The 72089-nt window shown below is 45.3% G+C and overlaps 1 protein-coding gene across 2 annotated transcripts; it reads right to left on the bottom strand.

Moving 5' to 3' along the window:
• Positions 1 to 19510: 19510 nt before the first annotated feature.
• LOC116986908 (ankyrin repeat and BTB/POZ domain-containing protein BTBD11-like) lies at positions 19511 to 58944 on the bottom strand. 2 transcript variants are annotated; one of them, XM_033042693.1, is made up of 18 exons: positions 57954 to 58944; positions 44861 to 44992; positions 43792 to 43996; positions 42295 to 42447; positions 41631 to 41796; positions 38223 to 38312; positions 36911 to 37012; positions 35519 to 35606; positions 34245 to 34380; positions 32207 to 32427; positions 29274 to 29449; positions 27607 to 27712; positions 26517 to 26619; positions 25486 to 25576; positions 24672 to 24740; positions 23680 to 23793; positions 20982 to 21176; positions 19511 to 20263 (listed from the first exon to the last, which is right to left on the bottom strand). In XM_033042693.1, exons 1-18 carry the CDS (start codon positions 58792 to 58794, stop codon positions 20252 to 20254), a joined length of 3000 nt encoding a protein of 999 aa, XP_032898584.1. In that variant the 5' UTR covers positions 58795 to 58944; the 3' UTR covers positions 19511 to 20251. The 2 variants fall into 2 exon arrangements, with proteins under 2 accessions (XP_032898584.1, XP_032898585.1); XM_033042694.1 differs by lacking the exon at positions 23680 to 23793 and having other exon boundaries at positions 57954 to 58943.
• Positions 58945 to 72089: the final 13145 nt, after the last annotated feature.

Raw genomic sequence — 72089 nt, 5'->3', positions numbered from 1 at the left:
CATTTGGGTAGATTGCAACCCAGTGGTATGAACATTACATTCTGCAACTCTAGGTACCTCAAGTCAAGTCTATTCAAGTCAAGTCAAGTTTATTCGTCACATACACATACGAGATGTGCAGTGAAATGAAAAGTGGCAATGCTCGTGAATTGTGCAAAAAAACACCAAACAAACTACCCTTCCCTCTCCCTTCTATCCCCACATAATCCCCTCCCCCACATCTATCCCCTCCCTCACTCTCCCCCTACATTTCTTCCTCTAGCTTCATAATTTTCAACTATTCAATACTTTTGTCTCACACCTGTCTAACTCCAGTCTTTGTTCAAACATCTGGCTATCAAAAACCCTTCCTCATCCGTGTCAACCTGCAGGCTTTATCCTGCCCCCAGCTTTCTTTTCCCCCCCCCCCCCCCCCACAATCAGTTTGAAGGAGGGTCTCGACCTGTTACATCACAAATCCATATTACACGGATCACATATCACATTCTCCATAGATGCTGCCTGACCCTTGAGTTATTCCAGAATTTTGTGTCTTTTTATGTAAACCAGCATCTGCAGTTCCTTGTTTCAACATAAGAAGTGGTTGACCAATAGGTCATATTCGGCCTTACTTAACCTAATGTTCCCTGACCTGCCTAGTACCAGGCATTCCTCCAGTTTTCAATGATGTTAGACCTCATGTCCTTTCCATTCAGCTCCTGCTATGGAAATTCTAGCGTACACTTCCTTTCATACACCAGCCAAACCCATCTCCTTCTTTGACTCAGCATCATGTGGTCTTCATTCTGTTGAGATGAACACATTGAGTCCTGATATTATTAAGTGGAAGTGTTGCAGCAACTGCTCTTATCTCTTCCTCGTGTTTATCTGCATGTGATCCTTGTCTTAATCCTAATTCCCTTTTGTAATCGTTCCACTATGTTTTGGCCAATACCAAGTGTCAACTTTTCCTGCGGGCTCCTCATTATGCATCCTCCTCATAAGACATCCACCTTCCATCCCATATCAGCCACTGGCTCTGGGAGAATCTGTGGATGGAATCCACTGGGCCATTGCCATAAAGTAGGGCAAAGTGTTGGTCTCTGGTAATTGTGGAGCATATTATCCATGAGAGGAAAGCTATCCCATGAAGGGATCATGAAGTTTGGATGGAAAATTCATGCTGGATAAGGAATGCTGACCAGGGAGATTCAGATCCAAGGATGCATTTTACTGGGAAGATGGAAATGTGGAAACTAATGAGAATCCAACAAAGATTAGTTAATGTTTAGATCTTCCTGACTAGTGTGGGCCTGTCCACAGTAGACTTTCTGCAACCATGGGCTCAGAGTGGGCCTCTGTGCATCCTAAGTGCAGAAGGTAGTTGGTTGCCAAGCAATTCCCTGGAGTCATAGAGAGATACAGCACAGAAAATGCCCTTCACCCTATCGACCCTATACTGACCATCAAGCGCCTTCTGAGACTAATACTACATTATTATCTTTTTAATTAACCCCACATAATTATCAACTCTCCCTAGAATCTACTACTCACCCAACACACTAAGGGTAACACATTGGCCATTTAACTGACAGCCCACACTTCTTTGGAACATGGGAGGAAACCGGAGCACCCAGAGGGAACACACATAGCCACAGGGAGAAAATACAAACTCCAGAGACCACTGGAGATTAGGTTCAAATCCAGGTCTCTGACCTTCTTCACCCGCCCATCTGCTCCCTTCATTGCCCTGTTATTTCTCCAGCCTTCCTGCTCCTGTGCTTCCACAATATCCCTTTGTATTACTCAGTTAACACTACACGTTTGTTTTCACTTCACCAGTGACCTCTACTGGTTCCTGTTCTTGCACTGTCCACTCAGCTTCTACCTTAGCCCGTTCATTTCCTCTGTATTTATTGCTGTCTTTCTTCTTGCGTTTTTTCACATAATCACTGCTATATCTTTCATTAATGACACTGTATTTTAGAGCTTTTCAATTCCATTATTGATCCCAGTGCTTTTGGAGGTCGATTCCAGTATCCCACACCATAGATTTATCTGTGGAAGTCAAGTCAGCTTCCAGGTTACTCTTCATCTTTCAGAGGTGGCCCTCAGTGCTTCAGTGTCCCATGATGATGTGGGAGGTATCAGAGCCCATGTTAATGCCATGAAACAGCAGGAAAGGCCAGTGGTCTATTTCATACACTCATACTCCACAAGACTTTTCAAATCTCAACACACTTGAGTTCACCACCACATTATTAATTAATGAATTGAAAGATACAGCATGGAAACAGCATTGAGTCCACGCCAACCATTGATCTCCCATTCACACACTATGTTATCCCATTTTCGCATCTGCTCGCTACACATTAGGAGCAATTTACAGTTGCCAATTAACCTGAAAACCTATGCGGCATTGGGATGTGGAAGCAAACTGGAGCACCCGGAGGAAACCCAGGTGGTCACAGAACTGCAGATTACATACCACCAGCACCCAAGGTCAGCATAGAACCCATGTCTCTGGCGCAATGAGGCAACAGCTCTATCAGCTGCGTCACTGTGTGCCCCTCATGGGTAATTTACTCCATAGTCTTCTTCTTTTCTTCGTGTCTTTGAAGCTGGTTGACTATATGACAGTTTCCCATTCCTTTACACAGTCCTTTGCGTTTTTGTTGAACACTGCAAGATCCTTTGAGCTGCACTGGTTGGGTAGTAGGGGGCAGACAAGGCAGTGCTGCATTGTATGGTCCTCTTCTCCACATTCACAGGTGGTTTGGCCAGTTTCATAGCCCCATCTGGCCATGGCAGCTTTTGATCGCCCTGTTCCTGTTCTCAGGCGGTTGAGCGTCTTCCACTGGACCCATGGTGCTTCTGAGCCCGGAGGGAGGGCTTCAGAAGGAGGGATACCCATGTCAGTAGGAGGGGGGTCGTCCTCAAGCCTTTTTGTCCATAGTTGGAGTCTGGTTTCTTCCCGTGATGTTATTAGGGGCTGGACATGGCTGAGAAAGCTTCTCCTGGACTTCAGCCGTTGGGCCGGGGGTACACGTCCATAGAGGAGGTGGCGTTCATCACTGGTGGCCTTGGTCATCTCTACTCGGCTGGCGACTTCCCGTCTCACATCAGCAGGGGCAATGCCAGCGAGGAGGTGCAGGTTGTTTATGTTGGTGGCTTCAAGCAGCCAGTGATTGAGCGGCAGGTGTTATTCAACGCTGGGTCTAATTTCTTGGCATGGGATGATCTCTCCCAAACAGGGCACGCCTACTCCATAATTACCAGATACAACACTTTGCCCATCTTTATGGCAATGGTCCACTGAAGTCTATCCACAGATTCCTCCACAGCTAGAAATGCAAAGAGTGGACATGAAAAAATATTGGTAGGCAAAATTAAAGTAAATGCAAAGGTATTTTATAATGCACGAAGACCAAAGGGATAATTAAAGAAAGATTAATGGAACTGAACCTAATCCCCAGTCTAATGGAAAGTTAGAGTTTGCTAAGCTGGGGGACTGTGTTTCCGGGACAGTGGTGTGCAATGTTGGAGCTCCACAGGGAACGGTTTTGGCCCCGTTCCTCTTCACCCTGTATACTGCAGACTTTAAATATAAGTCTAACGGAGTGGCGGCGCGGCTCTGGCTGCAGCGGCTCACCGGCAGTCCTGTTTGTTTTGTGTTTTTTGTGTTGTTTATTTCGTTTTTGGTTAGTCTAGTTTTGTTTTTTAGTTTGTGTTTGGGGGGGGGGGGTTGAAACGGGGCTTGCTGTCTCTCCCTGCGGGGGAATGCGACTTTTTTGTCGTATTCCCCTTCTCTGCCTCCGTCTGCGCTGAGGCCTAATGGCGGAGCTGGCGACCTCGAGGCTCAGGAGGCAGAGCCCGCCAGGACTCGCCCTGAGCTCGCTCCCGTGAGGGCGGCCCGGCTCGGGGCTGGAACAGTGCTTCCGTGAGGGGCTGTGACGCTCCCGGGAGGGCGGCCTGGCCCGAGGAAGGAACGGTGCTCCCGTCGGAGTGGCCGAGCTCGGGGAGGTATGGCGTTCCCAGCCCGAGGGAGGAGCGGCGCCCATGTCGGGGCGGCCCAGCCCGAGGGAGGAGCGGCGCCCAAGTCGGGGCGGCCCAGCCCGAGGGTGGTACGGCGCCCATGTCGGGGCGGCCCAGCCCGAGGGAGGTACGGCGCCAATGTCGGGGCGGCCCAGCCCGAGGGAGGTACGGCGCCCATGTCGGGGCGGCCCAGCCCGAGGGAGGTACGGCGCCCATGTCGGGGCGGCCCAGCCCGAGGGAGGTACGGCGCCCATGTCGGGGCGGCCCAGCCTGATGCTGAAGACGGCACGATACTCACGTGAGGGGGGCTGGGATGGTGTTCTGGCGGTGGTGGCCTGAGTCCGGGGTTCGGCCGCGGGCCAGCGGCTGCGTCAGCAGGACTGGTGGGCGGCAGCTTCGACCACCTCGGGGCGCGGTGATTGAGCCGTGGGACAGTTTTAACATCGCCCGGTGGGGGATCGCCTCAGCGCAGAGGGAGAAGAGGAGGGAAGAGACTGCAGACCTAAAGACTTTTGCCTCCATCACAGTGAGGAGATGCTGGGTGGACTCACTGTGGTGGATGTTAATATGTGTTTATTGTTGGTTTTTATTGTATTGTATTGTATGTATGACTGCTGCAATTTCGTTCAGACTTCGGTCTGAATGACAATAAAGGCTATCTAATCTAATCTAATCTAACACATGCCACATTCAGATTCGACACAGCGATTGTTGCATGTGTAAGGAACGGACATGAGGAGGAATACAGGGACTTGACCAGTGCTTTCTGTGTCTGGAGTAAAGAGAACTGTCTCATCCTGAATACAACCAAGACCAAAGAGATGGTTGTTAACTTTGGCAGGTCCAAGCTCCCCCTTCAGCCGGTTAACACTGCAGGGGTGGACATTGAGGTGGTGCAGACATATAAATATCTGGGAGTGCACCTTGATAACAAACTGGACTGGTCTGTCAACACCGATGCCATCTACAAAAAAGGACAGAGCAGTCTCTTTTTCCTCAGAAGGCTCAGATCCTTCAATGTGTGCAATGTTTTTTTTACCTGCACTTTTTTAAACTATTCGTACTGTTTTTTTATCAGGAACTGGATTGTTTTTTAATCGTTTTTTATTTATGCGTGAAATGTTTACGTTTTTATGTGCGATGCTCCGGTATTCTCTGGGAAACGTCTTCTCATTTTGCACTGTACAATTGTTGCTTTGCATGATGACAATAAAAGGATGATAATGATAATGATAATGAAATGCTGTACTTTTTTTACCCATACTGTTGTTGCAAGTGTCATCTTCTACGCTGTTGTCTGCTGGGGTAACAACATCACTGATAAAAACAGCAAGAAGCTGGACAAGCTGGTGAAAAGAGCTAGCTCAGTGCTGGGGGGGGGGGAGAGTGGACTCTGTGGTGGATGTGCTTGAGAGGTGTATGAGGAGCAAGGTGCAGGTCATCCTCAACAACTCCGGGCACCCCCTCCACGAAACTCTGGAGGGTCAGAGGAGCACACGGAACAACAACCGGCTCCTCTCCCTGCGCTGTAGAACAGAGCCGTTCAGGAGATCCTTCACCCCAGCAGGCATTAGTTTTTATAATACTGACCGTTAAACTGTATGGGGATGCTTTGCACTTTTAATCGTTATTTATTGGGTTCTTTTTAAGTATTTATTGCTTTTATGTATTGTCCGTATTTTATGTATTGTCTGCTTTACGTTCTGACTGTGTTGGCTGCTGGACATCTGAATTTCCCTGAGGGGATTAATAAAGTATTTATCTATCTATCTATCTAACTCTCTAATCATCTCTCATATTCCAACACTCCTTTAGGCCTGGCCAGGTCAAAGTATGGGATTCCACAGCTATGAGCCAGGAAGGAGTCATGGTGAGTAGTGTTCATCTCTGGTGCTTACAATGGTTCAGCCTGAGGAATCACCATGCATGTATCAGTGCAGAGATTGGACATCTTTGGGTCAGATTCAGAATACATTTCCTTTTCTAACCTCTCCACAAAACACTCCAAGACCATGCAGGGCAGTATAATGGCGCAGCAGTAGAATTGCTGCCTTACAGCACCAGAGACCCCTCTTCGATGCTAACTACGGGTGCTTGTCTGTATGGAGTTTGCACGTTCTCCCTGAGACTGCATGGGTATTACCCCGGTGCTCTGGTTTGCTCCCACAATCCAAAGATGTAAAGTTTGTAAGTTAGGTACACAAAATTGCTGGGGAAACTCAGCGGGTGCAGCAGCATCTATGGAGCAAAGGAAATAGGCGACGTTTCGGGCCGAAACCCTTCTTCAGACAACATCACTGAACATCATTTCACGCATAAATAAAAAACGATAAAAAAACAGCGTCGCCTATTTCCTTCGCTCCATAGATGCTGCTGCACCCGCTGAGTTTCCCCAGCAATTTTGTGTACCTTCGATATTCCAGCATCTGCAGTTCCTTTTTGAACAAGTTTGTAAGTTAATTGACTTTGGTAAGTTGTAAAATTGTCCTTAGTATGTAGGATAGCATTAGTGTACGGGAAGGTCACTGGTCGCCATGGGCTCTGTGGGCCGAAAGGCCTGTTTCTATGCTGTATCTGTAAAGTCTAAAGGATGGGTCAGATTCACAATCTAACTCGGCCTATTGTATATCGACCTCGAAACTCTGCAACCACTCCAGGACAGGTATGGGATGGGTCAGATTTAGATTCAAAGCTCTTTTCATAGATTGGTTTAAGTTGAAGGATAAAGAGGGCATCTGAGGGGGACCTTTCTCACCCAGAACGTGGGGAGTACCTGGAATACATCACCGGGGAGAGGGGTGGAAGCAGAGTCACTGATTGTATTTAAGAAATGTCTGGTCAAGAATGGACGACAATGGGCCAAGTGCTGGACAATGGGATTAATATGGATTGGTCAGCATAGATGCGGTGGGCTGAATGGCATATTTACATGCTGCATAACTATACTAACCCCTTAGGGCAGGGATAGGCCGACTTGCATGCAGAAAAAGCTATGCCTGTACACATGGTACACAAACACAATATACTTCCTCTACATTTTCCCAGTAAACACCCAGAGTAGATACAGCATGGGGTGAGTTTTTTGCACTGTTTAGTTTCTTGAAATGCTTTTATGCATGCTAACCAGTCAGTCTTCTTGCGTTTGAGGCAGCAGGAGTTATTTAACGCCCTCCGTGCACTGTAGCCAGTTCAACGTGCTGTTATCGAGGGCCGTGAGGTCTATCCCTCCACCAGGGGGCGGAGGATACCACAGTCAAAAATGACGTGCTACGCTGTTTGCTGGTCTGCTCCACACACGCAGGCTGCTGTCAGTAGAGACAATACAGGATTACTGTTGAGCTCTATCCACAGTGTATAGCCTTTAGTGCAAGATAAAGCCAGTGAAGTCCGATCAAATATAATCCGAGGGTCTCCAATGAGGTAGATAGTAGCTCAAGACTGCTCATTAGTTGTTTGTTAGTGTGGTTCATTTGCCTGATAACAGCTGGGAAGAAACTGTCCCTGAATCTGGAGGTGTGTGTTTTCACACGTCTATAACTTCTGCACGGGAGAGGGGAGTAGAGGGTGTGGCCAGGGTGCCAGATTGAAGATGAGGTTCCTTCTGCAAGGGGGGAAGGGGAAAGAAACGACAGTGATCAGCCATGATCATATTGAATGGCGGTGCAGGCTCGAAGAGCCGAATGGCCTACTCCTGAACCTATTTTCTATGTTTCTATGACAGTAGGAGAGGGATGGTGCATAGAAGGAATGGTGGGAGGTAAGGATAATTGTGGACCCCGGGTAAGGAAAGGGTGGGTGATGAGAGCACGGAGGATGGATGAGAAGCCAGGATCTGGTGTGCTTGTGTATTTTGCAATCCCTTTCCTCCCTCTGGATTTACTGGAACATCAGTTCAGTTTCAGTTAAATTTCAGTTAGTTTCAATTTGGTTTATTGTCACGTGTATCGAGGTACAGTGAAAAGCCTTTGTTGTGTGATAACCAGTCAGCAGAAAGACAATACATTTACAGCGAATAGATCTATTTATGTAGGAACTGCAGATGCTAGCTATACATAATATAGTATATACTATATACTATAACATATACTATACCACAGTGTAATATGTAAAGGAAAGGTGAAATAAAAGTGTTTGGGTATCAATAGGAGTTACATCTGATACTAGTTGATGTCTGGAACATCAACTAGTCCGAAAACTCCAAAGTCCCAAGGGTGCCGGGTGACTGTAGTTTTACTATATTTATTGAAGGTGGGGTTAATAATTTACTATTATTGATTCAGATATCGTTCACTTCACAGTGCCAGTTCTGGCAAGGAACAATCGTGACCAATGAGAGACTCGAAAATGAAATGAAGTTGTGAGTACCAGAAGATGCACTCTGGCTCGTTGGCCATCAGAGCTTGTTGCTGATCACCCCTCACCCACTGGGTAATGATATTTGCCTCTGTTTTCCAGACAGATAAGATGGGAAACAGTAAGTCAAGTGTGTCCAATGTACTGCACAAAAGTTCCCGGAGTGTGATCGTCATCCAGTCACCTATAGTAAGTGTCACAGTGTAATGTTACCCAGCCTGTACTGTACTGCACCTTCCTCACACCACTATCTGCTCGAGTCATAGCAGTTGCATCATGAAGCAACTCCTCCATTTGTGCTTGGTCTTTGCTGGCCAATTCAGCCAATAGTCCAATCATCTTTGATTCGTATTCAATGGCGCCAAAACATGACGCCTCTTGCATGTGGGATCATTAGACTATTTATGTATAATTTGCTAATCAGGATGAGGTATGACAATACTCTACTGCACAGTTTGTAAGGAAAGAATGTCACTGTGTGTTTGCATTTCACACGTGTGAAATTAAAAGCACCATTGAAACCAATGTTCCTGTAATCCTTAACCTTGAAGAATATTGATGTTGATTTTTCACCGATTCCACATATACCATAACTCTATTGGTAGACAAAAATGCTGGAGAAACTCAGCGGGTGAGGCTGCATCTATGGAGAGAAGGAAATACGCAACGTTTCGGGCCGAAACCCTTCTTCAGACTCTATGATTGATTGATTAGTCATAGTCATACAACATAGAAATAAGCTCTTCGGCCCAACTTTCCCACGCAATGCCCCATCTACACTAGTTCCACTTGCCTGTGTTTGGCCCATATCCCTCTCAACCTATCCTTTCCATGTACCCCTCCAAATGTTTAAAAAATGTTGTTATAGTACCTGCCTCAATTTTCTCTCCCCTGGCAGCTTGTTCCATACAACTACCACCCTTTGTTTAAATAAGTAGCCCCTCAGGTTTCTATTAAATCCATCGCCCCTTATCTAAACCTATGTCCTCTGGTTCTTGATTCCTCTACTTGACTAATTGATCAAATGATCAATGGGTTGACTGATTGACTGACTGACTGACTGACTGACTGACTGATTGATTGATTGATTGATTGATTGATTTTCATCAGACACCAAAAATGGCCACATCGTATAAATGCTGACTGCCTATAAATGTCCAGTCTGGTGCAATGATTAAAAAAAACCTCCTGGTGTCCTGAAGCAGTCTGAAGAAGGGTTTCGGCCCGAAACGTCGCCTATTTCCTTCGCTCCATAGATGCTGCTGCACCCACTGAGTTTCCCCAGCAATTTTGTGTACCTCCTGGTGTCCTGTTCTGTTCACTTTTTATGTTCAGACACTGGGTGTCAGTATTTGATTATAAAAAATCCCACAAAACTGCAGATGCTGGAAATCTGAAATAAAAACAGAGAGTGCTGGAAATACTGAGCAGATCAGACAGCATCTATGGAAAGAGACCTGCAGTTAATATTTCTGGTTGGAGACTGCTGTCATTTTTTTCCAAGATCTGCAAACTGAGAATAAAGTGGGATTAAAGTGAGATGAATGCATGAAGCTTGACATGGATTAATTGGTTTACAGAGACTATTTACATTCTCTACAACCATAAGTCCCACTTTCGTGGGAACAGGCTCTTCGGCCCACCGAGTGTGCACTGGCCAGCGATCACCCCATACACCAACACTATTCTTCACACTAGGGACAATTTAACAATTTTTTACCAAAATCAATTAACCTACAAACCTGTGAAGTGTCGGTAGAAACTGGAGCACCCAGGGAAAACCCACGCTATTACAGGGAGAATGTACAAACTCCGTACAGACAGCACCCATAGTCAGGATCAAACCCAGGTCTTTGGCACTACAAGGCAACAACTCTACTGGAATGCCTCTGTGCTGCCCTTCTTTTGCAGCTGGTAGAGCCACTGAATCTCAATTCAAGAGAATTCGGGGTGACATGGACAGGTTGAGTGAGTGGGCAGATGCACGGCAGATGCAGTATAATATAGATAAATGTGAGGTTATCCACTTTGGCAGCAAAAACAAGGGGGCAGATTATTATCTCCATGGGGTTAGGTTAGGTAAGGGGGAGGTACAGCGAGACCTGGGTGTCATTGTACACCAGTCACTGAAAGTTGGCGTGCAGGTACAGCAGGCAGTGAAGAAAGCTAATGGAATGTTGGCCTTCATAACAAGAGGATTTCAGTATAGGAGTAAAGAGGTTCTTCTGCAGTTGTATAGGGCTCTGGTAAGACCACATTTGGAGTATTGTGTACAGTTTTGGTCTCCCAATTTGAGGAAGGACATCCTTGCGATTGAGGCAGTGCAGCGTAGGTTCATGAGATTGATCCCTGGGATGGCAGGACTGTCATATGAGGAAAGATTGAAAAGACTAGGCTTGTATTCACTGGAGTTTAGAAGGATGAGGGGGATCTTATAGAAACATATAAAATTATAAAAGGACTGGCCAAGCTAGATGCAGGAAAAATGTTCCCAATGTTGGGCGAGTCCAGAACCAGGGGCCACAGTCTTAGAATAAAGGGGAGGCCATTTAAGACTGAGGTGAGAAAAAACTTTTTCACCAGGAGAGTTGTGAATTTGTGGAATTCCCTGCCACAGAGGGCAGTGGAGGCCAAATCACTGGATCGATTTAAGAGAGAGTTAGATAGAGCTCTAGGGGCTAGTGGAATCAAGGGGATATGGGGAGAAGGCAGGCACGGGTTATTGATTGGGGACGATTAGCTATGATCACAATGAATGGCGGTGCTGGCTCGAAGGGCCGAATGGCCTCCTCCTGCACCTATTTTCTATGTTTCTATGTTTCTAACCAGGTTCAATCCTGACCCCAGGTTCTGACTGTGTGGAATTTGCACACAATTGCTGTGAGCTTTCTCTGAATGCTCCAGTTTGCTCCCACATTCCAGATATGTGTGGGTTAATTGACCCCTATAGATTGCTGTAAGTGTGTAGATGTGTGGAAGAAGCTGGGGGTGGTGGAAGTGGGGTGGCAGGTTGACGGAAATATTAGGAAAATAGATTACAATTACTATAAATAGATTAGAGGGAAATATATCAGGAAATGGGATTGCACTGTGTGCCGGCATAGATTCAATGGGCTGAATGGCTGCCTCTCATGTCATATGGCAATATGGAAAAAAATTACCCTTCTGTTATTTAATTGCCTAATTGGCCTTAATCCAGTGATAGCAGGGCATGAGCAGGCTATGTTTGGATGTGCATATATCCATATTGATGTATGGAGTTGTGTTTCTATGTACATACTTACATTGCAAGGTCTTGTGGATGGTCTACCACAGACTCATTGAGGTCTTGTTCTCATATTCCCTCATCCAGTGAGTGCACGCACTCTGAGGGTCAGGTATTATGGGGGCAAGGCAGGAGAATGGGGTTGAGAGGGAAAGATAGATCAGCCATGATTGAATGGCGGAGTAGATTTGATGTGCTGAATGACACAATTCTGCTCCTAGAACCTATGAAATGATGGAAGCCCATTGCGAAGTGGAATCTTGTTTACTGAGTTCTAGAGAAATGTTACTTGTGTTTTGTCTGTGTCTCCAGGAACTCGGGAATAACCTCACTGATGATCCTGCTCCTGCCACCCCTCCTCCGTCTACAAGCACGGCAGAAGCCAGCAGTGGCGACCACGAGTTGTCAACAACCTCCACGTTGAGTGCAAGGGGAGTCAAAGAGACAGCAGGAAAAGGATCATTGACTGAATTTGCAGCCTTAGGTAAATTCCCCGTAGGACTAGACAATGACCCCAGAGAGCCAGACAAAATCCCTACAGGACCAAACGAAGTTGCGGCAGAAGTAGGCAAAGTGCCCATAGCATCAGATCAAGTGCCCACAGAAGCAGCCAAGGACCTCACAAAGCCAGACGAAATCCTAGGAGAGCCAAATAAAATCCCCGTGGTAACAGACAAAGTCCCCGCAGAACCAGTCAAAGTTCAGACAGAACCAGTCAAAATCCCCACATTATCAGAAGATGTCCCCACAGAAGCAGGCAGAGTTCCCGGAATGCCAGTCCAAGTCCCCACAAAAGCAGACAAGGACCCCATAAAACTGGGTAAGGTTGGAGCAGTACCGGACAAGGTCCCCATAGAACAAAACAAAGTCCCAGCGGAATCAGGCGAGATCCCTACAATACCAGATAAAGTCCCAGCAGAAGGCCCCACAAAACCAGACAAAGTCCCAGCAGAACCAGGCGAGGCCCCCATAAAACTGGATAATGTACCAGCAGAATCAGGAGCGGTCCCTGCAAAACCAGACAAAGTCCCAGCACAACAAGGTGAGGCCCCCACAAAACTGGATAAAGTCCCAGCAGAATCTGGAGCGGTCCCTGCAATACCAGACAAAGTCCCAGCAGAACCAGGTGAGGTCCATACGAAACCAGACAAAGTACCAGCCGAAGGCAAGGCCCCCATAAAAGCGGACAAAGTCCCAGCAGAAGTCCATACAAAACCAGATAAAGTCCTTATACAAGGCAAGGTCCCCACGCAACTAGCCAATGTCCTAGCAGACCCAGCAGACGTCCCTACAAAACTAAATAAAGTCCCAGCAGAAGGTAAGGTCCCCATAAAACTAGACAAAGTTCCAGCAGAACTGGCAGAGGTCCCTACAGAACTACATAAAGTCCTAGCACAAGGTAAGGTTTCCACAAAACCAGGCAAAGTCCCACCAGAATCAGTGGAGCTCCCCACGAAACTAGACAAAGTCCCAGCTGAAGACAAGGTCCCCACGAAACTAGACAAAGTCCCAGCTGAAGACAAGGTCCCCACAAAACCAGACAAAGTCCCAGCACAACCAGTAGAGTTCCCTACAAAACTAGATAAAGTCCCAGCAGAAGACAAGGTCCCCACAAAACTAGACAAAGTTCCAGCAGAATCAGGTGAGCTCCCCACAATATCAGACCACGTCCAAGCAGTACCAGGCAACGTCCTCTTAAAATTAGACATAGTCCCAGCAGAACCCGGAGAGATCGCTACAAAACAAGACAACATCCCAGCAGAATCAGGTGAGCTCCCCAAAAAAACGGACAAAGTCCCCACAGAAACACCTAAGGTTCCCACAGAACCGGACAAAGTCCCCACAGAACCGGACCAAGTCCCCACAGAACCGGACCAAGTCCCCACAGAACCGGACCAAGTCCCCACAGAACCACCTCAGGTCCCCACAGAACCGCACAAAGTCTCAGCAGAACAAGCAGATGTCCCTACAAAACCGGACAATGTCCCAGCAGAAGTCCCTACAAAAGCAGACAAAGTCCCCACAGAACCAGCAGAGGTCCCCACAAAAGCAGACAAAGTCCCAGCAGAACCAGCCGAGGTCCCCACAAAAGCAGACAAAGTCCCAGCAGAACCAGCCGAGGTCCCCACAAAAGCAGACAAAGTCCCAGCAGAACCAGCCGAGGTCCCCACAAAACCGGACAAAATCCCAGCAGAACCTGTAGAGGTCCTCACAAAACCGGACAAAGCCCCCACAGAGCCGGACAAAGTCACCACAGAAGCAAAGAAATTCTTCGCGGCGTTAGGCAAAGTCCTCACAGAAAGAAGCAAAGCATTTGCAGAACCAAGTACACCGTCTGCAGAGCCGGTCAAACCCACCACAGCGGCAGAGAAACCCCCAGGAGAACCAGAGACATCTCCTTCTACAGCGGGCCCAGGTGCAACGGGACAAGTTAAAATCCCTGCAGAACCAGCTAAACACCCTGCAGAATTAGGCGCTTCCCACATAGCAGCAGATGAACCAGCTGGACCGTCTGGAAAATCGCCCACTCTGTCGGAGAAACTACCCACAGGAGCAGGCAAACTGGCCTCGGGGGTACTCAACGCCCCTGCAGAAGTAAGTCAACTATCTGCAGAACTACTCAAACTGCAGAACGCGACAGAGAAACTGCCAGGATTCGCAGCCTCGGACAATATATCCATTGAACGTGGCCAGTATCCCATAGCCTCGAACCAACAACGTTCACTATTAGAGCAGGATCACTCGGGAACAAGTCAGGGCCCCGGTGAAGAAGTTCGGTTCCCTACAACACCTTCCAGTGTCTCCTCTGGGCTAAAGACAGCTGAGAGCAAAGCCGTGAGTGAAGAAATGTCTCCCTCGCTTTCCTATGTGACCACATCGAGTTCGGTCACTCAATTATCATCTGCAAAGTCCTTGCAATTGGAGGAAGCCCAGGACACAAGTCCAGAAACTGTATCCCGCGATGAGTCGCTGCAGGAGCCGAGGAGCTCTGCGCCAATCTTGTTCGCTCCCAGAACAAACTTGCCCTCCCGGGCAGATGAAGAACCCGTGGCGCCCGTGGTGGGAAGACAGCTTCACGCCGCGACTGCAAAGGCACCGGCCCTCTCCACCTCAGCTCCCTTCCTGACAGCCTCCGAGATGCCGGCCAACCCCGAGCATTTCGACGAGGCCCTCTACAATATCCTGTTCCGCACTCCGATGTACGTGCCGGACGGCATGTTGGTCAGTATACCGGAGGAGGACCAGGAGTACTGGGGCGTCTTCCACTTCCTTGGGCTGGAAGCGGCTCGGGATCTGATCAGGAAACGGAAGGAAGGCGAGGAGAAGAAACTCAAGAAGATGTGAGCATTTTTTTCTCTCTCCCCGCCGTGCAGGAGCAGATTATTTACCTAGACTTAAAGATCAGCACTGGCACTGTAGGCTGAATGCGTATCGAGGGGGGTGTTCATTGATCTACAGAAGGAAGACTGTGTCTCCATTGACCAATGTTTGATCCCCAGGTCTTAGTAACTGGTCGAGAGACCTTCACCTATCGCTGGAGGACTCCTGGGCCTAGAGTTTGTATTGTTGAGAACACCAAATGTTTCTCCCTCTTTCTCTCTCTGCAGTCTGGCACCCTTGAGTCGTCCACATTAAAGCGTACAAAAGGATTGATGTATTTCCAGCTATATGTAGGCTTTGTTTCAGAATTCTCCTGTGCCTAATTCTCCTGACTCTTGCAATGTTTATTCCAAAAAAAAGGAGGGCGTTGTGCACGTGTGTGGTGCTATCTTTTATTTTGAATATAATAAAAACTCCAACAGAAAACGAGAGCAAGCGCTGTAGGATTGGTTGGTCGTCATGTCACTGTTGAAGACGTTGCTTGTCTCTTGAGGTAGCAGACGGTGACGTGAACAGTCAGTTCGTTGGCAAAGTCCATGGCGTGCAGTGTTTAAACCGCGAGTCCCTTTCCATCACGGGAATCTGGGCAGAACCCCTCACGGGAGAACCAGTCCCGCCTGAGTTAGTGCGAAATGGGTAAAGCACAAGTACATCTCACCTATTCCTGGAGTTGGAGCCTTGCAACGCTCAAATGCAACGACAGGTTCCCTGGGCTAAAGCCACAATGGGCGATAGTCTGCAGCAGCTGGCGAGGGCAATGAATGGAGATGGTGCAGATGAGTAAACACAATGTGTGCCTGCAATTCCTGGAGGTACAGTCAGTGGCGTAGGGTGGGGTTTGCGTCCCCGGGGCAGTTTAAAATATTGCGCCTCCTCATTAGCGGTTTTTGGTCTCTTCCTTCGGGGGATGCGACTTATTTTGTCGTATCCCCCGTCTCCGCCTGAGCCGAGGCATAATGGCGGCTTCGGAGCTGGGGCAGTGGTAGCGGCGGCTGGGACAGCGGCAGCGGCGACCAGTACTCGGAGCTGGGCTGCGGCAGCGGCGGCTTTGACAGCGGCGGCCTGGCCTCGGAGCTGGGACAGCGACAGCGGCGGCCTGGCCTTGGAGCTGGAGCAGCGGCAGCGGCGACCTGGCCTCGGAGCTGGGACAGCGGCGACCAGAACTCGGAGCTGGGGCACGTTCCGGCGGCAGCGGCCACTCGACCCGACCACGGGCCCAGTGGACGACAGCGGCGGCTGGGACAGTGGCAGTGGCCTCGGCGCAGAGATCGCTGGTTGGTTAAAATTGTTGGATAAATTTTTAGGGGCGCAAAAAAATTGTTAGATAAAAAAAAATTATAAAATGGCAAAATTTACATTTTATTACAATAATTCAGGGGAAGGCTGCTAAAGAGGTGCAGCGTGCCTTTAGAACAATTTTTTTTGCCATTTTATAAAAAAATTTTATCCAACTATTTTTTTGCGCCCCTAAGAATTTATCCAACAATTTTAACCAAGCAGCGATCTCTGCGCCGAGGCCACTGCCACTGTCCCAGCCGCCGCTGTCGTCCACTGGACCCGTGGTCGGGTCGAGTGGCCGCTGCCGCCGGAACGTGCCCCAGCTCCGAGTTCTGGTCGCCGCTGTCCCAGCTCAGAGGCCAGGCCGCCGCTGCTGCTGCTCCAGCTCCGATACCGTGTGGCTGCTGCCGCTGCCCCCGCTCCGAGGCCAGGCCGCCGCTGCCGCCGTCACAGCCGCTGCCGCCGCCGTCCCGACACCGATGCCGGGCGGCCGCTGTCGCCGCCCCAGCTCCGAGGCCAGGCCGCCGCTGTCGTTGTCCCCGCTCCGAGGCCAGGTCGCCGCTGCCGCCGCCCCTAGCGCCCGGGGCAACCGTCCCTCTGCCGCCCCCCCCCACGCTACGCCACTGGGTACAGTGTGCTAATGTACTGTGACTGCATGCACCTAGGGATATGCCCCCAGCGTTATCTAACTCTTTGGTTACTGCTACCCCGGGTAACAAACGAGTTCAGTTTTACAGACGCCCATAAATAGATTTTGGCCATAAGTTAAAACAATACACAAAATCACTCACCTTGGTAACCACACGACCACAACATCAAAAGCACAATAAAACCGATAAGAAAGACCAATTATTGGAAGTGGAGGGAGCCAGGTAACTCGTTCTGCCATTTGTAACAGCAAATGTTCGTTCGCATGTTGATTTTTAAAAATTTAATATTATGAGAGTTCACTTGGATGTACAGGATAAATCGGACGTTCGTAACCCAGGATGTTCAGAACTAATCCACAGTTTGTCCCTCTCAATGTTAGTGGGATTTTACTATTCACAAAAAGGATACAGAATGCTGGAGGAACTCAGTGGGCCAAGCAGTATTCCTAGAGAACACGGAGAGGTAACGTTTCAGGTCGAGGCGCTTCTTCAGAATGATTGTGTGTATGTGTGTGTATGTGTATGTGTATATGTGTGTGTGTGTATATGTGTGTATATGTGTGGGGGTGGGGGGATTGAGGAGAAAACCAACAGGGAAGAGGCAAGACAAAGCGTGGCAGGTAATAGTTTCACAAAGGTAATTGGGGTTGGGGGGGCTGATGGTTGGAACAAAGGCCAGAGATAAAAAAGGAAGGTGTGAGACGGGTTTAAAGAGTTGTGGAAGGTACTGCAGATGCTGGTTTATACCGAAGGTAGACACAAAAAGCTGCAGTCACTCAGCAGGTCAGTCAGCATCTCTGGAGAAAAGGAATAGGTGACGTTTCAGGTCAAGAAGTCCTTTCCTTGGTCATCGTTGGTGGCTTTGAGTTGTCCTCTTGCATACCTTTCAATCATTTGTTCGTTGTATCTTGTCATTTCTTTGGATAGTAACAAAAAGCTGGAGTAACTCAGCAGGTCAGGCAGCATCTCTGGAGAAAGGGAATAGGTGACGTTTCGAGTCGAGACCCTTCTTCAGACTCATTTCTTTTGTTTCTCTCTCCCCCGACTCATTCCGAAGACGAATCTCGATCGGAAATGTCTCCTATTCCAGACCCGCTGAGTAATTCCACCTTTTTGTGTCTATCTTTGAAGAGTTGTGGATTGTAAAGCCAGAGAGACACACTCTCTGTCTCCACCACAGGGAACAGACTATTGACACCCACAGCTTCATGTTACTATTCACAACTTGATTGCACTTTCAATGTATTAATGCAAGTTGTTTTGAGATGTGAAATGCAGTTGACTGAGATAAAGCATTAAATGTGATCCCCTACCAGTGGATCAGAAGCCCTATTCTAGCAGATCATTTGACCATAAAACAAGAGTAGAATTAGGCCATTCGGCCTATAGCGTCTGCTTATAAGCAGGAACTATTGAATAGGGGTTGCTGACAGCAGGTGGGACCCGCAGGAAATGCCACGCTGTCAGAGGGACTGTCCTTTGGATAAGATCTCAAAATAAAGTTGCATCTCTTGAAAAACTCCATAAACTCATTCATCAAAGCTGTCCATGATTTAATTTGCAAACAATTGCTATTTGTTTAAGACACCTTCGCTTGTGGCAATAAATTGACGATATTGGAAAAGGTTCAAGTGGTGTAAACAGGAATATTTGTTTAAAGAAGGGCAGGGAGACAAGCACTCACCTCACCTGTTCCTCTATTACTGCCATCAGATCAGGCTGAGCTAGCAGCTTGCACTTCTGCCTCTTTTGTTACTGTATGACGTGTATAGGATTATGTTCGTTTCCAGTCTGTTTGATTAGCAATGTTTGCACACAATTCCAGATAAGGTATTCTCATGAGCTTAGATAAATCCCCTCAGGCTGCCTTCCTAGAGCTCCCATTTATGCAACACCTCAATTTCAAACTTGCTTTCAGAAACCTGTGTCATCTTGTTCCTCTCAGTCTCTGTAAGCTTGTCCAGACCTTTCACTTGTCTGCTGATCTCTAAATCAAATCTCTTACTAACCACCTAATTTGTTGGGATGGGTCGGTAAAATACCAGCACCAGGGAGAGTCTCAGGAGGTGAAGAGTTTGACCATTTACTTGTGCAGGAAGGAACTGCAGATGCTGGTTTAAATCGAAGATAGACACAAAAAGCAGGAGTACTCAGCGGGACTGGCAGCATCTTTGGAGAAAATGAATAGGTGACATTTCAGGTTGATACCCTTCTTCAGACTGATAGAAAGTGGAAAGGGAAACGAGAGATAGAGACAGTGATATAGAGAGATATAGAACAAATGAATGGAAGAAATGCAAAAAAATGACGACCAAGGAAAGGTGGAGCCCGCAGTTATCCATTGTTGGCTGTGGGGTAGGGGATAACGAGTTATACAGTGAAACTCAATGCAATGAAACTAGCATAATGACTAGGGTGGGGGAAGGATCGAGTGAGAGGGGATGTAGGGTTACTTGAAGTTATAGAAATCAATATTCATACCGCTGGTATTCGTACAGAGACCATTTACTTGTCATGTGATTGAAGTTACACACCCATCTGAAGCCCACAAAGAACACCAAAGAACACATTTGGAATTAAATCCGGTTTAATTATAAAAGGCACACTACAGGGTATCAGTGTGTTCAACATTGTAAATAACCATGTACAGCTCTGAAATCCTTCGCTTGATTTTCATGCCTGATGAAAGTACTGATTTCTGACGCTTTCCATAAATATGAATCTCTGTTTAATAATATTTTTACACCAGAACATCCATTATTAAGCAATAAGACACAGTAGGTTACACACAATATTGCACTTCAGTAAAAAAGTCATTTAGTTTCTCTTTTGATTGCAAACATGCATGAGGCTCAGTTAAGTCTCGGAATTGAATGCCTGAGATCGCCTGTCCTGTAACAGCCCATGCTGTTTCCAGGTATCACACAAAGCTTTGCCTAGTCCTTCTATAAATCATATTGTCACTTCAGTGAGATTATAACACACATACATACATACATGACTCAGACCAAGGATCCATTGGGAGACCATAAACAACCAGTCCGCGATACTAGCCGACTTCAGGTAAGTTTAACTTTAAGATAAGCTGTTGTTGCATGAATAGACGACAAGTTGTAAAAGGTTCTTCTGTTCTCTACCATCTGAAATACGTTTAATGTCTCTGCTTGTCACGGATCGTAACTGGCGGAGATGCTCTTAAGATGCATCGGTGGGATGGTTCACCGAAACTGATCCATCACAGGGACTGTTGCCCACTAACTGCTCACAGACCATGATGTCCAGGAGGGTTGTCCATACCGCCAGTGTATTGTCAGGAAGTAGCCTTAATGTAAATTAAAGTCAGTTTGAGATGGAGACACTGGTAAGATGGGATGGGATGAGATCGGGGGAGGTAAAAAAAAAATCTTCATTGTCTATGATTGACAGAGTGAACCTCAATATTAAGATGACTCATAACCTGGTGTAAATATAGAGTTGACTTCATTTTTCAGTGGTGTTGTTACATGAATTAACAAGTAGTAAAAGGTTATTTTGTGTAAAAAGGAACTGCAGATGCTGGTATATACGGAAAATAGACGCAAAGTACTGGAGTAACTCAGCGGATCAGGCAGCATCTCTAGATAAATTGGATTGGCGATGTTTCGGGTCGCCTGATGTTACCTGACCCGCTGAGTTACTGCACCCTCTGTGTTTATTAAAAGTTGTTCTGTTCTCTGTCATGTGAAGTACATGTTTAATGTCACTGCTCACAAATGAGTCCTTGCTCGGTTGGAAGCATAAATACAGGAAGGCATGAATGAATGAATCCTGGGGATAGAGAAATCAAGGCATAGATGTTGAAAGAGAAGGAAGATGATTCTCTGAGAGAAAATAGTTAAGGTTCTTTTGTTTTTGGTATTCCAAGCCACTACATATTACACATGTGTTGCTCACTTGGTTTCTCCAGTAAAGCAATCTCCATTTACAGGCAATGTCTGTTAGGCGTCGCCACCATTTAAAGGCTACCACGTCTACATTTGAGTCCTGTTGTTAAATCATACCATGGTTTCCTTCGAGATGGGCTGATAAACTGCCTGCATCCTGGCGGCCAGAGCTTGATGTAGGTCGGCCAGTAGATGAGATTTTACTGCCTCATTCTTCAGTAGCTGCCGGAAAGAGTCCTGCTCCAATAAAGACAGCATGTTCTTCAGAAAGTATCCACTGCAGTAGGCGACCAATTCTGAGGCGTCCACGACCTGTAGCAAACAAGAGTACCTTTTCAGGAAAAATATCACAGCAAAATTGCCCACCGGCATTTTCTGACATTAAGAGAGAATTATCCAATTAGTTCCATCTCTCTATTTTACTATCGCTCAAAGATTTTCCTTTTGAAATATCTATGCAATTGGTTTTGAAAGTTATCGAATCTGCCTTCTCTACCATTTTAGGCAAGGCACAGCACATTGTATTTCCTTCGCTCCATAGGTGTTGCCTCATCCAGCATTTTTGTCTACCTTTGATTTTCCAGCATCTGCAGTTCCTTCTTAAACATCATTGCATAAAACGTTAGCCCCAATCCTTCCAATTGTTTTGACCAACAACTTTATATTTCTTCTGGTTACCAACTAGTGGAAATTATTTCTCCCTACTTCTTCTATCAAGCTGTAGCGGGGGTGACACAACAGTCGAGTTGCTGCCTTACAGCGCCCGAGACCCAGGTTCGATCCTGACTACAAGTGTTGTCTGTACAAAGTTTTTACGTTCTCCCTGGGTGGGTTTTCTCCGGGTGCTCTGGTCTCCTCCCACACTCCAAAGATATAATGGTTTGTATGTTAATTGGTTTCGGTAAGTTGTAAAAATTGTTCCTAGTATGGAGGACAGTGTTAATGTACGGGGTGATCTCTGATCGACGTGGATTCGGTGGGCCGAATGGCCTGTTTCCACTCTGTATCTCCAAAGTCTAAAATCAAATACAGGAGGTCACAACAGACAGAAAAGCACAACGTTGATACATTGTTAGCAATCATTCACTTGTTAGACATGAACAATAGATGTCTACAATGAACTTCTCCCAATCTGAATACATGTCCCCGAGGTCAATATTCCCAATATGAACATCCAACTTCAGCGTCACTCCCTTGGTGGGATAAGGATTAACCCAGCATGACTGGACTCCATGCCATTCCCCTGAAAGGTCACATCCACTTTTAACCTATCCACAAACCTTGCTGAGGTCATTGCCAATATTGGAATTTCTAATGCTATAATTGCATTTATTGGGTTATTGGTTTCTGAAATGAAGACAGGTGTGAACGCTGCATCATATCTCACCCAGAGGCAACACCAACAATAGATGGAAATATAGGAAAGGGAGGAAATGGCTACTATCACGATGGTTACAGTATATTCTGACAATACATTACAGTTTCAAAAGAAGCAACAAATATGATCCCTCAACAGTAATGATGTGGGCCCCTCTGCTCTTATTCAATAATAACAGTAGATGTGGACCATGCACCCTCTTCATTGTTAACAGTAGGTTTAAGCAGCACAGCCTCTAGAAACTGATCCACCGTCTACAGGTGGTTTGATCTTTGGCCTCAACTTCAATTTCCTGCTTTACTCCCCTCACCCTCACTGCTCCCACAGCCAAAAAGTGGATGCATCCCAGTCTTGAATGTAACCAATGCCCCGGCATTAACAGACCACTATGTACGGCCCCCTATCTATGTTTCAATCATACCTAATAATTATCCATATCTACAATTAAATCTAGTTTCAGATTCCAGAAAGGCATTTTATTCAGTTTGGATCACTTTCACTGAACATAGAACAGTACAGCAAAGGAACAGGTGTCATGTCCCATCAAGTCCTTGCTAAACCAAGATAAACTAATCTCATCTGTCTGCACATGATCCATTTCCCTGTAATTGCTGCATATCCTTATGCCTATCCAAACACCTCTTAAATACCACTATCATATCTCCACACCTGGCAGCAGGCTTCAGGCAACTACAATTATGTAAACAATTGGCCACACAGATCTCTTTTAAATGTTGCACTTTTCACCTTCAAGCTATGCTCTCTCATCCAACCTGCCAAAAAGGTTCTGACTGTCTATCTTATCAAAATCTTTCATACCTTCATATACTTCAAACTATCCCTACAGTTCAATCTTTTACTATGAAGTGAATCATGTCCCATTACCCTTTACCAGGTCTAAAGTAGCCTGCTCCATGGCTGGGTCAATGGGCTTAACTGCCTTGTGCAGAAGATGACACATTCAAAAGGTGCAGCACTCCATGACTACTGGTCACGGGACATCAGCCTATATTATGTGATCATAAGTGATAGGAACAGAATGACACCATTCAGCCAACCAAGTCTACTCCCGCCATTCAATCATTGCCGATCTATCTCTCCCTCCAGACCTCATTCTCCTGCCTTCTCCCCATAACCTCTGATACTCGTACTAATCAAGAATTTATCCATCTCTGCCTTAAATATATCCACTGACTTGGCCTCCACAGCCTTCTGTGGCAAGGAATTCCACAGATTCGCCACCCTCTGACTAAAGAAATTCCTCCTCATCTCCTTCCTAAAATCTACAGAATGGTTTCTCCACGCAGTGTGGAACTCCACCAATTTCAATGCCATTAAATTCTTAAATCCCATGAATTACGGAGGATACTCTACTTTAACTCAAGACACTGCATGTTATGCAACTCGGATATCAGTGTAAGATGTGGATGACCTCACCTTCGCCCTTTGGTAGGTATTTGAAATGTCATCAAGGGTCAAGTCCCTAGAACACACGACTTCACAGTGATGCTTAAGCGACTCTAGTTTGAAGATGCTGGAAGCTGTGAGAACCTGGCACAGAGGCAGAGACATGAGCACTGGGGTAAAACCATTATGGTCCAAGAATGAATAAAATTTCTCCACATCCATTAAAACCATTCCACCTATTCTAGCTTACACCCATTCCTTTCATCTCCTCCCACAGCACACAAATGATTATCGATTCTGCTGAACACTTTTAACCTTTAATGTAATCTCTAAAACAAAAAAATATCAGAGAAAGCAAACACTATTCTACACCTTGGCTGGAGGTCATTTTATTTCACTCCATCTATCTCCATCTCTTTCCTCCCATTCCCCGACAGATAAAGGTCGTGTTCGGCTCTGCTCTAGAATCCAACAGCCAACAAACTATAGATAGACATAAAACGCTGGAATAACTCAGCAGGACAGGCAGCACCTCTGGAGAGAAGGAATGGGTGACATTTCGGGTCGAGTTTGAAGAAGGGGATCGACCCGAAATGTCACCCATTCGTTCTCTCCAGTGATGCTGCCTGTCCCGCTGAGATACTCCAGCAATTTTGTGTCTATCTTCAGTTTAAACCAGCATCCGCAGTTCCTTCCTACACATAGTCAACAAACAATAAATATCTTTCCATTCAATTAGGGGAGCATCACATCCGGCACATCATCATTTAATGCCACGTTCCCACCCTACATAGACAGCCACTTGACCACATCGATCTAAGAAGTCCTCAGCTAATGATTCGTCCTTGCCCAGCGGTAATTAATTTCTTGCACTTACACTTTAATGCACCTTAATATCTAATTGAGGGAGTGGGTAAGTAGATTTTGTGCTCTGACACCGAACATCTTGCTCTCTGGCAGGAGGCTATGGAACAAGGTAACAAATAAACGAGAGCTGAGATACATAGGAGAGGGCATCTTACCTCCAAGGCTCGGCTTTTACTGATGTCCATTCTCTCTGTCCCTCCACTGTAAATGTGATGAAACAGACACTGTGGAGAGATTACATTTCAGTACAAGAGTCTGTGCATGATCAGCCAAGTGAAAAAAAAGTTTCCCCAAATGTGAAACATGCATTTCTATAACAGCTTTGGTTATCACAGAGATCTTTACAGTCGATCATTTCATTTCCTGGGGTGGTCATACAGTATTTTGTTGGAAGATGTCAAGGTTAAAGTGTACATCGTCAGCTGTACAAAAACCGCACCAAGATGAGTGACCAGTTATTTACTTTTGGCAATGTTGACAATAGATAATGTCTTTGTGAGTGTCTTTGTGGCTTAACATCTCTTCCGAAGGACAGCTCCTCCAAGAATGCAACATCCCCTCTATACTAAATTGAAGTATTTTCCTGGGATGTGTCAGAGAACTCACAAATAAGGGGTTTGTTACTAAAATTATGTTCCAAGCATAAGCATGGTTAGTTACCAGAACTGCTTACACCAGATGCATGAAGGTTTGGTCAGCTTGCCCACATATAGCAGGTATCCATAGTGTTAGCTAACAAGAAAATGTATCATAAGATCATCAGTTCATAAGTGATAGGAGCAATTAGGGCATTCAGCCCATCAAGTCTATTCCTCCATTCAATCGTAGCTGATCTATCTCTCCCTCCTAACCCCATTCTCCTGCCTTCTCCCCATAACCTCTGACACCCTCTCACATCTATGTGGTGTGCATGCAATTAACCTGCTACCCAGTTTATATTAAGAATTTGCAAAATCTGCTGTTAGTTACCTCAAATGTTTCAAACCCTACATCCTTTATCTCAATGGGATTGTTGGCCTCGGCAGTGTTGGAAGCGCAGGCTTCAATGAGTTCTTTGAACCTGAAGTGTGAAAATAATATTAAAATTATGTAGCAACTGCATAATCATAAATGATGGCGCACAAATGGCCTTTAGCACCTATGTTAGCTCATGGTAGAGTTATATATATATACACATCTTTCATACAATAATGCTGTATGTTGCTGATCCTCGCTTCAAGAAATCTTCAAGGAATGTGAGGAGGAAATATGCCCTTAAATCCTAATCAGACAAATTCTGCTTCATTGCAGAGAAACCTCTCGACTGATGGTCAAAGTAACACCATTTGCCTCGTCCTTTCCCACTTACAACTGTGATGTGAAAGACACAAAATGCTGGAATAACTCAGCAGGTCAAGCAGCATTTGTGGAGAACATAGCTAGATAACGTTTGGGATTGAAACCCTTCTTCATACTGACTGTGGCGCTTGAGGGGGGGAAGAAAGCTGGAAGGGATCAGAGCAGGTCGAAGCTGGGAAGTGATAGGTGGACACATGTGAGGAGGGTTTTGGACTGGCAGATGGCTGGACAAAGACAATATGACTAATCATATGAGACAAGAATCGAATTGAGAAACCAGAGGAAGAAATGTAGGTGGAAGTGGAGACAGAGGAAGAAATTCCACCCGTTTACCTCCCTCCCCCCCCCCCCCCCCGGCCCCCGCATACTCCCTTCTCGTAATGCAGTCCTCTCTGAGATTTGCTCCATCCTCTCACCCCTTCCTTTCTCACTTTGAAGCCAGTGTATTCCTACATTTAGTCCTTCCCTTCACATAGTCATACGTCACAACTGTCATGAAGTTATGCTTTCATCTCAGGTTTTGAACACCTGCAGTATATTTAATCTACTGGATGGGGTTCAGACTTAAGCAATAGGATCACACCGCCCCAGCTTCAAGGGCAATGCACTAAGCCAGGTATGCGCTGAACTGATGATTAGTTTGATGAGCTGTGGGCTCTTACCGGGGTGAGGCAGAAGACAGCAGCGCACAATCACCGTAGAACGGTTTCCCTCCCACGAGGAAGGTGACGTCTGAATGTTCCTGGTTGTTCAGGCGGACAGGCTCTGCAGGAAGAAACAGAGAGAGAGAACGAGTGAAATTAAGGTCTGTGAGACCCCTTCTGACCCAATTGGCAAGTGGCTGTGCATCACTGTGTACCGTGAGATCCCAGGGAACTGGTCTGTAATCACCCTGCAAGAGCTGTAACTGCACTCGAATCCTACGGTGGAACATTTTGGAGCAACACTGGAAGGCTCCACAGTAATTAAATGGATAGGAAGAGAGAGACTGGGATGGATGGGGTAGACAACTCCATGGTTTGATTGGAGAAAGCCACACAAGATTGCTATTCATGGTACGTAGAAAAGTACAACACAGCAACAGATCATTCTGCCTACAATATCTTTGCCATCCTTGATGCCAACTTAAACGGAACATCTGCCTGCACAAGGTGTGCATCTCTCTATTCTGGTTGATAGAGAGAAATATATCAAATAGATGCACAAAGTCTCTTGCCCAAAGTAGGTGAATAGAGAACCAGAGGACATAGGTTTAAGGTGAGGGGGGAAAGATTTAATAGGAACCTGAGGGGTAACTTTTTCACCCAAAAGGTGGTGGGTGTACGGAATGAACTGCAGGAGAATGTAGTTGAGGGAGGTACTGTTGCAACATTTAAGAAACATTTGGACAGGTAAATGGATGGGACAGGTTTAGAGGGATATGGGCCAAATGCAGGCAGGTGGACTAGTGTAGGGGGGTCATGTTGGTCGGTGTGGGCAAGTAGGGCCGAAGGGCCTGTTTCCACACTGTATGACTATGACTCCAGAGAGGCAGCCACATGGAAGGGGGAGTGGGAGACTTCTCACAGAGGCAGATGGAGGCTAGGGTAATAAGCCAACTTCATGGGGGATTGGCGACACCAACACCTCATGGGTATGGTAGAGTCTCCCCTTGTTGTTATGACTCAAGAGCAAACATTCAGGATTAACAATGTGCCTGTGATTGAGTCCACTGTCTAATCCCACTAGACGGAGGAGACGGCTGAGGCTCACCTGCTGGAACACTGCTTTTCTCCTTGGGCTCCTGGATCATAGGGATATGGTAGGGTCCGTAGCAGTGAGTGAAAATGGCAGCTAACTGTCGAATAATAGCATCGTTCTGAAAAATACAATGCCAAAGAGACATCGTGACATGTCATTCAACCGGTCTGAGGTCAGTTCATCCAACATTCAGTGTAGATACTCAGCCCAGATATTACTGACAGACCGTAGAGCAGGCTCACTGTTGAAACACTGCTCACTTCATCATAGTAGTTATCCCAGCTCACTGACATAGACTGCAAACCCATCATAGTAGTTATCCCAGCTCACAGACATAGACTGCAAACCCATGCACTTAATACCATGGTTTGCTTTGACCCCATGATCCCTATAATCAAAATTTGTTATGACAAATTTTTTCACTATCGTGGTTAGTTGAACTTCAGCCTGTCACAGGGGGAACTGCAGAATGGCACTTTATTGAAGGCTTTGCAGCCATGTTTGCAGATGATACGGTTGATAGGTGGAGAGGCAGATAGTATAGAGAAGGCAGAGACTCTGCAGAAGGACTTTTTAATACTTTATTTCAGATTTCCTGCATTTGCAGTTTTTGTTTGCTTTTTGATTGTTGGATTCAGGAAGAAACTGGTGGATTAGAAAAGGACATAGGCTGCTGAGTAACTCAGCAGGTCAGGCTGCATCTCTGGAGAACATGGATAGATGTTTGGGATCAGGACCCATCACTGCTGAATTGTTTCTGCCTAAAACAGAGACTGTTGGACTGTTACACTGCACATGGTTGGATTGAGTCCCTATAGTGGTACATGGTGTAGAAATGGACCCTTCAGCCCACCACGCCCATGCCTTCTTACCTAACTACACTAATTCCATTTGCCCACATGAGGTCCATTTCCTTTTAATGCCTCGGCTATTTAAGTGCCTAACTAAATGTCTCTTAAATGTAGTGATTGTTTATGATTCCATCACTGGTTTTGGCAGCAAATTTCAGATATTAACCACTTCCTGTGTAAAAAAGTCCTACCTCTTAGAACTCCTTTAAAACCACTTCCTCTCGCAAACCTGTGCCCTCTTGCCATGGGAAAATGGTTTTGCATATATATGATTCTTATAATTTTACATACATCTATCAGGTCACTCTTCATTCAGCCTCCTACAATCCAGGGAAAACAAGCCCAGTCTATCTAATCTCTCCCCATAATCAAAATGGTGAATGTCATCTACACTCTCTCCAGCACAACCACATTCTTCACACATTGTGAAGACCAGAACGGCCACAACAGTCCAAATATGGTCCGATTAATGTTTTGTTAAGTTGCGACATATAAACCCAATTTTTATATTCCATGCTTCGACCTATGGAGACAAGCATACCATATGCCTTCTTCACCACCTACCTACCACGCTGGCCCGTTTCAGGGAGTTAAACACTAGGGTCCCTCTGCTCATCAACATTTTCTTGTGTTCTACCATTCCCAGAATCTCCTATCCACATCAGACTTCCCAAAATGCCTGGTCTGGCAATTGTTGGGATTAATTTCAATTTGTCACCATTCTGCCAGCTTTTCATCTGATCTATATTGTGGAATATAACTAAAATATGTGTAAAAGAAACTAATGCAGATATGTTCAGGCACAGAGAAGATTGCACGGTGTCACACCTTGCTCAAGTGGAATATGTTGAACATGAGGGGCAGGCCCTGGGAGATCATTTCCTCGCTGTACACATCTTTCAGACTATCGAACTCCTTCAGCAGATCCAGAGTAATGGACCAGTGACTTTGAGTGAACGAGGTCTGCAGGGACTTCTGCCATGAGTGCACAGTCCATGGGACACCTGGTGGAGAAAGAACAAACAGGCATGAGGCAAAGGGTGCAGACAACAATGAAAACAAAGAAAAAGTGGTTATGAACTAAGGCACAGGGACTTCCAACACTTCACATAGCCCACATCCCAGACAATTGGTTATGGAAAGACAGAAAAGTAGGTAGAGATCTGATATGATCTGTTCACTGTGGTTCTAGCTGTGGATTACTGGATATCTTCTCACCTCTGCATTATTAGATTATTAGATTAGATAGCCTTTATTGTCATTCAGACCGAAGTCTGAACGAAATTGAAGCAGTCATACATACAATACAATACAATAAAAAACAACAATAAACACATATTAACATCCACCACAGTGAGTCCACCCAGCATCTCCTCACTGTGATGGAGGCAAAAGTCTTAGGTCTGCAGTCTCTTCCCTCCTCTTCTCCCTCTGCGCTGAGGCGATACCCCCCGGGCGATGTTACAACTGTCCCGCAGCTCAAACACCGCGGCCCGGGGTGGTCGAAGCTGCCGCCCACCAGTCCTGCTGACGCAGCCGCTGGCCCGCGGCCGAACCCCGGTCTCAGGCCACCGCCGCCAGAGAAGGACGAGGATTAGGCATGTTACTTGGGTTGAGGAAGGGAGGTGAAGTATAGGTGTGAGGGATTAAGCCTATGCCTTAGATTTGAGGAGATAGAAGGATCAGCACTGAGCCTGGGTCCAGTGGGGTGATGGGATGGGGAGATAGAGTGACCGTGGGTCAGAGGAACTGGGGGGTGGGGGAAGGATTGACCCAGAGTATTAGTTTTTGTAGGTTGAAGAGACAGAGGGATCAGGCCTGTATCTTGGGTTGGGGAAGGAGTAAGGATTGGGCCCAAGCCTTGTGTCCAGTGAAATTGTGGAGTAGGCATGCATCAGGATCAGTCCTGTGTCTCTAATGGGGTACTGACTTTGGCAAATGAAGGATGAGGCTTGCCTTGGAGTGGGAAAATAACGGTGGACAGGCAGTCTATACATGGTCATATGGTGGGAGTAAACCAGGAATGGGGAGGAGAGATGTCATTGGTGGTGGTAGTAGAGAAGGATCACAATTAATGATTGGCCCAGGGTGTCCAGGTTACAGAACCTTTTCCCAGGATACAGCCTGGGAATGGAGGACCCAGAATCACAGCCCTCGTTTGCCACAGGTTTGGGAACCAAAGATCGCCAGTGAAGATGAATAAACAGCAATGGAGCCAGTGGCTGAGGCTGGGGGAAGATGGGTGGTAGTCAGAAACAATGATGGTGGGGTAGGGTGTTTGGGAGGATCAGGGTGTAGGTTGGGGGTCATGGAGGAATCCAGTAATGATTGTTCCCAGACAAATCGGTCTACATTCCTCTACAGCGTTTCAGAAGATGAGGAGTTGAGGAATAATATTAACGTTTGCATCCCTATCATGCAAAATGTGTTATTGTGCAAAAGTAACTCAGTTAAGGACGTGCTTAAAGTTCTGGAGTAAAACACATACACTCCTGAAACAAAAGGCATATTTTTTCAACTGTAAAATGCTTTAAGGGCATTGCAATGGTTTTTTTAGACCACTGAAGTGTAATTGATCACAGCATTTCCTCCTTTGCATGGCGGCTATAATTTAAAAGCTCCTTTTCTTGCAATAAGATGTTCAGATATGTCCTGTTAAACATTCCATGGGACCAAGGTCTTCCTTTCTACTGATTCTCTGAAAATATGTGGACCACATTACCCTATCTAGAGCTTGTGCATACAGGTGCAGTTCCTAGAAATGCCAGCAGAGGGCTGTAACAGTACATACAGTATCTGGGTGAAGGCCCCAAGGTTAATGGAGAATTGAAACTCCCGAGATCCCCAGGTCTGGATTTTGTTTAGGTTATACATTTTCCAAATACTTGTTTACATAGACAATATGATCATTAAAAACCAGAGACATCACGTAAAATCAATGTTTCCAGCAATAAAAAAACTGTTCAAATCGAGACAAAGTCAATAAATCTCCAGAATAGATGGCAGTAATAATACAAGAAAGTGGGGAAGAAAAGACACAAAGTGCTGGAGTAACTCAGCAGGTCAGATTGCACCTCTAGAATATAAGGATAGGTGACTTCCATGTCGGGACCCTAATTCACTCTCTGAGAAGGATCGCAAACCCAAAATGTCACCTATCCAAGGACCTGAGCTATCAAGAGAGATTGTGTAGGCTAGGACTTTATTGCTTGGAGCACACGAGGCCGAGGGGGTGATCATATAGAGCTGATAAAATCATGAGGGGAATAGATTATCCAGCGTAGGGAAATCAAGAACCAGGTTCTAGGTGAGAGGAGAAAGATATAATAGGAACCTGAGGAACAACTTTTTCCACTCAGAGGGTTGTAGGTAGATGGAACGAGTTGCCAGTTGAGGCAGGTACTATTACACCTTTTAAAAGACACTTGGACCAGACCTAGATAAGAAAGATTTAGAGGGATATGGGTCAAATGTCGGCAAATGGCACTAGCTAGAATGAGGCATCTTGGATGGCAGTGACGAGTTGGGCCGAAGGGTCTGTTTCCATGCTGCATAAATCTATGACTCTTACTTGGTGAAACTGAAGCTCAGAGCAGATTGGGAGATTTCCGTGGCCTTGGGGTTATGTGCAGATGAGAGCCTCTATAGTGAACTGCTCCGGTCAACATACCACAGAGGGATTAGGAAAAGAAAGAAACATTGCAGGAATGAGAGTTCAAAGTGCCATAACCCCTACAAGTGTGGCAAGAGGCTGCACCCACCCAGCTTGCGCAGTTCTACACTGATGTCGAGATAGTTGTGTTCGGCACTCTGATACAGGGCGTCCTGCAGTGCTTTTCTGCGAGCTTTGCTACTGCGACTAAGCCCGCATTTCGGAGCCTGCTGCTTGCTCATCTCCGCCCCCTCGGCGAGGATGTCCTCCAGAGACACAAAATCAGTGTTCACGGTGTCCGGCTGTGAAAGAAGCTTCTGCAGCACATTCCTGAGTAATTAAAAACAGAATATAGAACTATTAGCCATGAAAACTGTGCTTTCCAGTCCGTGTAACCAAATAGTAAATTCAGCACTGTAAGCTACAGTATCTCAGTGAGATCTACACAGATACACTCCATCTCTGGTCTATTCAATTCATTGTTCTCCATTGAGAGCCAAGTAGCCCTCCGACCTGCCTCTATTAAATAACTTCAGTACTGGGCAATCAATTGGAACGCACTCTATGCTGCACCACATTCTCTCTGCTAGGCTCCCAGTTAAAATATACTCTCCTTGGCACCCCACCCTTACACGGTCCCAGAAACAACACTCTCTTGCTTGTAATCCCTTCTGATCCTAAATTCTAGTGGTAATCCGGCAGTGACTAGCTCCCCGTGAGTTGAAATTCTGTATAAGATTGGATTTTCTATAAAAGCAGAGGTACAGTAGGTACAGTTTGGTTGTCCATGGCTGTGGCGTATGTTGAGCAGGTCTTAAAATAAAGTATTGAATTTAGCACAGACTAACAGCGGTAAGTCAAATCGTCAGGGCTCCAGCATTTGTAGCACACTTTCCTGGAAGCCATCACATGGCTGCAAGCATGTGGATTCTTGCCTGCTGATTCCAAATGGCAGAGAGGGAGTAAAGGAGAGACAGCATGCCCCCATTTCCCAGTCTACATCCTTGAGGTCCTTGTGGAGGAGAAGGGAGGGGGGGGTCCTTTGGACTGGGAGGTCCATGCAAACCAGTACTAGTAGGATCAAGTAATGGAAGCCATTGCGATTTATGACCCATTGGTTCTGTAGGGGAGCTCAAAGCCGCAAGTGAGAAAATCTATCAGTCCTTAAGCCCAATGGAAGGTCACATTGTTTGCAAATACATTCACCAGTGAGCCTAATGGTCTCCGTTACAGAACTTTTTGATCAAGTCATCCTTATTTGAGTAGACAGCAACACTCACACTCCACTCAACAATGTGAGCCGTACACTGGAAGAAATGGCAACCATTAGCATCCAATGTGTGGAATGATGGTGAAGCCGGAATGTCAAGGGTTACAATGATCTGGACATCCATGGGCAGAGTGCAGGTGTGGCTACTGAGCAATGGAGTGCCACAGATCTCTTTCATCACTGACGTGGAAGACCTCAACACCATTCCTCAGAGAGGAGTTAGCAGGAAGGTTTCCTGTGCATTGCAGGAGAGATTGAGCTTTAGGATACGAGCTTTTTCTGCCTTGCTGCCCTGCTGCATCCAAACTTCCAACACTTCATAAGACCTACCATTCAAGAGCTACCCTACTGCAAGAAGAAGTAGCAAGGTGCCTCACCCACGGTCACATACTCACTCAGTATGACCAGGCTTCTGAATCAGTAGCAGGCCTCCACAGTATGTTCTTCAGCAGACAACATGGTTGTATAAATTGTGCAAGAAACAATTTTAAACACGAAGTCTAACAAAATGGAGCACTGTGGACGCACGGAGGAACCGGTGATTGGTCTGAAGTGGGAAAACAGATCTGATGTCTCCTGCGACTTTCTTATTGAGTATTCCACAAGACATGGCAGGTCTCCCATTGAGTTCCATGCGACTGAAAGAGCCAGGTTCAATTTTCCATCCATTGTGACTCCCAATGTGAGGGAAATCCACTCCACAAAATATCCATCTTCAATTTTTTTAGGCATTTCTGGACTTATTTGCTAGATCCAACCGACAGAATAAACATCTCACAAGTATAACTCTCTCTGCTTTCAGCATAAGGCTTTCAGTTGGAATGTTCTCTGTTAACCTCAACCTTACAAGTAGAAGCGCATTGCCCCATTTTCTTACCTGTGCCCATGGGCAGCAGCTTGGCTGAAAGGATTAGCAATCCCATGCAGAGATGCAGTAACACCACCTTTGTCCATGGTCCCCGCCAGAAGGTCGGCTCCCTTTTGCAGCAAAAGGCAAACCAGATCAAAATGACCTGAAGTAGATGTAAGACCAGACATAAATCAGAAGGGAACTGTGCAATAAGGAGATTTAGAATAGGAAGAACATATAGCAAGGGCATATCATCACATTTATAGGGAAAAGCTAAGATGAAGGGAAGAAATACCTTGTGCAGTCTGAGATAAGAAAGGGCATTTTATAGAGAATGGCGTGGGAAGGATTTGCTATACGCACAATGTGACATCAGGCAGAGATATATGATACACTATGCAATGTAGGGTAGGATTTCTAACTCCTGGAATGTAATGAAGGTGCTAAAGTGTTGAGGATAGTAGATGAGGTGACAATCAAAAGGGCTGATTTGTCCTGGATGTTGTCAATCTATCTGAATGTTATTGAATCTGCGCTCTAGTGAAAATATATTCCATCGCACTCTTGCAGGTTATGTGAAATCACAGAGGAATCCGAAGCTAAGTCATTCACTATGGGATACCCAGCCTCTGATCTTCACTCGTAATCAGCACATTAATATGACTGGTCCAGTTATATTTGCCACTCTAGAGAGGGGTCATTGGAAAAATTGCTCAAAATATAGTGACAGGCAAGTTATATACATGAGATCAGAGGAGACAACGTTTGACCCATCAGAAGCAAAAGAGGACTGTGGAGGCCAAGTCAATTGATGTTTTTATGGCGGAGATTGATAGATTCTTCATTAGTGAGCGTGTCAGGGGTTACGGGGAGAAGGCAGGAGAATGGAGTTGAGAGGGAAAGATAGATCAGCCATGATTGAATGGCGGAGTGATTTGATGGGTTGTGGCCTAATTCTTCTCTTAGAACTTATAAACTTAAGAATTTATAAGAGACTTGATTACAGCTATTAAAATTGAATTTATAGCACTTCATCAGTTTGGCATTTATATTTGAGTGATAAATCAGTAAAGACTTTTTTTCTACATGTTTTGTGTTTTGTGTAATACTCTATATAAACTATGAACCTCTACAAATAGAAATTGTGTGAGATCGAAAGTTGTCCTCAGAGGTTTTAATGTAAATCTTTAGGCGTGGTCCTTTTGACATAGTTAACAGCTGTCAGTGATATTTGACAATAATTTACATGGCATAAATTTATCAATGTTGTTATTAATGCATTGAAACCTCATTTATCTTACCTGCTGCAGCTGCAAGTTGTAGTGGAGTATCTGACCAGCTTTCTTCACTAACACACCCTTCGACATCGGCCCCGGCATCCAACAGTAACTGTGTGAAAGAGGAAGAGAACGGAGAGAAAAAGAACACACGTTTAATTATATCCTTAGAATCATACAGTGTGTGTGTGTGGCCGGGAGTGGTCCATTTAGTCCAACTGGTCTTTCCACCACACCAACTTCCTCCTACGCTGATGACCTCAATTCCCACTCGGTCTAGTGTCTCCCCACCCTAATCCAAAATTCATCCATTAACCAGAAAGATCATTGACTTGAAATGACAACATTGTTTTCCTCTCCCCAGGAACTGTCTGACCTATGAGTGCTTCCAGAATTTTCTGCTTTGATTTGCGATTTCCAGCATCTGCAATGTTGTCCTTGTTCTTTCAGTGAATTCCCACCCAGTATCCATCAGCACACAGCCCATGGCTTTCTATTCTACCTTCAGCAGATTTCTCAGATGTTTCTCACTTCACCAAACATCTTTGTCTTCCTTTATTTCCATCCTGTCCCCCATTTCTTTGTTTTTCCTGTCCTTGAATGAGCTAATTGGGATGTTTAAAATTCTTCTTCTGGTGATGGTGTCCAGAAAAGCTTTAAGTTTGGAACTTAAAGAAGGTTAAATATCAAATACATTTTTCACAAAATAATTAGTGGAAATCTGAAAATCCCAAGGGCACTAATTTATTGAAATTTTGTTGCTGTTCTCTTTCCACAGACACCGACTGACTTGATAGGTGTTTTCAGAAGATTCTATTTAATAAGATATTCTTCTGCATGAATAAATTGAGTAAATTACTACATTATGCGACTTTGAGTTTAAAGGAATGGATCCAAGGAGACAGCCAGGCTTGCTCTGCCAAGAAAATAGGTGCAGAAGTAGGCCATTCGGCCCTTCGAGCCTGCACCGCCATTTAATATGATCATGGCTGATCATCCAACTCAGTATCCTGCACCTGCCTTCTCTCCATACCCCCTGATCCCTTTAGCCACAAGGGCCACATCTAACTCCCTCTTAAATATAGCCAATGAACTGGCCTCAACTACCTTCTGTGGCAGAGAGTTCCAGAGATTCACCACTTTCTGTGTGAAAAATGTTTTTCTCATCTCGGTCCTAAAGGATTTCCCCCTTATCCTTAAACTGTGACCCCTTGTTCTGGACTTCTCCAACATCGGGAACAATCTTCCTGCATCTAGCCTGTCCAACCCCTTAAGAATTTTGTATGTTTCTATAAGACAGCTGTTGTAACCACGCTGTCAAGATGCATGCATCTCCAAGAACAGTGGCAACAGAAGACATTGGAGTGAACTTAATACATGTTCAGTTATACCTACAACATTGTCCTGAAGCCATACCTGTGCAACTGGCAGATGACCAAATGCCACGGCAAAGGTGAGGGCAGTCCAGTGTCGAGTCTCCAGATGGATGGATGGGTACTGCTGGGAGTTACTGGGTACCTGTAAGCACAACAATTCAGTGGGTTTTCAAACACTTCTCGTCCACCTCGAATGTCATTATTATTAAAAAGGACATAAAGTGCTGGAGTAACTCAGCGGGTCATTCAGCATCGCTGGAGAAGTTCAATAGGCAACATTTCTGGTGAGGACTCTTCTTCAGACTCATTATAATAAAAAGATCCAAACAGGATAGAAGAACAACAGGCAAAGACCATGAGGAGGAGGAATGTTGGAGACTGGAGAAGGGAGGCAGGGCCTACTTGACAGTGATAATGGCCTGGAGGCAGAGGCGACTGAGGAAGAGTTCAACATCATGATGGGCTCAGAACCCGATGAGGTGTAGACGTTTCGGAACAAAGATGAGGCCTCAGCTGAGGATTGACCGTCTGCATTGGAAAGGGGGAGGTCAAGAGGGGGAGGTTGGTGAAAACCCGACAGGAGTTAGGGATGGGATCAGATCCAGGCTCTGAGGGGCTATTGTGAAGGGAGAATTGGGCTCAGAGGTGAGGTGGGTGTGGAGACGTTGTCCACATCAGAGCTGGGGTCATTCATGCATGCTGAGACTCCAACGTAAACTAGGCATGCCACATATCAATTAATATAAAGGACATTGGGTTGATGCAACTCTATGAACCGTGTCAGGGTCCTCGGATCACAGCCACACATCCCAGTCTCCATCAGAGACCATGTGGGGCAGATACAAATCAGAAAGAATGTCAAGAACTGTGGAGTATAGGTATACACATGACAGAGTAAATATGCTGCAGGTACATACCCCTGGCTGTGTGAGGGGCATGTCCTATGCATTTATTTGCATGCCATTCCAGTGAATAATGGGGATATAGAGTCGTAGGGAGATACAGATGGAAACAGCCCTTGAGCCCAGAGTCTGTGCCATCCATTGACATCAATCCTACGTTAATTCCATTCTTATTATTCCCTCCACATAATCATCAGCTCCACCAAGATTCTACCACTCACCCACATGCTGGAAGCTATTTACAAAGGCCAATTAGCCAACTACCAGAGCACCCAAAGGAAACCAACACGCTCTTATGGAGAACATGCAAACACCGCACAGATGACACCCGAGGTCAGGATTGAACTAGCCCTCAGGTGCGTTGTGGCAGAGGCTGTGTGAACTGTATCATTGTCTTGCCCCATGAAAGAAGTCGACAATTTAGGAAATCCTTTATGTAGGTAGTCTTACCTGGATATCAATAGTTGCTCCAGAGTTCAGAAGGACCTGAGCCATAGCCTCATCCCCATTGCTTGCTGCATACATCAATGGAGTCATCCCCTGTTGAGTCAGTTGAGAAAGCATCTGTTTAACAATGAGAATACGAGGAACTGCAGATGCTGGTTTACAAAACAAGACGCATAGTGCTGGGGTAACTCAGCAAGTCAAAGAGCATCTCTGGAGAATATGGATAGATGACATTTCAGGTCTGGACCCTCCTTCAGACCGAGTGAAGAAGGGTCACGACCCAAAACATCCCCTCTCTGTGTTTTCCCACCTGACCTGCTGATTCGTTCCAGCACTTTCTTTCTTGATTTTTATGAACAATGAGCTTTGAGGCAGGGCTCTGTGCTCAGAGACTCTGGGTACAAAAGACTGGCATGGCTGAGACCCATTCTCACAGCGAGTGATAAGTGCAGAGTTGTGTGGTCTTGACATTGTCATCTATGTTATTATGCAGCTTGTGTTACACCCTGCAGTAAGATGACTAATATAACCACTGGCTACACCTTCCTCCTGAGAGGCACAGTTGCTGCTGAGGCTTATTACTTTAAAAAAAATCTTCGCATCAGGAAAGAGGATTAAATAAATATTGCATGGGAGATGCATTTCTTACCTTCTTGTCGCATGGTTGGTCCATTCCTCCCCCCCCGTCCCGTCCCGTCCCCCCCACCCCCCATCTCCTTAGCCTTCCCTTTGCCTTCCTGTCACTGTTCCTGCGGTTTGGGTAGCCGTGCTCCCTCCATTTGCAATGTTGTGCTGAATACTGGTTTTACCAGACTCAAGGATACACATGTAAAGTCATGCCCACATTTCTCGAACAAGCACATACTGTGACGCAAGTGCAGGTGAATAAAAATTGCATCTTACATGATCCAACGCTGGGACAAACAAGAGAGGATGAGTCGATGGTGGATGAGACTTTGAAGACATATTTGTGGTAACTGCAGTGTCAACATTAGAGCCCTGATACATAATGTGGAAGTTATCTTCAGAGTTGATGGGCAATTCTCCACATCCAAAAATAGATTCTGTCTGCCTGCCAATGAATTCTGGCATTTGCAAGGAATTAAATGCAATGAGGTGTCATGGTTACATGGGCCGGACAGCCGTGAACAAGGAGAGACCCGGCAGTGAGGGGGTGGGTGGGGGGGGGGGGGGGGCAAGAACAAAGGGGGGGCCAGTGGGGGGAGGCACCGAGGACAAGGAGGGACTCGGCAGGGCGAGAATAATGAGGGAATATCAGGACTCTAATTAGTACTTTTGTAACTTTGTCAGCACCAGATACATGGCGGCTATTTGCATACTGTGTGTATCGTACGCAGAAATAAAGAATTTCACTGCACCGAGGTAAAATGTGACAATAAAAGAAAGTATCATGCATTCTGACAAAATAAAAACTCTGGGGAGGAATGGCCCTGGAGATGTCATCATTAAATTTGTATGGACCCCTCCACTATCTCCTCCCTTCCTTCTAAGTGCATGTGAGTGAGTCTCCTTCACATCACACCAGCTGTGTTTATATTGGATCGTGCCATCTATACCTCCTTCTATACCACATAATGGAACAGAGTCACTTTATAATATTTTGCTGGAATTAGCCTGGATATTTCAAATTCATTAATTACAGGTCATGATTTTTCCTACTGCCTGTAACTGGCAGTAACATACTACAAGACTTTTGATTGCTTCCTTATCATTTACCTCTATCACAAATTTGAGCACAAAGAAACGCTGCAAACAAAGACACAAAGTGCTGGAGTAACTCAGAGGGTCAGGCACTGCCGGTCACATAAAATTGGAGAAGACAATGTTCATACCATTGGGCTACAAGATACCCATGCAGAATTTGAGGTGCTGTTCCTCCAGTTTGCATGTGGCTTCACTCAGGCAATGGAGGAAGCCCAGGACAGAAAGGTCAGTTTGGGAATGAGGAGAGTTAAGATGGTTTGCATCCAAGAGATCCGGTAGGCTTTGGCAGACCAAGAGCAAGAGTTTGATGAAACATGACAAACATCTGATTAACACTTTTCTTTAAGTCCACGCTACGCAAACATTACGAGCTTTCAAGCCTTGGATCTAAAGAATGTTTGAAATATATTTAAAAAATAATAAAATACTAGACCAAGTGCAGACCCGTTGGGTCTGCTCCCCCAACGCACCCGTTCCCTACCCGTTGCCCCCATGGGAGACGTGGTCCTCCAACTCAAGCCGTTCCCGAACATAAGATTCCAGCACTCAGCAGTGCGGTTGTTTTTAAATGGTGTCTTTGAGGCAAGAGGCAGGCGCCAGCAACCGTTATGGTCGCTGGCCAGCAGGAGGCAACAAATTGAGTGAGGGGGGGAGAAGAATTTTATTTAAAATGTGTACATAAACACAACGAAATTTAATCAGGAGTGGATACTTGGAATGAAAAGTGAAATCTCTACCGAAATGGAAAAAAATCTCGGCGTTTCTGCGTCTGGTGTTGGCGTAGCAACGAATCAAAGGCTGGCACTCACAAGACAGGCAGAAACACACACACACACACACACAGAGTTTTAAATATAGATAGATAGATAATAAAATCTCTGTGAATTTGTCATAACATTAGTGGACCATTAACAAGATTTTCAGATTCTAGTACAAGCAGAACTTAAACAATTGGCAAACGGAACACAAACGTTGCACCTTTTGTTACCCAAGGTGCAATTCATCGAGTCTGTAGTTTAAGACCCTTGAGACATCAAACAGCTAGAGCCCTCTTCGCTCATTTAAGACTTTAGAGATCATGCACGGATCTCCAAGCCCTTCGGCCCACCGAGTCCGCGCCATACAGCAATCACCCCATAGACTAGCACTTTCCTACACACTAGGGACAATTTACAATTTTACCAAAGCCGATTAACTTACAAACCTGCACGTCTTTAGAGTGTGGAAGGAAACTGGAGCAGCTGGAGAAAACCCATGCGTCCACAGGGAGAATGCACAAACTCTGTACAGACAGTACCCATAGTCTGAATCAAACCCAGGTCGCTGGCGCTGTAAATCTACCACTGCATCTTTGCCCCTTCAACAACTGTGCTGCCCCTTGTGCCACCCTTATACCAATATCGCTTCTCAAGTTATCACCATCTTTGAAAGTTATCTCAGCAAAGTTTGCTTTCAACTATTGCTATTCGTCACTGCTGACATTGCTCAGGAAGGAGTGGCCTATTGAGCAAAGGGTGTGTTTACAAGCACACAATTCAATCTCTGAATGTGCTTTAACCTTAATCAGATGTCACCTGTTCTGCCTTTGTTCCATATTAAAGGCAACTTCATTTCCCAAAATTAGACACAAAGTGTTGGAGTAACTCATCGGATGAGGCAGTATCTCTGGAGTAAAAGGATGCAAACCTGTTCATTTAGTGTATTGATCCCCTCTGGTCCCAGCAATGCAACAGCTGCATCCACCAGATCAGTGCGGCCAGCACTCAACATCTGGAAGGCCAGATCCTGCTTCAGCTTCAGCTCTGCCTGCTTGGCATTCAGTCCGCGGGATATGCAGGGAGTGCCTGTAATCCTGTGCAAATTGAGAACAGCGGGAAGAGAACATTTATTTGAATATATTTGTTTTATATAGTAACAAACAAAAGATTTGAGTTCAACAGACCATCTCTAGCATTGAACCCAACTTCCAATGTGTTGGTTTATTACTGTCAAGTGGTCAGAGATAGAGTGAAAAACTTTGTTTGCTGCTATCCAGTCAAATCATACCATTCGTAAACTTATCAAGTCATACACAAGCACAACAGGTACAAAAGGGAAAAATAACCGTCTCTTTCAGAGACTTGAAAGCTGCCATATGATGCTGGAACATGGAAACGCTCTGCATGCTGTTTCACAGAAGAGGATCTATTGAAGTCATGTACAACATGATTTGACTGGATAGCACGGAGCATAAGCTTATCAGTGCATCTCTGTGTACATGACAATAAATAAACTAACTAATTAATTAACAATCAGAAAAGAATCAGACACAAGCCGTTTGCAGAGGAAGAACAGGAAAATCCGTGCTGACCTGAGCTGTCGTGGTTCGCAGTCCATGCCTGGCAGCAGCAAGCGGGCGGCCTGTCGAACATCAATGCTGTCCACCATCAAGCTGTGTCTGTGCTCTGCCAGAGTAATGCACACCCTGATCCACTCAACCATTGGCGGGAGGACCTCATACAGTCTAGGGTGGAGTGGGCGAGAGAATGGAATGAGAGTTATTACAACGTGGACGCTATGGTGATATGGGAGCAGCTAATCTTTATACAGGCACAAAGATGCAAGGAACTGCAGATGCTATTATCTTGAGTAAAACACAAAGTGCTGGAGTAACTCAGCGGTGTAGGCAGCATCTGTGAAGGGAAGCGATGTGACATTTCGGGGATAGTGGGGGGCTCTTTGTCAGACTTGAGTCTGATCTTTATAATCAGTCTGAAGAAGGGTCTCGACCCAAAACGTCACCTATTCCTTTGCTCCATAGATGCTGCCTCACCCGCTGAGTTTCTCCAGCATTTTTGTCTACCTTTTATAATCCAGCACTTTGTTTTACTTTACACATACATGCAGTGGTAACATATGTGCCTGTTTGTGATAGTTGCTGCGGGCAGGTACAACATACTGAGAACAGCAACAGTGAACGCTTTAGAAAAATAATTATGTTCAATCTAGTTAAGTTATTACCCACTGGGAGTAAGATCAGTGGGAATTTTCTTTTGTGTACACTCCATGCATCACAGTGAATAACCGCAACTGGGGTTTTCTCCCCTCATTCTCATATGAATGATGACCAATGTGCGTGTTGGCTCTACAGTTTGTGCCCACACACTACAAGCTGCATTGCTTCAGATAATAATCATCGCCTCGGTTAAAAGCACCAAGTCAGTGGTTAGCATATCCTGTCGCAAACTCTACCTACATCAGGGACTTTTTATTTCCTGCAACCTTTCAAGGTTGTAGTCATCAATGTGCTCATGAAAACCCCCCCAGCAACTATCTGAATCGTTACATCATTGCATGTCACTTAAAGTTGCAGCAGCAGCTTGTGTTCGATGCTAGTCTCATCGAGGCTGGACTTTTTTACAAACTTTGCAAAAACTAAGTATCACTTCCTCTTTTTACTTGGTCATGGTTTATCGCCATGAAAATATGTACAGCAGCAAACATTAATAACAAGCTGTTCAACCCTATCCTTAACTTAGCGGGGATGCTCTCAGCTGATGATCTGTAGATGTAGCTAGTCTGCTTGCGGAGACAGCGAATCTGGCTGCAATTGGTTAGCGTTGCGGTTGAACATGGTGGATCTCTGTCGAGTTACCCTCAAGATCCTGAGATAGGAGAAGAATCGCTGCCTTTGCAATCCTTTTCGCTTCCGACAAGATCTGAGATCCCCCTTTCATGTGGCACTGAAAACTTAAAAATTCCCAAAAGTCCGGTGGAATAATTTGCGCTTTCAGTGAATGACGCGACAAAGTGCAGAATAAATCAAAATCAGCGGATTCTTGAGAAGGTTGATTTCCAGTTGTCTCACCTTTCATTGCTTAGTTTCACTTTTGGAGGTTCTTCATTGAGATTTTCCCACTCCATCTGCGGGCACTGTGTATAGTAGTAAAGGCTGTGCAAAGCTTCAGGCTCCCAGGAGTACGGACCCTTCTTGAAATGTAACTGAGACCCCTTGCTGTGGTTCAATGCACCAAACTGGTGGAGGTAGTACATTGCATGAGAGATCAAGTGACCTACAGAATAAGAGATAGACTGTTAAAACCTCCCGCCTTTTACATTTAATAATGTTGCCACCACCACAGTTCCATCAGTATCCCGGGAGCGTAATCATCACTGACCAGACACCCAACAACAATAGCCATGTAATTGGTGCCTCAACCAGAGTGGTCTAGAGTATGAATATACTGCAGAGAGTGATTTACCTCTTGACCTTCTCAACCCTATTCAAAGCAGGCATCTTTAAAATACAAATGATAATATTATGTGCCCTGCAGGTGGTTGAAGGGTTCTGGGAGTTAGGGAGAAAGTTTCATCGTAAGGATTGATATATGTATGTAGGAAGGAACTGCAGATGCTGGTTTACACCGAAGATAGACACAAAATGCTGGAGTACCTCAGCTGGAGTACCTCAGCAATTAGGACGATACATCATTGTTCATCAGCCTCTCAGTCCTTTGAAAGACGAGGCAACAATTCTGACCCAGTTCTAACAGATAATTTAGTATTGTTTAGAGATTCAATGCGAAAACAGGCCCTTTGGCCCACCGAGCCCGCACCGACCAGCGATCCCCGCACACTAACTCTTTCCGACACACACTAGGGACAATTTTACATTTATACCAAGCCAATTAACCTACAAACCTGTATGTCTTTGGAGTGTGGGAGGGAACCAAAGATCTTGGAGAAAACCCACGCAGGTCACGGGGAGAACGCACAATCTCCGTACAGCCAAGCACCCATGCTCAGTATCGATGCAAGGCAGTAGCTCTACCACTACACCACTATGACGCCCATTCACATGATAATCATATATTTAACATGCCCCAAAAGCCGTACATGCATTGAACTACAAGGAGGGAGGGTTGCATGTTACTGACTGAGTTCAGCGATGGTGCCCACATAAGATGCCAGCATTGCTTGTTCCAGGTTCTTCAGGTCCAAGCGGGTGTAGAGTTGCTGATGATAACGTTCCGGGTACTGGCTGAGGTACAATGGAAGGCAAGGTACACCTGAGAACACAAAAAAGTTATCAGCATTTAGTTCACGATGCAAGTTTACGATTGAAATTTGTAGCAGTTTAAATGAGATATCTCCTAAAACCGTACTTGGATCAAGTAACAGCACCCAAGGTCAGTATCGAACCCGGGTCTCAGGTGCAGCTCCTTGCAAGACAGGTCAGCCATGACCTGCTGAATACATAAGCAGGCCTCCCAGAATGGCAAGGAGGACGTTAGGAGCAACCATCTTCAGCTGGGATCTCATCCTTACTTGCAGAGAAGTGGTGGAGAATTATTATTAGCAAATTTGGCAGGGCCTATTGGCCAAAATATCTCCTTCTATTGTTTATCATCTGGCTGCTCGCTTGTAAAAAGAATGTCCAATTCCAGTCTTGAACTGAGATGGGCGATTTCACTGAGGATGTTCTAGCAGAGGTGTTATGCCACAGACTGCTCCAACATGTGGTTCAGGCAGCAGAATAACATCCAATGGTTTGGAAAGTCTACCCAGTCCAAAGTCCCAAGATCGCCAGAGTATCGGTTTTACTGTCATAGTCTTTGACACTTTCAAATCATCGCATCGCCATCACCCACATACCAACCAATTCTGTAAAATGTGTCATATCTAACATTGATAGGGTCCACCACAGTCTCACAGAAAACTTACAAAGAGAAACATAGAAAATCCATAGAAGGAAGGCAATCCTGAGGTGGAGTAAGTGTTACCCCCTCTCCTCTTCACCCTTCCAATAACTACTTTAAATCTATCGCCATGGTTTTTGATACACTAGAGAGCAGAAATGTCCGTTCCAACCCTAAGCCCCTTCTTAAATATCTACACCTCAATTAAGTCTCTCTTCTGTTCGAAATGTAACAAGCCCAGCTTGTTAATGTTTGCTCACAGGCGCAGTTTCCTGGCAGCAGCCAGGTCTCACAGACAAAGCACTGCTGTCAGCCTCACACCCGAATCTCGCAATGTATGCATAGGGCCTGCTATTCAACTTCTTCAGGCAGATGATCCAAAGATATTGCATGACATTTACTAGTGCACACACCCATCTCTCCTGCAGGACTGGTTGTCAGCAGCAGATAACCCAGCAGGCATTAGGCAAAGCCATATCATCTTTCTCCCATTAGTGGGGACAGTGTTTGCGATAGTTGCAACACCAGTTACTTTGATTGGGTGCAATGACATGGTTATATCAGTGAAGATGATTGCTCTCATAACGGATACACTCTCTCCCCCTCCACTTTTTCCGAGTTGCATGGTGCAACTGATATAAAGGTGCATCTCTTATTTCCACTCGCTCTGACCACAATGCTATCACTTGTCTCTGTCCTTTCAAATGACAATGAACTACAAGCTGGTCTGTCTCTGGTGGGAAAATAGAAAGAAGCTGGGTGGCATACTATCACCCAATGTACCTGCCACCTACTTGGACTGGCACTGTGCACTCTCTGAGGGGCACTAAGCATGGGGTGGCACCACACTGCAGTAGGCTGACACCAGCAAGATGCAGCTTCTTGCAAGACAGGTCAGCCATGATCTGCTGAATACATAAGCAGGCCTCCCAGAGTGGCATGGAGGACCTTAGGACCAACCATCCATAAGGTTCTATCTTCATCTGGGATCTCATCCTTACTTGCAGAGAAGTGGTGGGGAATTATTATTAGCAAATTTGGCAGGGCCGAATGGCCAAAGTATCTCCTCCTATTGTTTATCATCCAGCTGCCCACTTGTAAAAAGAATGTCCAATTCCAGTCTTGAACTGAGTCGGACGATTTCACTGAGGATGTTCTTGCAGAGATGTTATGCCACAGACTGCTCCATCATGTGGTTCAGGCAGCAGGAATCTTTGGGTGATAATGGCATCCTGCTAGACAGCTTTCTCTTCATCCACTGCTCCAGCAGTCTATCTTCCTTCTATTCCCTTTCCTTGTTCTCCCTGTCATGCTGAGCTCAAAGGGGGTCCACCATTGCAGTTACATCTGGAAATAACTGGATTGTGCAGTCCAGGTTGTGTGCAATCTCTGGAGTGGATCGTGAATGCACTCTGTGCGAAGAGAACTATGCACTCACCAATGATCGATACCTTATCTTGCACTGGACTGATTTAGAGGTTGATGGAACCTTAGTTCACGAATTTTCCAGTGATCTCAGTTTAGACCAATTCAAGTGGCACTGGTTTTAGATCCCTTCTTATGCAGTTTAATTATCACTGAAATACTTCAAAATTGACCCCCCCCCCCCCCTTCCCCCTTCACCACTTTACTGCTTTGAGCATAATTTAATTCATGGAGCCCTTCCGCCCAACTCGTTTAGTTTAGTTTAGTTCATTGTTACCTGTACCGAGGTACAGTGTAAAGGGCCTGTCCCACCAGCATGCGCAAGCGCGACCTAACATGGTCGCTTGAGGCGTACGGCTTCACGGGGCCAGTCCCACTTCGATCGCCAGAGCCGTATGGAGTTGTGCGGGGCTGGTCCCGGACATCGCGCGGGGCTCCGAAAAACTGACACTGTTCATAAATTCCGCGCAGCAACGGCCTGCCGGCCCGCAGCTGCATTGATGCCGTACGCACCCCCTTGACGGGCGTACACAGCGTCTCGACGCCATATGCAGCGACTTGACGGCGTACGCCTAGCGCGTGGCGTTGCGCGATGACGTCACCGCCTGGCGTGCCGTTGCGTGATGACGTAACCGCCCGACTCCATGCAATGTCCAAATTCAGTCGGCCCGCCTCCTGCCCAGCTGATTGGTGAGTATGATGTCGGGACCAGCTGCAGACGGCCCCGTGAGGCCGTACGCCTCAAGCCACCACGTTTGGTCGCGCTAGACGCATGCAATCGCATGCTGGTGGGACAGGCCCTTAAAGCCTTTTTTGTTGCGTTCTATCCAGTCAACGGAAAGACTATACATGATTACAATCAAGCCGCCCACAATGAGCAGATACCGGATAAAGGGAATAATGTTTGGTGCAAGATAAAGTGCAGTAAAGTCCGATTAAAGCTAGTCTGATAGTCTCCAATGAGGTAGATGGCAGGCCAGGACTGCTCTCTGGTTGGTAATATGATGGTTTTGTGCCTGATAACTGCTGGGAAGAAACGATCCCTGAATGTTCATGCTAACCAACATATCCTATCTAAGCCGTTGGTCCTATATGATCCATATTCGTTTGGGATCAAAACAAATCCTGTGGTTCCTCTAGATATTGAATTAGTGGTTTAGCAGCAGACTCATCGTTGATCAATTAGAAACCAAACATCTACATATCTGCAGTGTGAACTCAGTGCTCCAGTCTGTGATATTGTCTACTCCAACTCAGTAAAACTGTGAAAGGTGAGAGAGAAATATCAGCCCGATATTTAACAGTACCATACCCTGCCATTCATAAGAAATAGTCTGAAGCAGAAAGGCCTTGGTTCCCCTTTCAGTTTGCAACCATTTCAGTGATAGCTTTCCATAAATAACTTGTCTTCTGGGACTTCACTTCTAAGTTTAGTCGCCTCTGCTCTCAACACATGATAGAGAAGGGAAGAGAAGGTGTAGAGACACTATTAAGAAGCCAGACAACTTTTAATAAGCTAGAGATACACAGCTGTGAAGTTTAGCGAGCATTTCACATTACCGGTTGCTTTTCCTTGGTTCTGAAAACTCGTGCTTACGTTTTTTTCACCCCAATGAGCCAATTAAAATGCCCGGTCAGCAAAGGAGATTACCTACAGCTACCTTGACTACCTACAACGACAAGGCGATCCCACTACCACTGCACTACGAGTTCAAAAGTATCGTTTTTCTCCATGCCGACTAATTTTTACTCTGTGAAAAATTTTAAGCTTGTTGAAACATTTTCCTCGACCAAACTGAGGCCACGAGTAGTAACCACTATGCGGGAACTCCTCTCGACCATGAAGGAGACTTACCAGTGACCACCTACGACCATGTGTCGACCATACGGTGAACGCAAACTCTCCTAAACTCGCAAATAAGGTTGCCATAGTGGGACAGGCCCTAAAAGCAACAACTCTACAGCCATCGTCACCGCCCGCTTAGTAACGTTGAATATAGGGTAGAGTGGATAGAAGCAGCCTCTTTCAAAGAGATGAATTCTTGCAATACTCTCCCGTGGGAAGCAGGGCTGGTTGCTTCACTTCTTATCTCACATGCTGGTGTAGCTGGATAGCAGGAGAATTGGAGGATATGAAGAGTGGGGGGGATATTGGGGAATGAAGGGTTGGCCGGAGTTGATAGAAATCCAATGGAGAAAAGAGACTGGTTTAGACATGGATGACACTGGGTAGGTAGTAGAGCTGCTGCCTCACAAACCCAGAGACCTGGGTTTGATCCCAACTACGGGTGCTGTCTATACAAAGTTTGTAAGTTATCCCCATAGCCGTGGGTTTTCTCCGGTTTCCTCCCACATTCCAAAGACGTACTGGTTTGTACATTAATTGGCTTGGGTAAATGTGTAAATTGTCCCTAGTGTGTCGGATAGTGCTGGTGTACGGGAACCGTTGGTCGGCCTGGACTCGGTGGGCCGAATGGCCTGTTTCCACACTGGATCTCTAAACAAGTAAACTAAACCCAGGTTCAATCTTGACCTCGGATGCTGTCAGTGTGCAGTTTGCACGTTCTCCCTGTGACGGCATGTGGGTTTTCTCCGGCTGCTCCGGATTCTTCTCACATCGCAAAGACGTGCAGGGAGTGTGTAGGGAGTGGATGCGCAAGTGGGATAAGGTTGAACTAGTGTGAACAGGTTATCGATAGTCGGGACGGCTGAAGTGCATGTTTCCACGCTATATCTTTACTATATGAAAATAAATAAATGGACATCAGGGGACGTTGCTTTGCTATTTGAGTCTATTGACGGTTCGGCCTGTTCATGGCCTGAAGGTAATTTGTGCACCAAAACCAGAGATCGCTAGTAAACAAGTTTTTTTTTTGTCACTGACTACAACTTTCTTGTCCTCTTTTGAACTCTTCACAGGAGAAAGTGCTCGAAACATTCAGTGAAGTTCTGCAGCCCCAACAAGTCAGAGTTGTTTCCATTATTAATTATTTGTAATCTCCACAATGTATGATTATTGTTGCTTAGTCCCCTGAGGTAAGGGAACAGGGTGGCAGCATGACATTCCCATTTATATGAAATATCAGATCTGAAGAAGGGTCCCGACCCTCAACATTGCCTGTCTATGTTCTCCAGAAATGCTGCCTGATTGCTGAGTTATTCCAGCACTTTTATTTTCATTTGCAACTCCCTTCGCGGTCCCTCTCTCAACATGTTGTTTAAAATAAAATGTTTAAAATGTCCAGCCCTTTTCAATGTTCTGATGTTATTGCGTTTACTGTGCAATCTTTGGATCATGACTGAACCATGATATCAGCCGAGTGCCAGGAAAGTGTAAAGCAAAGTGCTGGGAACTTTGATGATGATGTGCCTGATGATGTGCTTCCTGATTTCATTCCTAAACCATCGCGCCTTCATTTATTGTGAAAGACAGCATTAGACACAACAAATATTTTTCTATCCTTTTAAATTATTTTTACATTTGGAACATATTTACTCAGTTATGTTGGCCTGTCTCATTCCCATAAATGTTCTTCTTTTGTGAGGCTTAGATACAGTGCTATTTAAACTTAGTTTAAATGAAGAGTTACTGGAAAATGGTGGAGACTTTGGCTATAGGTGAAAGTTCTCTAATCACCTGAGGCCTCATGTAGTACATTCCACATGATCAATAAAACAGATTGCTCTCTCATACCACTACATCGCAGCAATGTCTCCAGGCTCTCCAGTAATCACCGAAGGCAGCATTACTGCACATAATCAATTGCTGGACTGTTACCCAACACAGTTGGACCAGATTTCACAGCCATCAATTCCATGCAAAACAAAACCCCATTGTTTGACCTAGGAGAGTACTGGGATTTGGTGATGCACAGACTCAAGTAGTTCTGGTTCACAAGCTGTGCAAGGGGCTGCTTGGTCCTTTTAGTGAGGAACCTGTACATTATTTGATGTTGAAGAATGATCTGCCAGGGCGGCAGCTGCTTTTCTGTATTACAGCGCCAGAGACCTGGGTTTGATCATGACTACGGGTGCTGTCTGTATGGAGTTTGTACATTCTCGCTGTGACTGAGTGGGTTTTCTCCGGGTGCTCCGGTTTCCTCCCACACTCCAAAGACCCACAGGTTTGTAGGTTAATTGGCTTCAGTAAAATTGTAAATTGTCCCTAGTGCATAGGATAGTGCTAATGTACTATGGTTGGGTGATGGTTGGTCGGCGCGGACTCGATGGGCCGAAAGGTCTGTTTTTGCGTTGTATCTCTAAAGCTTAAAGTTTAAAGTCTAAAGACTGTTAACGAAGTGCCTATAAGTCTGGACTGCTTGAGCATCCAAGAACGGTCACTTGCATAGTCAGTTCTATACTCAAGGGTGATCTACTTTCAGCGGAAATGCTTCAGTAAACAGCATTGTATTGCTTCACACACTGGAAACTATTGCACTATCACTAGCAATCTTCCGGCACTCTATTATCATAGCAATGGGTATTCTACAACAGGGGCCATCTCTGATCCAGTTCTAGTCCCAAGCCTGATGTTGCTATCACGCTGTCCCCTTTAACATCAGTCAGCAGCTTATGCATTGCAATATTTTGTTCTGTTAGTGATTCAATCCTTTGTTCGTGACGGCTAAGATGAAACTTTGAGCGAGAAGAGTTTATTACCCCAGTTGCCTATCTTCTTACTCTCAGTAGTCAGTCAGAGTTTGACTGGGCCTTTACATACTCAGACATACCAAAATATTTCACAAGAAAGACAGGAGAATTACTTAATTTATCTTAAGCAACCACAGGATACTTAACCCCTTCAACTCTGACGGTATTCACCATAAGTTAATAATTATTTTCTTCAAAGGTTAGCTGCATTTAAAGAAATACTGGGCGAAACAGTTCTCATGGCAAAAGGAGGAAGGTGTTCTGTTTATAGTCATGAAGTCATACAGTGTGGTAACAGGACCTTCAGCCCAACTAATCCACACTAACCAACATCCCCAACTACACTAGTCCCACCTGCTTGCAAATCCCTCTAAATCTATCCTAAGTGTTCCAAGTGTTTTAAATGTTATGATAGTACATTTCAGACAAATATTTTGTACAAATGTACCCATAGCCACAATATGCACCAGCGAAAACATTGCCCATCAGTTCTTTAAAAAGGACTGTCAACTTTGAATGTCACTGTTTCAAGCTGTGATATTAATCGCAACGAATAAAAGACGTACATTCTACATCCCACCTCCTTCGATCCATAGTTTTTACTCTTGCACCTTAGATGCTGTAACCTTGGAAGGGATACAGTGCTGATTCAACCTTTTGTTTAGAGGATTGACGGTGATGGGGTAGAATGAGACTGAGACTGACCCACCCCCCCCCCCTCCCCCCTCAATCTTTGCCTCAGTCTGAAGAAGGGTCTTGATCCAAAACATCACCTATTCCTTTTCACCGGAGATGCTGCCTGACCCGCTGAGTTACTCTAGCATTCTGTGTCCATCTTCACAGCTCTTCATTTTGTATCCATCTTCACAGATTGAGTACAAAATTGTTTTACGGAGAAACATTTCACTGCTATTTTGCAGTTGCAGCAAAATAAACGAAGAAATTGCATGGAACTCAATTTGGTTAATTTGAAATATTTGTATACCATTCTTCCCTTGAAAAAGCTGAAAGGGATTTCGAGTGATTACAATTCAAAAACACATAGAGAAACAGAAATACATTATGCAAACCTGGTCAACAGGCTCAGACTTGTCTGATGGGTTGGAAAGTATTCCTAGGCTACTTGGTCTAGATTACAAATTTGCTCCCACAGATGTGATAAAAAAGCTCCTCTCTCACTCTATACATTCCGCATCAATTCCAGGCCCTCTCTCTTCCTAGTTCCCCATGAAACTCTCATTTTTTCCCTCTTCTCTCTCCCCTTTCTATCTGTCTCTCTCTCTCTCTTTCCCATCAGTCCCTGGCTTTGGTGACAGAGAGGGTTCCGTGTGGGAGGTGGTTCCGATCATCAGCCGGCCGGTGTGTGTTCTCCCCCTCTGGGCAACCTACTCAACTCCTCTCTCTTCTGTGTGATTCCCCATTTCTCTCTCCACCTCTTCCTCCCACCCTTCTCCCTCCCCCAACTTCTCTCTCTCTCTCTCTCTCTCTCCACCCCTTCTCAATCTCTCCCCCATCCATTCTCCCTCCAATCCTTCTCTTTCTCCCTCCAATCCTTTTCTCTCTCCCCCCCACCTCTTTCCTCTCCATCCCCTCTCTTCTCTTTCTCCCCTTCTCCCCCCTTACTCCCTTCCTCCCACATCCACTTTATCTTCCCTCCACCTTTCTCTCACTACCTGTTTCCACTACTCCTCCCCCCCACCCCTCTTTCTTTATTCTCATTCTCCCCTCTTTTCTCTCTCTCTCTCTCCCTCTCTCTGTCCCGGTTTAACTCTTCCATTTTCTCATTCTGTACCTTCTCTTGATTTTCCTGTTCGTACTTTCACAACTATCCTGTTCTCGTGCACACTATCAGCAAGCCCACCAATAGTTTCTCAGGACTACATGAACAACAATCTTTCAACAGGGCACATTTCAGCTGACTGAGAAATTCTGGTTGGGCGTTCCAGGAATTTTGCCAACAATGATGAAAGAATGGCAGAATGATTTCCAACACAGAATACTGCGAGGCTCAGACAGGAATTTGGAGACGATGGTGATCTAATGTGCTCATTGTTTATCGAGGCTACAGATTTGGGAAGCACTGTGTCTTTATTACATGCAGTCATTTTGTTGAACAGTATACCCTCATTATGATGGGCCACAAGGGAGGCAGGGGGGGGGGGGGGGGGGGGGGGGGGGGGGATGTTGGTGTCTGTTATTGTCGATTATCCAATACATTCGACTAAGATATTATCATGTTTAAGAAGGAACTGCAGATGCTGGAAAATCGAAGGTAGACAAAAATGCTGGAGAAACTCAGCTGGTGAGGCAGCATCTATGGAGCAAAGGAAATAGGCAACGTTTCGGGGGTCGAGACCCTTCTTCAGACTGATGTGGAGGTGGAGGGGGAGAGAGGCGGGAAGAAGAAAGGAAGAGGCGGAGACAGTGGGCTGAGGGAGAGCAGGGAAGTGGAGGAGAAAGCAGGGACTACCTGAAATTAGAGAAGTTAATGTTCATACCGTTGGGGTATAAACTGCCCAAGTGAAATACGAGGTGCTGCTCTGCCAATTTATGGTGGTCCTCTGGCCATGGAGGAGGCCCAGGACAGAAAGGTCAGATTCGGAATGGGAGGGGGAGTTGAAGTATTGAGCCACTGGGAGAACAGGTTGGTTATTGAGAACCGAGCGGAGGTGTTGGGCGAAGCGTTCACCAAGCCTACGCTTGGTCTCACCGATGTAGAGCAACTGACACCTAGAGCCGCGGATGCAAAAGATGAGGTTGGAGGAGGTGCAGGTGAACCTCTGCTGCACCTGGAAAGACTGCTTGGGTCCTTGAATGGAGTCAAGGGGGGAGGTAAAGCGACAAGTGTAGCACTTCCTGCAGTTGCAAGGGAAAGTGCCAGGAGAAGGGGTGGTTTTGGTGAGAAGGGACGAATTGACCAGGGAGTTACGGAGGGAGCGGTCTCTGCGGAAAGCAGACAGGGGAGGAGATGGGAAGATGTGGTCAGTGGTGGGATCCTGTTGGAGGTGGTGAAAATGTCAGAGGATAATTTGTTGTATGTGACGGCTGGTAAGGTGGAAGGTGAGGAACAAGGGGGGCTCTGCCCTTGTTACGAGTGGGGGGGATGGGGAGTGAGATCAGAGTTACGGGTTACCCTGGTGAGAGCCTCATCTATAGTAGAAGAGGGGAACCCCTGTTCCCTGAAGAATGAGGACATCCCCGATGTCCTGGTGTGGAACTTCTGATACTAGGTGCAGATGCGGTGGGATTGGGAGTAGGGGGATGGAGTTCTTAAAGGAACCAGGGTGGGAAGAAACGTAGTCCAGATAGCCATGGGAGTCAGTGAGTTTATAGTAGATGTCGGTCAGTAATCCATCACCTACGATGGAGATAGTGAGGTTTAGAAATGGTAGGGAAACATCAGAAATGGTCCAGGTGTATTTGAGTGCTGGATATTATAATTGTATATAGTAGAAACAAATGCAGTTGCCTGGCACTGTGAGCAACAGGGGGGGCAGCGTCGGCTGCAGAGGAGGTGCTGCAAGCCGGCGGCGATGCAGATGCTCGTAGCTGCGAGCAGCAGGGATAGCAATGTGAGCCGGGGGTGGCAGAGGCAGCCATTGATAAGTCTGTCTGCTATAACCAAAATGTATTATAAAGAGGTCCATTAAAGCGAGGGTTTACTGCGCTGAACATCTGATGCCCAAAACAATTACTGTCCTGTGCCTCATCACTACAAAAAAAAAATTACCCACAGGACCAATTTGGGATATTCCCAAAGCTTCCTTGAAAAAAATAACATCCCTCCCAACTTGCGAGAATCCTTAGCTCATTATCACTCAAGATGGAGTATTTTGGGACAGAGAAAACATTGATCTCTTTCATTAGGAGCACCATAGATTCTCAGTATAAGTGCCACAGGAAACACCTTGCCCGTTTGTGAAAGAGCCAGTGGGTCCAGATTGGTCTCGGAACCCACACAACTGGAGTGGAAGTATGTTTATCCTGCAGAGCTATCGTAAGAAGGGCAAGCAGGTATATTGGTAGAATGGATTTTGTAAATAGTACACAAATGTTGAAAGAATATATAGCAAGCAACAGTGCAGGGAATAGAGAGATAGGGATTATGTCCAGGCAGTTTAATTAGACATTGTGTTCAGCACAATCATTGTGGGCCAAATGGCCCGTTCCTGTGCTGTACTGTTCTATGTTTAACAGAGGGATATAAAAATGTTCAGTTGAATGGGCAAATATCTGGTAAGTGGAATATAATGCGTAAAAAATATGAATTTATCCAATATGAATATGAAGCATAATATCCAAACGATGAGAGACTCTAGAGGTCAGTCAAGGGTCTAGCGAGGTCTTGAGCCTTGACTCAGCAGAATGCAGAATTGGCTACAATGAGTAATTCACCACATTTCCAGCATTGTTGCATTATGGCCAAACAATTTAGTGGCTGTTTTCATTGCAGCGCACCGTTTCGTAACATCACACGCAGTGAGCAGAAATGGTTTCTGCGATAACAATGCAGGCTGTGGCACACTGGCAGAGATTTCTGGCACATCTTAGGAGGCATCACAGTGTAAATGCCAAGATGTTTTCAGTAATTGGAAGTCCCAAACAGGGGACATAGTTGCAAGATGAAGTGCCAGCCAAGATGCCAAAACAATTATTGGAGATTCTCAGACTATCTTTGGTCAGACTTTACTGGACTTTATCTTGTCCTAAACATTATTCCCTTCATCGTGTATCTGTACACTGTGGATGGCTCAATTGTAATCATGTATAATCTTTCCACTGACTGGTTAGCACTCAACAAAGGTTTTTTCACTGTACTTTGGTACACATGACAATAAACTAAATTAAACTACTTCTCACAGAAGGCAGAGAATCTCTAGAACTCTTCACCCAAGAAGTTGTAGAGGCATGTAATGTCACCCGCACCCAATCTACTTTGCATAAAACGCACAAGAGAACAATATGTGCGGTTTATATAAATAATACTTGTGCAACATATAACCAGGAACATATTGCTTGTCAAAACAACTCTTCCTGTCATTACACAAAGAAGTGTCCTATGAAACAGAGTACTTAACATGGATTTTATTAGATAGACTGGGTATGTGCCCAGACATGCTCCTGCTCCTTCGTGGTGACTTAATTTGAAATATAATTGGGACCAAATGACAAAGTAACAGGAGTAAGCCTGAGGAAACACACAACCAATAGTATTAAAACTCTAGGAGCCTGCATCGAACTGTGAGATTATCCTGGAAACTTCTCTTTCCATGTAAACTCCCAACTTCTACCCAAGATATCCAAGAGATATCTTACTCTTGAAATGTATCCAGGAGTCTCTCAAAGGGTAAGAAGCAAACCCGGTGCATTTCTTAACAACCCAGATAAAAGAACAGCAAAAGCATCAAAATCTACTGAAGTTCCTTAACATTTCTATTAAACTTGCATTGAGCTAAATATTTATCTCTCCACAAATTTTGCATGACTTACTAATCCCAGCATTTTTTTAATTTCTAGCATTTTGCAGATCTTTACATTGCTTTCAATTATTTGGGGGGTGGGGGGTAGATGTGTGGATACATGTGATAGTACTCAAGGTGAGTCAAGAATGCTTTACTGTCATATGTCCCGAAACGAAACAATGCAATTCTTACTTGCAGCAGAACAGATGTGTATCTCCGCTCTTGGTCAGGTCAGCACTGCCATTGGGACTTCACTATATTTTATGTTTGCTGTCCTGGACAATAATGATCTCGCCTCAAATATGAGAACGCCGGGAACGCCAGAAACAGCTCAGCGGGTCTGGGAGCATCCGAGAAATCCCAGCAAGGATCTTCGGTCTGTAAACGTTATCATTCGCCCTCTCCTTAGCAGTTCCGCCTAGCCCGCTGAGTACTCTCAACATTTTCTGTTTCCGATTTCCACAATTTCCAGTTGTTTATTTTATGTTATTAACTCACAACAACCAACGACCCGAAACTTCACCCATCTTTTTTCTCCAGAGATGCTGCCTAATCCACCGAGTTACTCCAGCGCTTTGGTATCTATCTTCGGTATAAATTCGCATCTGCAGTTCCTTCCTACACCACCAACACCTTATCTCCTTGTGGTGTGTGGGACCCTTCCTAATTTGCGATGAAAGTCCATTTGCAGCGGATACTTTGCAATGGACGTTAATACTTGCAATGAACTTTAATGCTTTAAAAACGACACTTCCATACAATAAATGGGAGTACCATCTTCTGTGTGTACTTACCATATGCGTTTTTCCCGCAGATCAGATGGTCATTGGCCTGAAATAACCCCCAGAGATCTGCATCGCTGCCGATGACTTGGTCCAATGCCTTATCCAGGGCATCGGGCAGTTCCTTCCCTCGGCTCCCCAGGTTGTCCACCAACCTCAGGTACATCTGCTCCAGGATGTTCTGCAGACAGGCTGTCATGTAGACGGCTGCGTGCTCGTGGATGCGACTCGACAGCTTGCTGTCCACCATCCATCGAAAGAAGCGTCCCACCGAGAAGATGAGGTTGCACTGGGAACTCTTGCTCCTGTTGAGTTCCTCCCTGCAACTCATGTTGTACACGGACAAAGCCCTGACCGCAGCCGCCATGCAACTTTCCGATAGGGACCAGGACAAGACGAGCTGGGCGGCGCTTTGGACTTCGTGTTTGCTGCACTGGGCGCTCATCAGACTGAATCTCTGCGCCTCTCTGGCGAGGCGAACCAAAGTCCTGCTTAGGTACGTAGAGAGTTTCTTAACCAGGGCGCCGTCCACGGCGCATCTTTCTCCGGGTCTGCACAGCCTTAACACATCTTCAACCTCTCGCTCGGTCCAGGGGACATCTTCCAAATGAGGCAGTTTAGGATAACAGTCCATGGGCTCCAGAGTCTCGGCGCCCTCTGCCAAGCCGGTGTCCAAAGTATCACAGCTGTCCATGTGTGTCTTGTTCGCAGTCCCGGGATAGGAGCGCCAGGTACTTCCCGAGTGAGACAGGGACAAGCAGGACGATCTACACGAGGTGGCGGCTCCTCCATAACCAGAGTCCAAAGTCAAGTTCTCGAAGTTCCTGGCCGGTAGTTTCTGGAAGGCGGACATGGCTAGGAAACGAAGCGGCCGCTACCGCAGCGGAGTCAGGGCGACACGTCGGCTACCCTGCCCTGAGTTCAGTTAGCCCAGACCTGAGACCTCGCTCTGTACAAGTTGTGACTCGGCTTCCTGACCCGGCCCCTTCAAACTTAGAGGACGGACTGAGCGAATCAGCCAGGTTCCAACCCCCTCGATCCCGCCCTCTTTCTCCCGTCTATCTCCGTGAAACACACCTCCCCATCTCGACAGCGTCCGACGTGTATAAAGTCATCACCTGACAGGTGAGCAAGAATCAACAGGGAAACGTGTCACACTGGGAAACAGTCCCAGGGCTGGAGAGAGCAGGGAGTCATCGGAGATAGAGTGTGATCACGGTTAGGTAGAAACACGCAGATGCTAGTTTACAAAATCGGATACAAAGTGCTGCGGCATCTCACTGGTCAGGCAACATCAATGGAGAACATGGATAGTTAACGTTTCAGGTCGGGACCCTTCTTCAGACTGATGAATCTCCACCTTCTCCAGAAATGCTGCCTGATCCGCTGAGTTACACCAGCACCGTGCGATCGTGGACAGGACAGGGCAGGGTGAAGGGAGGGTGTGTGATCCAGGACTGGTTAAAGTTTATGGTTGATCTTAGTCTCGTGGATTATCTCAATCTAGGGTCCAACGTTCCATCACTTTGCCCATTGTTTGTGGCACATTTCTCCATTGCTGGGGGACACAGACAGACAGACTGTCACTGATCACAACTGTTTATCCATCCCGGTACAGTGACAGAGATGGACAGGATGTGTGGTCTAGGGACAGACAGAGTGTGTGCCCTATGGATAAACAATGTGTGGTACAGGGATGGGCAGTGTGTACAGCTAGCTATAGAGTGGGTCTTATGGATAGACGGAATGTATGGTGAATTGATGGACAGAATGTGTGTTCCCCAGGGATGGACAGAATATGTCCCAGAGATGCACTGTGTGTGTGTCCCATGAATGGACAGTTTGTGTGTCCTAAGCGTGGACAGAGTGTGTGCCCCACGGATGGAAGGAGTGTGTATCCCAAGTATGGACAGTGTCCCAGGGATGGACAGTGTTTGATCCAAAATGGAAGAAACGGACAGTCGGCAGAAATAGACAGTTTGTGACACAAGTGTGGGGAAAAAGGTGTGACTCAGGCATGATCACATAATCAGATCATGTAATAAACAGAATATATTTATCAAGGGATGGACAGAGGGCATGACTAAAGAACGGGAGTGTACTTTTGTACTTTTTTAGATAAGGAAGTCAAACCTGTACATAGTACTCTAGATGTGGTTTTGTCAAAGCCCTGCACAGGCCCTACCCAGGTTACAGCAGGGTTCTGTTACTGAGAACCTTCATAACCCAAACAATTTGCAACTTGGAAATGTGGAATAGGATTCATAAAATGGACATCAACGTGTTAGCTAGAATATATTCTTCCTGGGTCTGTGTAAGAAAGAACTGCAGATACTGGTATACCCGAAACGTCTCCCATTCCTTCTCTCCAAATATGCTGCCTCACCCGCTGAGTTAATCCAGCATTTTGTGTCTACCTTCTTCCTGGGTCTGATGTGGCAATATTTCAACTAGTGTCAAGAACAGTCACTTGCGGCCCTGCAGTAGCCGGCAAATCCATCATGCTCATCTCCCAATTTCACCTTCATATGTACGGGCTGAACACAAGACCAGCTTTTCCAAGAGACATAAAATGCTGGAGTAATTCAGAGGGTCAGGCAGCATCTCTGGAGAAAAGGAATAGATGGCGTTTCGGGTCAAGACCCTGCTTCAGACTTTTCTAAACTGATGACAACCGGTATAGTTGTAGCAAGATTGCCTTACCTTTATATTCCATTGATTTTGTCCAAAAAAAAATATATTATGCATTTCAATTTACATCATAGTTTTCAGAGTCATAGTTGGCTTACTGGGCCAATCCCATGTGCCTGCATTTGGCTACAGCTCTCTAAACTCTTCCATCCAAATATCTGTCCGAATATCTTTGAAAAGTTGTAATTGTAACTGGTTCTACAGCTTCCTCTGGCAGCTCATTCCAGACATGGATAATATTCTCAGTGATATAGTTGCTCTTGAGGTCCCTTTTAAATCTCTCACCTTAAACCTATCCCTCAAGTTTTGGAATTCTGTACCCTGAGAAAAAGACTGTGACCATTCTCTTCATCCATACCGCTCTTAATCCTGTGCACCTCAATAAGGTCACCCATCAACCTCCTGCACTCGAGAGAAAAAAGTCCTGACCTATTCAACCTCTCCCTATAACTCAATCCTGCATGCCCCGGTAACATCCTGGTAGATCTCTTCTGCACCCGTCCCAATTTAATTACATCTTTCCTATAGCTGGACAACTAGAACTGCACGCAGTACTCCAATTGTGATCTTACCAATGATGTCCAGCGACATCATGTTTAAGAAGGTAGACAAAACCTTTAATTTTCCAGCTGTTCCTTCTTAAACATTTTGTCTACTTCACTGCGAAGTCTCCTCAAGGTAAACCAACTTTGAAGAAGTTCTCCTCCTCTCTAGTTTCTCCAGCTACATCAAGATGCCCCAACCTTTGCATACAATACCCTTCCCAATGAAGGCAGGTATGCCAAAGGCCTTCATCACCACACCTGTAGTTTAGTTTAGAGATGCAATGTGGAAACAGGTCCTTCGGCCTACCAGCTGCGTGGGTCCATTGATCACCTGACCACTAATTGTACATTATCCCGGTTTCGCATCCTACACACTAGGGGCAATTTACAGAAATCAATTAACCTACAAACTTGTCAGTCTTTCGAATGTGGAAGGAAACCGGAGCACCCGGAGAAAACCCACACAGTCACAGGGAGAATGTACAAACTCCATACAGAAAGAACCCATAATCAGGATCGAACCGAGGTGTCTGGCGCAGTAAGGCAGCAACACCACTGTTCTGTCCTCTCTCTCTCGGGAGACTTGGGTGCATGGTTCAACAACATTCTCCAGGGCTCTACCATTTATTGTGCTAGTCCTACTACCTTGGTTTGACATACCAAAGTGTGACACCTTACACTTGTCAGAGTTCCATTCCATTTTCCATTCCTTGGCCCACCTTCCCAGCTGATCTAGATCCTGTAAACTTAGATATCCTTTTTTACTATCCACTATACCAACAATTTTGGTATCATCTGTAAATTCATGGACAATGTTAAATACATTGTCATGTAAACTATTATTGTAGATAATAAACTTGTAGATAACAGTGGTCCCAGCATCGACCCCTGCAGCACTCCACCAGTCACAGGCCACCATTCAGAAAAACAACCCACTACTACCACCTTCCTCTCAGCCAATTTTGAATCCAATTGTCTAGCTCTCCTTGGGTTCCATAAACGGAACTTTCCAGACGTGCCTACCATGTGGAACTTTCTCAAAGGCTTAGCTTCCTCAAAGTCCATACAGGCAACATCACTGCCCTGCCCCCATCAATCCTCTTGATGAGCTCTTCAATAAATGATCAGATTTATGGGGAGACCAAAAAATCCTGAAGAAACTCAGCGGGTGAGGCAGCATCTATGGAGAGAAGGAATTGGCGACGTTTCGGGCCGCCGAGTCTGAAGAAGGGTCTTGACCCGAAACATCGCCAATTCCTTCTCTCCATAGATGCTGCCTCACTCGCTGAGTTTCTCCAGGATTTTTTGTCTGCAGTTCTTTCTTAAACAGACTTGTGGGGCATGATTTCCCACACACAAACCAACGCTAACTATCCCTAATCAGTCCAAGCCTATCCAAATGATAGTAGATCAAATCCCTAAGAACCACTTCCAACCACTTTCCCACCACTGACATAAGCTCACCGACCTGCAGTCCTCCGCTTGTTCTTGCTTCTTTCTTCAATATGGAACAATATTAACCACTTTCCAGTCTTCTGGAACTTCACCTGTGGTTAAAGATGATACAAATAAATCTGCAAGGGCCTCTGCATTTATCTCCCAAATTCCCACAAGATCTGGTGATGTACTTCATCAGGCCCTGGGGATTTATCTACCTTAATGCACTTTAAAACCACCAATACCATACCTCTTTGGTAATTCATATATCCTCTTGAACATCACAACTCATGTACTTCATTTCCTCAGCTTCCATGATCTTCCCCTCAGTATAAACAGATGAGAAATATTTATTTAATGTTGCTCCCATCCCTTGTGGCTCCACCCAATGATGACCATGCTGAACGTTAAGGGACCTATTATTTCCCTAGCCTCACTTTTAGTCTTAGTATACCTGCAGAATTTCTTAGGAATTCTTAGAAATAATACCGTATTCTTCTCTTCCACTTAAGTAGATAGCCACATGTCTCCCCTCATTATATTCCATCTGCCCTTCTTTGACCCACACATTTATCTATAATCCTTTGAAGGAACCTAGGCCTCCCTTACAACTTATTCTCACAGCCATTTTAGTATTGATGGCAATATTGAGTTACACCCAGTTACTTCAGATAGTAACTAGCAGAAGCTCCTGCAATGACCCCTGAGGTGCCTCTTTACTCAACCTGCCAACTTGAAAAGGACTTGTTTATCCATGAGCTCTGCTTTTGGTTGATTAATCAATCCCCTTTATCAGAGACTGAAGAAGGGTCTCGACTAAAAAAGTCACCCATTCCTTCTCTCCATTGATGCTGCCTGACCCGCTGAGTTACCCCAGCATTTTGTGTCCCCGTTATCCAAACTATCATCTTCAACTTTTGTCTAGTCATTTAATGGCATTTTAAGGATGTCTTTTGAAATCCAAATACGCTACATCCACTGGCTTTTTGTTCCCTTCCCCATTATTGACATCCTCATAAGTCTTAAACCCATTTGGCCTCTGCCTAATCACATTATTGCTACTTAACAAGTGATTCCAGCATTTCCCCTGCAAATGAGGTGAGGATGCAATTCTGTTTTTTATCTCCCTTGGGAGGGATTTTGCAGGCAAATGGGATTAGAGTAGATGGGCAAAAGGGTTAGTATGTACACGGTGGCCAAATGGGCCCATCCCAGTGCTGTTCAATTCCGTGACTATGGATTATTCAATTAAATTAATTCATAATCTGAGTTTTGTTCATGTTTGAGTTTGTCTGGTCATTAAAGTATTGCTCTCAGTGAGCATATGCCTCATGCCTTTCTAAGCCTGCCGCATGCATTTGATCACATCTGGGCTTTAACGTGTGTTCGTCAGCTGATTGTGTACGTCATTCCTCACCTCTGTTTTGATGTGAGTCAGTATTTTCTCACCAGTATAAATTGGTGACTCGTTCTTAAGGTGTGTGTGTGTGTGTGTGTGCGCAAGGCTATCTTTAAGTTGTCTGCTTAGTTTTCTGAATTACATCACAGAAGCATAGATTATCTGTATCTCTGTAACTGTCTGCAAATGTGTCAGTGACAAAATAGGTGTGTTGATGTAACCTCTGTTTTACTGATGACTGTTATAGTTCTGGAGTTTCCATTGATTTTGAAATAATTGATGATTAATGTTTACAATTGATATTTCAAGTTCTAGGGGATAGTCGGCCTCTTTTTCCTGAAATAACTTTAAGGTAATTTCCTGAGTAAAATAGAAGGGTAATTTTACTGCAATAAAAATCTATTTGCTCATTGCTTTTGTCAGTTAAACATTTAAGTGCGAACCATTTTTTTTGTAAAATTACCCAACTTCAATGAATGCCATATTGTGTTCATTAAGGAATAAATTAGGTGTTAGAATAATTAGTTTTGAAGAGTAAGTTGTTAAAGTGCAGTCAACAAGAACCCCAGGACAAGTCATTGTGTTTTTGATTTTTTGTTTTTGGACTGAATTCTGTTTTTAATTTGTGTTTCTGTGATGTCTTTATTATTTATTTTCTGATTATATGTTTATATTCCTGTTAACCTATGTAAGGTGTCCTTGAGATGTCTGAAAGGCGCCCAATAAATAAATTGTTTTATTATTATTATTAAGTCCACAATCCAGTGTTAATAGCTTCAGTGTTCAAAAGGGAACTGCAGATGCTGGAATATCGAAGGTACACAAAATTGCTGGGGAAACTCAGTGGGTGCAGCAGCAGCCCAGAGTGCTGCTGCACCCGCTGAAATTCCCCAGCAATTTTGTGTACCTTTAATAGCTTCAGTGTTGAATCATGGTTTGCTGAAATATGCGGCTTTGCAAACCAGCTTCAAACTCTGCTGACCTTGACCCATGAAATCAATGTCACAGATTGCTGTTCGCAGTGTTTGAATTTCTCTCTTGTGGACACACAGCATGTTAAAATATGCTTCCACAGTTCAGGGTGGGATAGGGAGTGTCAGAAAGGCTGGAGGCACTGGCAAATCCAGTCCCAATCCAACATTTTCTGATATTTCTAAACCTTTCCATTTGTTACATGTTTCCTTCCACGAGCGTGTCCAAACCCTTAACAATCTTATATGTTTCAATGAGATACCCTCTCATCCTTCTAAACTCCAGAGTATACAAGCCCAGCTGCTCCATTCTCTCAGCATATGACAGACCCGCCATCCCAGGAATTAACCTTGTAAACTTACGCTGCACTCCCTCAGTAGCAAGAATGTCCTTCTTCAAATTAGGGGACCAAAACTGCACACAATACTCCAGGTGCAGTCTCACTAGGGCTCTGCACAACTGCGGAAGGATCTCTTTGCTCCTATATTTGATTCCTCTTGTTATAAAGGCCAACATACCATTCGCTTTCTTCACTACCTGCTGTACCTGCATGCTTACTTTCATAAATATAACAGTCATCATAGTTCTTCCTTAAACGAGCTCCGCAACGGCGGCTTCTCCCGCTGGAATCGCGGGTTTAAGGACATGGAGCCGGGGCCTAACATCGCCCGGCGTGGCTTAAACGACCTCAGGACTTACCATCGCCCGCTGGGGGCTTTAACATCGGAGCCCCAGTTCGCCTCGAAACTGCAGTTGGACTGCTGGACCACGGGAGAAGAAACAAAGGGAAGGGATAAAGACTTTGCCTTCCATCACAGTGAGGAGATGTTGGAGAATCACTGTGATGGATGTTTATGTAAACTGTGTTAAGTGTGGGTCTTGGATTGTGTTTGTAATGTAAAAAAACTGTAGAAATGGAATTTCGTTCAAACCCAGGTTTGAATGACAATAAATAGCATTCTATTCTATCCTATTCTATTCTAAATCTACAATGACGTTATGTTAAGTATCTGAACAAAATTAAAATATAGTTTGTCATATCAGATGTAACAATGAATTTTCCATGCCAATGCTTTGAGTTAGAACATAAAACAGTGCAGTGCATGAACTAGCCCTTCAGCCTGCAATGTCTGTGATGAACATGATGTCAAGTTAAACTAATCTTTCAGCCTGTACATGATCCATATTCCTCCTTTCCTTGCATATTCATGTGCCTATCCAAAAGCCTCTGAAATGCCCCTATCACATCTGCCTCCATCATCTCTCCGAGGATAGACATGAAAAGCTGGAGTAACCGAGCAAGTCAGACAGCATCTCTGGAGAAAAGGAATAGGTAAAATTTCGAGTCAAGACCCTTTTTCTCAACCCAAAACGTCACCTATTCCTTTTCTCCAGAGATACTGTCTGACCCGCTGATTTACACCAGCTTTTGTGTCTATCTTCAGTTTAAACCAGGATCCACAGTTCCTTCCACCACCATCACTTCCATGCCTTTGAGTCGGCTTCCCTTTTCTTTAACTTCAGTTCTATCATCGACTTTGCGATCACATCTTCTCTATTTCACACAGTTACATTCCTTCACTTTCACATTCTTTCCTCCCAGCCTGAAAAAGTATAGAACTTATCTTCCTTTTCAGCAGCCTTCACTTTCAAAGGATCATGCTCTATAATTTCTGCCACCTTCAATGAGATTCCACATTCAGACACGTTTTCTCCTCTCCTCCTCGTTCACTATTCCATGTCCCCCATTTGCTTCCCTTCTCACAACATTTTCCCATGCAGCCATAAGCAATGTGATTTTCATCTTATTCTTTTTGCATCTTTCAGGTACCCCACCAATCCTTCCAAAACTTGCATTTCTTCAAATTTAGTGTATTACTTTCAGTGTTCAAAATGTGGTCTCCACTACATTGGAGAAATAAAATGGAGATTGAATAACCACTTTACAGGCATCTTCATTCAGTCTGCAGGATGGCTCCAAGCTACTGGGTACATGCCACTTTAATTATCTACCCCCTAACCTCTTTATTTACTCCATTAAGCTTCCTACTTTGCCCCAGGGATTCCCTCATTCATTCAAAGAAATAAACCACAAGTTCTGCCTGGATATGTTACATTCCTCAGTACTCACTAATGAATTTAATAATTTGCTTATTTTCTCCTGCACACTTGCGGCTGTAAGTATATTCCCCTTTTCCTCCTCTGAGTTTAACTTGTAGTTTTTAAAGAAATCATAACTCTGACAACTTTGTCTCCGTCCCACTTTCCCTTTGTTCTCCACAACCCTGCCCTACCCTGCAACGTATGATGTGCTGTTTTCTCACTTTTCCAGTTCTGATAAAGGATCTGTAATTTGAAATTCTACCTTTGCCTCTGCACGCAGATGTTGCCTGACCCGCTGAGTGCTTCAAGTTTATTTTCTATTTCTAAACAATAAATCGTTCTCTCTTCCTCCCATTTCCTCCTGATGAGTATAACACTAAACAATCTTTATACCTATTTCAAAATTCTATCTAATACTAACAATAACAGATTGTATATTCAAATTGCGTGCATTCCACAGCTGTGCCTTGTTGTAACAGAGTAGCTTTTGAAACGATTGCACTGTCGACCACATCATAGTAGAACTGGAGTTAGGTGAGGGTTGGACTAAGTAAGAGCTGGGCTTTTCCCTGCCTCAAGGGGATTCATAAACCAGAATGCTTTTACAACAATTCAGTAGACATACAGTAAATATTTCTACTGATAATAATTTTACAGAATGTGACAATCCACATGTTCTTTAGATGTCCAATCTAATAACACAGTCTCTATAATACTATTCCTGAGGTTGTTGTTTAGTTACAAATGAGGTGGGCACATCAGCCATTTGTTTTCATATTGTCACAAAAAGATGTGAGCTTGGCTGATGATGGGAGCAGAGGAATAGGGGCTGCGATGTATTTAAAGGGAACATAGGAACGAGACACAGTAAATGTATAGGAGTAAAGGAACTCAGGCCCCAGTGTGTGAATTGATGTAGATGACAAACAGTAACGGGCCCAGCACTGAACCCTGAGGCACACCACTAGTCACAGGCATCCAGTCTGAGAAGCAAACTCCACCATTACCCTCTGCTTCCTTCCATAGAGCCAATTTGCTATCCATTCAGCCATCTCTCCTTGGATCTCATGCAATCTAACCTTCCAGAGCAGCCTACCATGCCGAACGCCTTACTGAAGCCCATGTATACAGAGACAGTGACGGAGGAACTGATAGTATGAAACTGAGAGATTCCTCTATCTCCATCATATTTAGAAATCATGTGTAGGAAGGAACTTGAGATGCTGATTTACACCAAAGATAGACACAAAATCCTGGAGTAACTCAGCGGAGTAGGCAGCATCTCTGGATAGAAGGAATAGGTGATGTTTCAGGTTGAGACCTTACTTCAGGCTGTTTAGAAAGCATGTCATTGTTTTGAAACCATGGAGGCAGAGCAGTGGAGCAAAAGCGCAAGAAACTGGTGAAACTCAGACTAAGGTTGTGCCTACCATGATGGAGGCGTATCTTTGGTTGAGGGAGGACAATTTTGAAGCTCTGCAGTGCCTGGTGGAATTAGGAAGAGAGGTATGGGGGTAAAATGTTCCTCATTCAAAGTCCGATGTCAATATAAAGCCCAAATGCAGACATTGGACGAATTTGACTTCTCCATGCAAAAGTAAGGGATGCATTGACATTTTAATAAGAATTTACAACATTGAATATGTCAGTGTGAGAGCAGGAAGCAGCATTAACGAGTCTAATGAAAAGACAAAGCAGGGAATGTTTGTGATGGTGGCTTGTAGGTTGCAGGTAGGCTGCATACGATGGTGCAATTAGGAGAATGTTCGACATATATAAAAGGGCATACGTAAGTAGGACCTATATGGGTTCCTATACCAACAACATTTATCTGGAGTTCTTTTTCTGAATAGATTTGTTGCTGTAGGAACCTACATGGTCCAATTGATAGGGAACTGATGCCAACATGTTCTGCTAATGGAGGATAAACTGGTCTGACTGCTATTTAAAGAACAAAAAATAAACTACTGGAGAAACAGTGCGTCAGGTTGCATCTATGGATAGAAATAGACAGGCATTTCAGGTTGGGGCCTTTCTTGAGTGTGAACAATCAGAACCTGTGGAAATGTCAAAGACTCGAGGGCTTAGCTTTAAGGTGAAAGGGGCAGGTTTTCACAGAGATTGGTGGGAGTCTGGAATGTGCTGCCAGATGGGATGGTGGAGGCATCTCTGACAGTGACATTTGAGGCTTTTAGGTAGGTAGATGATGGATATGCAGGGAATGGAGGGATATGGGTCATGTGCAGGCAAATAAGAATAGATAATCTTGCTATCATGTTCGGCACATACATTGTAGGCTAAAGGGCCTAATTCTGTGCTGTACTTTTCTATGTTCCATTACTAGTCCATTTCCCTCCACAGATGCTGCCTGACTTACTGAGCGTCTTCAGCGGTTGTTTTTTGCTAAAGATTCCACCACATGCAGTTTCTCGTGTCTCTGCTATTTAAATAAGTTGTGTTCCTCAAGATGCAAAAGTTTATGATTGAATAACCTTTTTTCCCTCCCAAGGAAATGAGAAAACTAGGAAATGGAATTGGGAGACACGAGACCGCAGATGCTAGGATCTGGAACAAAACGAACCAAAAGGCGAAACTTTGTGGATCAGGCAGTGGAGGCAAAGGGAAGGTCTACACAGGGTCACAACTCTGCATCAGCACCGAATGAAAAGGGGTGATAGCCAGTATAAAGAGATTGGTATGGATGATGGGGGGGTGGGGGGGGGGGGGGGTGATTTGAGGCAGGAGTTGCAAGTGAGTGGTGGATGCAGGGGCGGAGGTTTGATGGGCAGATGGAGCCAGGCAGAGATATAAGTGGTGGGAGGTGATGGTGGAGACTAAAAAAGGTTGCAGCTAGGAAAGGATGGTGGTGAGCGAAACTAATGAAAGGAAGGAATGGATGCTGGAAAAAAGGTGACAGTGAGTGTGTGGGTGATTGGCAGATAAATCCAAATGGGAAGGGGGAAGATGTGACTGGGCCCCAGCTATACCTGCCATTTTGTTGGCTACGTGGAATAGCCCTTATTGCAAACCAACTCCCTAATCCGCTACAACAACAACTGCATTGGCGTTACTTCCAGCACGTGGGTGTAATTCATCTCTTTAATCAACTTTGCTACTAACTTCCTCCCTGCCCCCAAGTTCACTTAAACAATTTCAGACACTTCTCTCTTCTTTATCAATATCTCTGTTTCTGTCTCAGGAGGTACACTATTCATTGATATCTACCATAAGCCTGTTGACCCTCACAGCTACCTTCACAATACATCCTCCCACCCTGTCTCTTGAAGATATCCCTTCCTTGCAGTTTCACTCTCGCCACCGCATCTGTTATTGAGATGAGACTTCCTGTTCCAGGATGTCTGAAATGTCCTCCTTTTTCAAAAAACATGGCTTTCTTTCTACAATGGTTGATGGAGCCTTCATCCGCATCTCATCCATTTCCCATAGATCTGCACTCACACCACCTATCCCAGATTGAACAGAAATAGAGTTCCCTTGCCCCTGACCTTTCACCCTACCAGCCTCCGCATCCAGTACATCATTCCTCATCAACTCTGCCAGTTGTAACGTGAAGCCACCACAGCCCCTCCCTGCTCTTTTCTGTAAGGACCTTTCTCTCCATCACACGATGGTTTATTCACCCCTTCTTGTCCTCAGTACTTTCCCTGCAACCTTAAGAGGGCAACACCATCCAGGAACCTAAACAGTACTCCCTGGTGAGACAGAGATTCACATGCACCTCTGCCAATCTGGTCTATTGCAATTGCTGTTCTCAATGTGGCCTCTTCAACATCAGCAAGACCACGTGTGGACTGGACAGCCATTTTGCCACACTCCTGTGCTCTATTTGCAATGGCCATCTTGAGCTCTCGGTTGCTAGTCACTGACACTATTTTGAAATGTGTAAGTGCCAGAGTGCTGATTTTTTGGTGTTTAGTCTTAGAGTCATGCAGCATGCAAACAGGTTCTTCGGCCCATCAAGTCCATGCTGACCACCAACCATCCTATTTTCTATTCTCTCTTCTCAGCAACTCCCTCCAAATTCTACCACTCGCAACACAGTGGCACAGCAGTACAGTGGCTGCTTTACAGCACCAGAGACTCGGATTCAACTGACTACTGGGTGTTGTCTATACAGAGTTTGTACGGTCGGTGTGGACTCAGTGGGCCAAAGGGTCTGTTTCCACGCTGTATCACTAAATTAAATCCTCCTCTTTTTGTGAAAATATATTCCCAGTTGAAGCAAGTTCTTTTGATACCACTCACTTCTTGCAGAAAAGAAAAGGTGCCATGGTGAGCACCAGCTCATTTCACGAAACTAGTTAGCATCTATGTATAATAGTCATACAGTAGAAGCATAGAAACATAGAAAATAGGTGCATGAGCAGGCTATTCAGGCCTTCGAGCCAGCACCGCCATTCATGGCTGATCATCCAGAATCAGTACCCCGTTCCGGCTTTTACCCCATATTCCTTGATTCCCTTTGCCCTAAGAGCTAAATCTAACTCTCTCTTGAAAACATCCGGTGAATTGCCCTCCACTGCCTTTTGTGGCAGAGAATTCCACAGATTCAAAAATCTCTGGGTGAAAAAGTTTTTCCTCATCTCAGTACAAAATGGCCTACCCCTTATTCTTAATCTGTGACCCCTGGTTCTGGACTCCCCCAATATCGGGACCATTTTTCCTGCATCTATCCTGTCCAATCCTGTCCAATTCTATAACAGTCAGCACTCAAGAATTTAATGAACTAAACTATTCCTTCTTGTGGTTGTGTTTTCCCCTCCTCGTCCTGTCACTGTGTTAACACTATCCATCTGTATTAATCTCAAGTTCTGATGAAGGATCTACACCCAGATAATTTCCTTTTGTTCTTTGCCACAGCTGCTCTGTGCTTTCACCATGTCATAATTTTTCCTCTTCCCACGCAATTAATTGTCATGAAGAGGTCGGGCATCTGACTACCACTGCACATTCAGGAGACAGGAATATTTATTCTACAGC

The sequence above is a fragment of the Amblyraja radiata genome, chromosome 24, assembly GCF_010909765.2.
Source record: "Amblyraja radiata isolate CabotCenter1 chromosome 24, sAmbRad1.1.pri, whole genome shotgun sequence".
Taxonomy (NCBI): domain Eukaryota; kingdom Metazoa; phylum Chordata; class Chondrichthyes; order Rajiformes; family Rajidae; genus Amblyraja; species Amblyraja radiata.
This window is presented reverse-complemented; position numbering and strand designations above follow the sequence as displayed.

What these genes read in the sequence shown, in the direction of transcription:
- LOC116986908 (XM_033042693.1), bottom strand. Translation starts at nt 58,794, where the DNA reads ATGTCCGCCTTCCAGAAACTACCGGCCAGGAACTTCGAGAACTTGACT. An exon ending in TGTAGAACTGCGCAAGCTGG is followed by an intron (nt 29,450 to 32,206) that starts GTGGGTGCAGCC and finishes TTTCTCCACCAG; the next exon opens with GTGTCCCATGGACTGTGCAC. An exon ending in ATACCTACCAAAGGGCGAAG is followed by an intron (nt 21,177 to 23,679) that starts GTGAGGTCATCC and finishes TGTTTGCTACAG; the next exon opens with GTCGTGGACGCCTCAGAATT.